This window comes from Takifugu flavidus, unplaced genomic scaffold (assembly GCF_003711565.1).
Source record: "Takifugu flavidus isolate HTHZ2018 unplaced genomic scaffold, ASM371156v2 ctg241, whole genome shotgun sequence".
Classification (NCBI taxonomy): Eukaryota; Metazoa; Chordata; class Actinopteri; order Tetraodontiformes; family Tetraodontidae; genus Takifugu; species Takifugu flavidus.
Window position 1 is genome coordinate 1 of NW_026621901.1, and position 57,253 is coordinate 57,253.

At 46.0% G+C, this 57,253-nt stretch overlaps 4 protein-coding genes and 3 long non-coding RNA genes across 14 annotated transcripts; 2 read left to right on the forward strand and 5 right to left on the reverse strand.

Annotated features, from left to right (window-relative positions):
* The first annotated feature begins 783 nt into the window (after window positions 1-783).
* On the forward strand, window positions 784-4,438 carry LOC130519898 (ependymin-like). The gene is made up of 6 exons (XM_057023509.1): window positions 784-856; window positions 3,415-3,449; window positions 3,523-3,651; window positions 3,793-3,976; window positions 4,073-4,160; window positions 4,235-4,438. The coding sequence occupies exons 1-6, from the start codon at window positions 850-852 to the stop codon at window positions 4,383-4,385; spliced, it is 594 nt and encodes a 197-aa protein (XP_056879489.1). The 5' UTR covers window positions 784-849; the 3' UTR covers window positions 4,386-4,438.
* A 143-nt stretch (window positions 4,439-4,581) lies between these two features.
* LOC130519901 (uncharacterized) lies at window positions 4,582-8,436 on the reverse strand. Its single transcript, XR_008948522.1, has 2 exons — window positions 8,282-8,436; window positions 4,582-6,947 (listed from the first exon to the last, which is right to left on the reverse strand). It is a non-coding gene; the product is annotated as an uncharacterized LOC130519901 (long non-coding RNA).
* Window positions 5,192-16,391, forward strand: LOC130519900 (uncharacterized). Its single transcript, XR_008948521.1, has 3 exons — window positions 5,192-5,727; window positions 13,702-13,841; window positions 15,108-16,391. It is a non-coding gene; the product is annotated as an uncharacterized LOC130519900 (long non-coding RNA).
* Window positions 8,673-28,583, reverse strand: pnpla6 (patatin-like phospholipase domain containing 6). Of its 6 annotated transcripts, none has more exons than XM_057023503.1 (38): window positions 28,184-28,583; window positions 26,652-26,829; window positions 25,408-25,496; window positions 24,944-24,997; window positions 24,745-24,832; window positions 24,566-24,648; window positions 24,382-24,473; window positions 24,166-24,303; window positions 23,878-24,037; window positions 23,555-23,635; window positions 22,789-22,917; window positions 22,619-22,699; window positions 21,647-21,773; window positions 21,464-21,535; window positions 21,234-21,328; window positions 20,958-21,137; window positions 20,636-20,713; window positions 20,277-20,482; window positions 19,993-20,124; window positions 19,795-19,918; window positions 19,516-19,629; window positions 19,357-19,432; window positions 19,135-19,284; window positions 18,989-19,052; window positions 18,054-18,222; window positions 17,784-17,966; window positions 17,582-17,700; window positions 17,190-17,346; window positions 16,966-17,082; window positions 16,727-16,796; window positions 14,657-14,773; window positions 13,169-13,285; window positions 11,718-11,866; window positions 11,488-11,640; window positions 10,826-10,942; window positions 10,667-10,751; window positions 10,336-10,441; window positions 8,673-10,107 (listed from the first exon to the last, which is right to left on the reverse strand). In XM_057023503.1, exons 3-38 carry the CDS (start codon window positions 25,453-25,455, stop codon window positions 10,044-10,046), a joined length of 4,095 nt encoding a protein of 1,364 aa, XP_056879483.1. In that variant the 5' UTR covers window positions 25,456-25,496; window positions 26,652-26,829; window positions 28,184-28,583; the 3' UTR covers window positions 8,673-10,043. The 6 variants fall into 6 exon arrangements, with proteins under 6 accessions (XP_056879483.1, XP_056879484.1, XP_056879486.1 ...); XM_057023504.1 differs by having other exon boundaries at window positions 10,336-10,438; window positions 28,184-28,581; XM_057023506.1 differs by lacking the exon at window positions 13,169-13,285 and having other exon boundaries at window positions 28,184-28,582.
* A 798-nt stretch (window positions 28,584-29,381) lies between these two features.
* Window positions 29,382-31,744, reverse strand: atp5pd (ATP synthase peripheral stalk subunit d). The gene is made up of 6 exons (XM_057023511.1): window positions 31,619-31,744; window positions 30,738-30,866; window positions 30,243-30,339; window positions 29,855-29,926; window positions 29,665-29,727; window positions 29,382-29,557 (listed from the first exon to the last, which is right to left on the reverse strand). Exons 2-6 carry the CDS (start codon window positions 30,857-30,859, stop codon window positions 29,426-29,428), a joined length of 486 nt encoding a protein of 161 aa, XP_056879491.1. The 5' UTR covers window positions 30,860-30,866; window positions 31,619-31,744; the 3' UTR covers window positions 29,382-29,425.
* Window positions 31,745-32,719: 975 nt separating this feature from the next.
* LOC130519902 (homeobox protein MSH-C-like) lies at window positions 32,720-34,844 on the reverse strand. The gene is made up of 2 exons (XM_057023512.1): window positions 34,119-34,844; window positions 32,720-33,761 (listed from the first exon to the last, which is right to left on the reverse strand). Exons 1-2 carry the CDS (start codon window positions 34,519-34,521, stop codon window positions 33,349-33,351), a joined length of 816 nt encoding a protein of 271 aa, XP_056879492.1. The 5' UTR covers window positions 34,522-34,844; the 3' UTR covers window positions 32,720-33,348.
* A 12,644-nt stretch (window positions 34,845-47,488) lies between these two features.
* LOC130519903 (uncharacterized) lies at window positions 47,489-57,159 on the reverse strand. Of its 3 annotated transcripts, none has more exons than XR_008948524.1 (6): window positions 57,130-57,159; window positions 56,828-56,953; window positions 56,403-56,495; window positions 50,241-50,333; window positions 48,376-48,497; window positions 47,489-48,008 (listed from the first exon to the last, which is right to left on the reverse strand). It is a non-coding gene; the product is annotated as an uncharacterized LOC130519903 (long non-coding RNA). The 3 variants fall into 3 exon arrangements; XR_008948525.1 differs by lacking the exon at window positions 57,130-57,159 and adding an exon at window positions 56,993-57,063; XR_008948523.1 differs by lacking the exon at window positions 57,130-57,159 and having other exon boundaries at window positions 56,828-57,057.
* Between the last annotated feature and the right edge of the window lie 94 nt (window positions 57,160-57,253).

Below are 57,253 nucleotides of genomic sequence, written 5' to 3' on the forward strand. Positions count from 1 at the left end.
CAACAGCCGTTAGCCGTCCGGGCCGCATGTTGTTGGCAAACGCACAGGTTCACGACTACAATAAATGCACGGCAGCGCACGAGTGAACCAAAAAATGAACCAAACAAGCTATTTGGCTGCGCCGCGTGCACGTTTCCGCTCCTTCTGGACCAGCTGACAGCTATAAAAAGAGCCACACGGCTCATGTGAGGATGAACCTTTGGAAGAGTTCACCTGAGAAGCGGAAGGCGGCCGCGGTGACGCACGGAGCGCTCGTGCACGGCGATGCATGCACAACAGGAATCCTAGACCCCACCCTCACCGAAACGGACGGCGGTCACGGAGGTCGAAGGAAAAACGTGGAATAGGGACGTGAGCACGCGTCATTGGAAAGAACTGAATCAACCCCCATCTCCTCTGTGCTCATAATGGCTCTCCTCTATATGGAAAATGTGCCGGATCTATGGAAAACATCCCAAATGAGTTGCGCAACCGTCCCAGGTAATGGGGGCCACCCGTTCTTAACCCCGACTCTCCATTACACATCCACTCAGAGGGCTGTTACAGGGGACAAACACGCGAAAACAGACCGCGGAGCGCGTACGTGAGGGCTAACGAGTGGATAATGGCGGTCGGCCCATTATTCCCGTCACATCCGCGGTTTTCCGAGTCTTGGAAACAGCAGCACTTTGGTTTTAGGGATGAGCCGTGGCAGGTTCGATACAGATGAATCCTGGATGTGGTCGTTCCGTTGATCTCGTCTCCTTTTCTTCTTCTTCTTCTTCGCCCAGGTTTGCGTCATCGCTGCAGGGTGTGTACGGAGCTGATGTTGGGATGGAGAAGGACAACAGTGCTGACTAACTGTGCTTAATGCTTGGTAAGATATCAGTAAACAACGGGACACATAGCAATAGCAATCACAAACATGCTGCTAATCCCCGGCACTATTAAAACAGAATCCTCCCAAAAGAACAAACAAGAACAGTTGTGCTTGAACGCACCGTCTCCTGACACACAAACACACACCTCAGTGTCCCAATAAAAGATGTGTTTTGTTCTGCCAGAGCGACCGGCTGAGCGATTCTGGTCCCTGGGTGACGGATGTTCAGCCGGATTTCTGGTCATTGATGTGTGAGTGTGTGTGTGTGTGAGATGCTGTAGGCTGCACGAATGTCCTCAGTTCAATGGAAACTCCATGGAGAGGAGGCCTCACAGGTATAGAGAGTCGAACCACACACATTCAGAACCTAACATGATCTTAGTTTTGGGGCCTTCACAGACGTGTCGACAGGGTTCCAACCTGTTTGTCCCTGGGCCATTCTGGTTCTGATGACCCGATCGTGTCTACTCACGCGCATTGGCCAGCGATGACATGTTGACACGGTTAAAAAAGTGAGAGATGAAAACATTCTGCCGACAGGGTTTCGCCTGCGGTTGGATTTTCCTGCACATTTCGAGAAAGATTCTTCTTAATCCCGCCGGCTTTTGCTAAAAGTCACCCTCTGTGATAAGCCGCGGGCCTCAGATGGACCCATGTGCTGGAAAATAATAAATAAAACAGCTTATGTTTGGGCCGGTCTGTTCCTTCTACCCCCTCATTAGCGTCTTGGCTCAAATGCTCTTTGTGACTAACGCCTCAGTTTTTTATATATTAAATCTTTTCCCTTCGGTTAATGTGTAAGTAAAGAAGAGTTTTGCTCCTTTTCTTTGCCACAGCAACAGGTCCATAAATAACCACGTTCAAGCTAGCAGTTTTCATCCCTAAATTACCTGCCGAGCGTCTTATGGCTTCAGTGTATCCCTGTGTCATATCTGCACGCTAGTCAGCTAGCTTTGCTATAGTGCTGAGTTTGGGGCGCATTTTGCTTCAGACAGTTTGGAACCGTGTGCAATGATGCCGCCTTAGCGTGTCATTAGCATGTCATTAGCATGCTAAGACACAAGATACGGAGTCAAAACGTCAAATGACATTTTGTTTTCTTTGAGCAGCTAAACGAGGTTTTATCTCGCACTGTTTCAGCCCAGCAAATCAACACGGTATCAAGGCAACGTCGCAGCGAGTGTGTGTGTGTGTGTGTGTGTGGTGTGTGTGTGGGGGGGGGTGTTTGGGTGCTGCCTATCTCTTCAGCTTAAAGAGGATAATTGTTCTCTGACCCTCTGACGTCCATCATCCTCTGCACAACAGCGGGCCGGCGGTGACTAACGCTGTTCAGGAGCTGCATCGCCTTCACACACCAGCTCCAGCGAGCCCTCAAACACACACCCACACGCCGTCCGAGCGCCACGCACTCACGCTGAAACCTGTAACCCTGCAAATACACACATTTGTATGTTTAGTACCCACTCAGCGGAGTCATGGCTCACTAATGCATGTAATTAGAGCTCTTTGATCAGCTTGTTTAGCCCTCAGGAAGTGCACTAAAGTCCTGAAATGCATTTACTGATGTATTCGTCATTCCTCCGCAGGCGCAGCCGTCAAAACAGGGAAAATCACTTTCTATTTTATTTTGTTTTTCGGTTTTTTGGGTCTTGTTTTTGTCCACAACTTTGAGGACTTTTCCACAGCTTGAGACCAAAGTCTCCACACTTCCCCGTGACCTCTGACCTGCCGCAATATTGCGGCACGGATCTCTCAGGAGCGGCGACCTGCCAGGTGGACACGCCAGGAAGACGGAGCTGGTCTGTTTTCTGTTGCAGGTTGCTAGGCTACGGTCCTCGGGGATGGGGGGGGGGTTCCATAGGACGGCTCCAGCGTTGAGGTGTGTGTACGCCGCCACTTCAAAAGGCTCTGAAAACACACTCGGTGAACCACGGAGCCAGAAAACCGTCTAAATCCGGCCGTCAGGGGAGTTAAAGAACGCTTTGTTCCTGTTTTTGCTGACGGCGCCGGGTGCAAGTCGCACCGGAAAACGTAGCCGCCCGAATCCTTAACGGCCAATTAAAAACAGAAATAGATTCACAGCCACACACCGGCGGTGGCGACGGGGTTCACAGGCCTTCCTGGTTCTCGTGTGCGTCGCTCTTTCCGGATTGCGACCACCTGTTCGCCTCACTGCCAAACTCGGGCGCCATTCACGACCCCTCCGCCGCCATCGGCGAGGAGGCTTCGGAGCGTTCCGGAAAGGAGCCGCGAGGCTCTGAAAGAGGAGCAACGCTGCCTCCTCCTGCTGCAGCTCGGCTCTGAACCTTCTGCCGGGACCCAACCCTCTGTCCTCCGACCTTCCCGGTTCTGGAGAACGTTGGCTGAACTCCTGACGGCCGCCTCGTGGGATCGAACAGGCTGTTCGGGCTGTTTAAACACTCCAGGCTCGGGTTATCTCCATTTTCTGACTGATTCTAAAAGCCGGACACCCAAACAGAGATAATGGAGGCAAGCGCTGGTTTTAAACAGTTTCCACATTGTTTTGATAACAACGGACATTTCTTCTTCTGCAGTTTCTCCCCCTCGGATGACCGGCCTCTTCGCTGTGGTCAGTCCTCCTCTGTACCCTCTGTACCGTGTTCTTCTGGGGCCAGGCCACAACACCTTCTCTCTTTCCCCAGATGGCCGCCAACGTCTCGTGTAGTGGACAGATCAGCTACGACGCCTTTGGTCAGAAGATACGCGTGAGGAACTCTGGGTTCGCCAGCAATGAAACCTTCTTCGTCGACCAGCTGATGCTTTTCCGCCAGGTAGCCGACGTTTAAATCATGTTTGTGAGCGTCTCCAGGCGGGCTTGAACTCTCTCTTTGTCTTAAAGCTGGGTTAGTTTGACGTGGGGGCTGAAGCTGTGAGGGACACGATGGAGAATTCTTGCTCTTTTCTTGTTCCAGAAAGTCTACTATGAGATCAACTGGAGGAAAATGTCCTGCAAGAAGAAGCCACTGGACACCGCCTTCATCCCCATGCAAGTTCCTTTTGATGCTCATGCGACCGGGCAGGTGTTCTTGGGCTCCTCTTCCTCCTGGGGGATGGGTGTTCTTGTTAACAACTGGTCTGGGAAGCTGCCCAACAACGGTGAGCCTGTTTTAATCAGAGGAACAGCATTTTAAGCTAGTTCCTCCGCTAAAAGGCGTAGGAGTCAGCCTTTCTGCCCCTCTGTGGTGTCTTCAGGCTATTACACGGGCGTCTTCACTGAGATCGGCTGCATCCCCATGACCTTCTTCTCCTATATGCCAACATCTGGATGGAGCATGATCAGGTGAGGCAGCCTCACCGAGCTTCCATTCAACCCAACGCTCCTCTCAAATGATTTGATTCTGGTTTGTATTTCAGCACCTTCAACTGGGTGTTGGGGAACACGAACCCCATGGACTTTGCTCCTCCTTCCTTTTGTGCCAAGTCCAAACTGGAGGTGACAGAAACACCAGACAACATGTTCACGGCTCTGCAGGCTCTGGCCTTGAAGACCAAGACGGGGGATTAAACATCTCAGCCAGCCGTTCCCTCAAAAATGAATAAATTCATCTGGAAAGGAAATGTTTGCTTCCTGGTGTCGATGTTTACTATTTTAAGAATGATTCATCGTGTAAAAGACCTCCCCCCCAACCACCCCCTGGTGGTCGGCTTCAGTAATGGGAGGAGCTGAGTGAAGAAAAGGTGAAAAAATGCTCAACACAAAACATGGTGCATATCATATTTATTTTCTAGGACAGAGATTCAATTCTGTTATTTTAAGGCTCTTGTGGGATCAGCGTGGATTCTAATTATTAAAGCAACCATTTTATATGAGGAAATTTGTGATTTTCACTGCAAAATTAACTAATGTCAATTAAGGTCAGACAGCTCAAACCGAAAGTAGAACAACAGCCACCAAAAAACAGGTATGAATCAAATAGATTTTTTTAAAATGTTTATGTGCAGGTCCTTCTGATTTGAATTGGATTTTTTTTAAATGCTAATACTGGCACATTTACAGAAATGTTGATTAATGTGTACTATTTTTTTTCAGATTAAAGAAACTGTTTTCCTTGAGTTGTCCAGATCCAGTGTATTAAAGTTCTGTTGATAGATGCACGCACAAAGGGCCCTTCCCAACCTAACAGGTGACGTTTCGGAATCAATTAGTGGGGAACCTTAATTGTCCTTGCAACCGACTCAACAGCGCCCCTCTGGTGGATTAGGGGAACTGCACCGTTCGCTTCGCTTCCTTGCAGAGGTTCCGAAAAGTTTTGCGTTATTTTCAAACCCAAATCCACCTTTTAGGCTCTCGGGTATTTTTTCCATGGAAGCTTTGTGCACCCTGGGATGGCAGCAAGCTCGGGAAAAGAATAAGACAAACTGCCGACAGAAGCCGATTCATCCAACAGCTGGAGCAAGTTTAACGGAAGCTTTCGAGGTGGATGTCCACGCTCGTGGACGATGTCTCAGCTGATTAACAACACGCGAGCTCTGGTGGACAGGTAGTTCGGCGTATTCCGTGGTTTCAGTCCAGCTGATATTTGGACTATATGGAGAAGGAGGCGGATTGTCTGGCGGAGGGGGACATTTTCATCGGTGAGCAATCTGGCAGCAAAGCACGTCCAGCTGGAGGACACATTTGCCGACATGGTGAACAGGTGGCGCGTTGCACAGATGATCCTGTCGGTGGCTTCCTCACCTGGACTGAAATTACGCGCGCTCACCGCGCAGGCGTCCTCAAGGGAGACGCAAATGGCCGCCCTGTCCCTCGACCTGTCCCTCCCTGTCCCTGCACCGTCATCTCCAGGACATCGACACAGTGAAGTTGGAGGGAAGGACTGATCCGTCCTTCCAACATCCCACTGAAGGTAAAAATGCGGTCAATCCGCTGGTTTAATGCCAAAGGTTTTGGTTATTTTAGTCGTTAGTTTTAAGCTCCTCCCAATGACAAAGACCCTGCAGCGTTTATGTTCTAACTTGTATATTTATTCCTCTTTCTTGTTTCTGTTCTTTTGCTCAGTTAGTAATAAGAAACGTCCATTTCTCACTCCTGCACAATGCTGCTGTTTCCTGTTTGTTTGTTTGTTTGTTTGGTGTTCTACGTGTTGTCGGTGCTAACATGCACCTGTAGCCTCCAGCAGGTTCGTGCTCTCTGTGTAGCTCATTCACAATCGTCATGGTGATTACGGTGTTGATCAGCTTGTTGTGATCCCAGGATGCACATCCCAGTTATTTGTGAGGGAGCGGCACGTGGTGCCAAGGTAGGGGGAGGTTCCGGTCGTTTTTGGGCTCTCGACTCGATCCCGATACCAAATAAACCCCGATACCTCCCATTAGGCGCCGATACGATACCTCCCATTAGGCCTACATTAAAGTTATTAAAACAAAACAACTGTAATTCATAGATGGATTACATGGGAAATAAGGGGATATTAATTATATTCTAATTCAAGAACTAGGCGTTTAAAGCAAAGTTCTGGAGCAGATCTTAAAGGTTTGAGCATTTCTGGTCGTTGACCAGACCAAAACACTCATAAAAAAGAGGCATCAGGCTTCTCTTTAGATTTAAAACAAGACACTGCAGCAGCGTTCCAACTCCACAACTGGCATCGAAATATCCGGCTGTTGCGTTTACTGTCATTCAAAAATGTAGTTATTTCGGGCGATCTTTCGCACTAGCATAGCTTGCTAAGCCTCAGAAGGTCGAATGGAAGAAGAATATAACCAGGATTCAAGGTGCAGATCATTGTAGTGAAGCCATTAAGGGGGTGACATTGTACCCTACTGGGCTCCCATTACGTTTAAAGATGGACCACCAAAGACTTGGTGGTTCCCTTTTGGAGAACCTGGAGTTCTTCTTCTGTGGAGGTGACGCGAGATGGCCGTCGTAGCACGAGAGGACGTTCCTGTGCTCGCCAGCATTGTCACGTTCTTCGGAGGTTTGAGACGGAAACGTCTTTCCTGAACGTTCTCGGTGGAAGCTGATTCTCCGTCGTTGTGCTGCTCCGCAACTTCTGTGACGTCGCTGCTTCTGTCGAGGCTCCGGAGAGTCGCTGGGATGTCCCCTGGGATGCTCATGATGGGATGTCTGTCGTGGGCAGTCAGTGGGTTAATGTGTTTAAAGTGATTCAGATGGACCAGCTAATGCAACAATTGCTGATTATTTTACCGCTTCTGTGACATCTGGCCGCCCAGCCAGCTGTTCAAACACACCTGCCCCCCCCCCCCCCCCTCACCTGCCCCCCCCGGCCCTCTAACTGTATCAGCTTCTTTGGTTTTAACCACCTTTATTATCCTCCGCTGGGGGAGCAGGGAGCGCTAATGTTGGCCTCATGATGGCACTGACCCCTGGAGAGATAAGATGGGATATTTCGGGATATTTAAGAATTGATGGCTTCAGGAACCATCAGGAACCATCAGGAAGGGGAGTTTCAGCAGTGGGGGTGGATGTTGCTGCTGCCGAATTCAAGATCTTGCTTTTTATACAAACATGCACGCAGTTAGGGGACCCTGAATGCACCACGCAGCCAGCAGAAGCGGCCGGTTTGTTTGAAACACGTTCCCGTCATTCAGCTGGGATTGAAAGCAGAGCAGAGGCCTTCGGTCACCGTGGCGCCGGGGTGCTGGGATGGCGTCATCAGGGACACACGTCCAGAATCTTTCGGATCAAAAGCAAACGTCTAAAAACTGGGAAGGCGGCTCAGGAGACTAAAGCCTGTGATTTATTATTTTCCCCCTGAATCCAGTGTGATGCAGGTTTATCTCAGATCTGGTGGCGTTTTTAAGCGTTTTCCTAGTTTTTAACAGATCAGAACGAGAGGAAATGACCATCAGATTAATACTGACAGGAAATAACCTGCAGGTAATTTAATCGTACAGGGACTTCAACGAGGTGCTGTCGTTCAGTGGTCGTTGTTGTTTTTTCCTGGATATCTGCAGCTTATCTGGAGGGAGACAAACATCTGATTTCCCAACCAGATGTTCTGATCCCAGCTGTGGAATAAACCCTTTCCTCCAGCGGGTTTGCGTTCGTCCTAAGATTTTTCAATGAATTTTAAATTGTCCGCAATCTTCCTTTCATTTTTCAAAGCCCGTATTATGGCACCTTCATATATATGTAATTACGTAACATTGTAGGTCAAAGGTCAAAGGCCCTCCGCAATCCATAATATCACCAAAACATAATGAGCTCTCACATTGTCCATTATCTAGATTTTCCGGAAATCTTCCTTCACGACAGATCCAGCGAGTTCTACCTGTTACCTTGGCGACGGTCGCATAGCTTCCTTGGCAGAGGCAGCATTGAGCTTATAGACATAAAAACCTTGTCAGGCTCCCTTTTTATACACTTCTCTTAAATACCTAATCATAGAGGTTAGGCTATACACATGCACATGTTTACATCTGCTTTTGTTTATTTACCTTTCATATCTTTTTAAATTGAGAAATCTGTTTTTCCACCATGTTAAATGGCCTCGTATCAGCTTAGAAGTTTAGTTGCAGTTTAGCTTCTCCTAGCAACGGCGCCTTACTGCCCCCCACAGGTTACAGAGATATTTGAATAGCTCGCAGACAATTTGGGCCTTTCTGAAAGTCTTTAACGAGAATAGTTTGTGCAGTTTTTGCCTTTATCAAATGCCTGTTTACCACTGGACACTGGAAAAGCATTTCAGTGGTTAGAATGGGAATTATTAATAATAACAATAAGGATTAATCATGTGAAAGCGCCCCTAAAACAAGCGTGGTCCGAGCTTTGTCGCCCCCTGGTGGCCGGCTGAATGTGTGCAGGAATAAAGCTCAACACAACACAAAACCTGGTGCATATCATATTTATTTTATTTTCTAGTACACATATTAAATAATTAGCCATTTTCTTTAGGATCTCTTGGCATCGATGTGGCTTCTAATTAATAAACCAACCATTTTTAATAAGGAAATATATTATTTCAGTGCAAAATTAGCTAATGTCAATTAAATTAAGACAACCTAAAGTAGAACAAAAATAAATTAAAAAAGAAAACAGTGGTTAACATGTACAAATAAAATGAAATCTTTAGAAAATGTTTACGTGCAGGTCCCTTTGCTTTGCATTGAAGCCCCCCCCCCTCACAGACAGCATATAAACATCCGTATTATGGAAGCCAAAGTCCTGTCCCCCGTGTTAATGGCAACATGATGTGGATTTTAGGATTCTGTCAAAGATTCTGTACAGCCTCGTTTTTAAAAAACCCAGAGGAGGAAAGAGAAATCCAGAATAAAAGAACCAGTTTTAGTGGAGTCGTCCCAACCTGATCCGAGGAATCGGACCAGGCCCAAATACCAGGATTTTTAATAGCGGAAACGTGCCCAATACTGTTGGTGAACAAAGATGGTAGTGCAATCGGCATGGCAACGGAAGCAGGGTTGCTAGCGGAGGCAAAGAGAAGCCTGACGCCTCTTTTTATGTGTTTTGGCTCCAGTAATTTGCTTTATACTAGTTCTTGAATTAATATCCCCTTATTTCCCCTGTAATCCATCTATGAATTACAGTTGTTTTGCATTAAAAACATGATTGTAGGCAACGAGCTGTCGGGACAACCCTCATTTTTCCGCAAATTCTGGGCAGGTGCATTTGAGCGAGCGACATGCGCTGCCGAGTTCCTCGGAGCGAACTTTACAAAAGTTTTAGTTTCATGAGCATTGGTGGAAATGCTGGGTGAGTGGTTGTTAGGTGATGACGGGCGCACTGACAAACAGGCAGACACAAGGAAGACACGAGGAATTGGCAGCTCGTTTGAAGTCGGGTCTGGTTGTCATGGAGACGGAGATGGGAATCATCAGATTTGACACGGTCCAAGTTGAGGACGCAGGGAGGCGGCGGCTCCACATCCCCCCTTCAGGTGTCCCACACCAGGTATGTCTCATACCTGCACTCAAAACCCTCCAAAGTGGGAAAATAATCTCGGATACAGTTCCTAAAAGGGAAGTAGCAGCACCAAGCCGGGGACAAAACAAAGTTGGCGTGGGACCTCGAGCTCCTGCAGGGGTCCTGGCGCTTGGCTAGAGTGCCTCCGTTTGTACCGAGCGGCGCCCGTTACAGTTTAAAGTACGACAGCGGCCACAAAACTCCAAAACACGCGATTCCTGATGGTATCCCGGTGTGTCCGAGAGGCTGCCGGGGTCCATCTCCTGGGGGGCCGCGCACTCAGGTGTCCGAGGTGTTGGATTCACTGGCCGGTTTCCTCCGATGTCTGACACTCTCGCGCGTCCTGCGGGAGCACAAGGACACAGTGGTGTTATCGGTCGTAGCAACGACCTCGCGCTGAAACGATAACGGAATCCCTTCTAGGAATTTCCAACCAGCGGGGGGCCTCCACGTAAAGTCCACGCCATTATCTGAAGTAATAACTGACGGTAATAAAGCAGCGTAGCGAGCGCATGCTGGTGTAACGGGCTTCACGTGTCTGAGGAGGTTGAAGTAAATACTCGAAGCCTACTGAGCAGAGGGATGCTCCCCCGAGTCGTTGTCCTCCGCTCCGTCCTCCTCTCTGACCTTGTCCATCCCATCTTCCTCATACTCTGTCAGACAGTCGGACTCTTCTGCTGGAAGGAAAGATTTGGAGGAGATATTACAGTGTGCAGTGACCCCCCCCCCCAGCATCAATAAACTACCACATCTGCTCTATCTCAATATAAAACGCCAGGTGGAAGCTGTGACCTTTTTATTTATTACGTTCATTATGTCTGCAATCATCCTTAAGGGGACCTGAGTGGGCAGGGGGAGGGATCAGGGACCCCACGTTCTATTGCTGGCAGAGGATCTTTCACCTTCGGTTACGTAGCCTTGGACCGGCTCGATCCTGGACACGATCTCTGCCAGGTCGGTGAAGTCGGCGCCCGAACACGCGCAGGACTGGAAGACAGGAAGAGTGTGAAACAACCGCAGCGTGATCTCCGGGGTATTTAGTGCTGCGTGCGCTCGCTCACGTCGGTGAACTTGCTGTCGTTGTAGTCTGCAGAGCGGTGGTCTTTCAGCATGTTCTCGATGATGTCGCCCCGGGCCCAGCCGGTAAATACCACCTTACCGTGCTGATAGCCCACGTCCTGAGGCAGGTTAAGAAGAGATGATGAACGCTTTCACTGAAGAATGCGGTCATAAAATGGTTGACGAAGCCTATCGGGCACCTAAACCACGACCGTAAATTCTGTAGTATAAGCCGCCACTTTTTTTTAATCGTCTTTATATTTATCGTCCACAAGAGGGCGCAAGAGCAAGGCAGACGGGTCGCTGCTGTAACGCGCCGAGGAAGACGCCAGTTTAATCGCGTTTTGAGCAGCCTTTGTGCGTCATGTTCGCGCCCTCGTCATGGATAAAACGGGAGGAAATGCTCATGACGCAGCTTTTAAGTTGAAGGAGGTTCGCTATTGCTTTAACCGGCGTTACTGTAACGTGATTTTACAGCTGTGTTACTGGCGTTTAGTCATTTAACATTTAAAAATAACAATAATAATAATAAGTGATGGGAAACCAAAGCAAGGGCATGAACAACGACTCTAAACCTGGAAGGTGTGAGGCCTCGACTCCCACTTCCTGTCCCCGAAACAATGAATTTTGCATCCAAATCAAGTTAAACGCCGGCGATACTCACGTAAATCTCATCAAACTTGCCAAAGTCCATCGTGTTGAAGCGGTCTATGGGCGGCCTGATGTACTCGCAGTAGGCGCTCTGCTTCACCACCTCCAGCTGCCGAACGCACGAGACGTACGCCAGCCGAGACTGGATCTCTGCCATGTCGGGGACCTGCAGGAGAGCCAGGGACTCTCGCCTCAGAAAAGGTCAAGTTCAAACTCCAGTAAACGGTAAAACGTGGCCGTTACCTTTACTTTCTCGGCCCACGGATTGAGTCGTTTCCACAACAACCACCAGCCAGACAGGCAGTCGCCATAGTTACAGAGGTCGGTCTCATCTTGGCTGCCCACATCGATGGCGATGACGGTCCTGGCGCCCATGTTTCTTGCTATATCGGCTGTTGGACATGTTAAGGTGTACGCCGGCCGCCAAACACGCGGCGATGTGAGGAAAGTATGGTGAGTTTCCAGCAGCAGAGATGGTGAAGAAACAAATCCTGGGTTAATATCAGCCCTGATGTGGTGAATATTAGCGTCTTTCATCGACAGCGATGCCTTAAACAGACGCACCACAAAAACGCCCCCATTTCCCGAGTGGCTGAACGCATCTATGTGATTGTTCTGCCGCCTTAAACTCGTGTTGGGGACAGTTTTGTGGTGCGACACAAAGAAGAGAGGATTGCATCGTATGGGCCCAAAAGTCTGACCATCGATGTGCCAATGACTAGAAAAGTGCCAGATGGAGGACAAAAAAAAGAGTCTGATGTTCAAAACGACCTATTGTTGATCACTTTTTGGGCCCACACAACAAGGTTCTTCACAAAAGGCAGGACTCTGGTGTGAGTGACATCACTTCAAGGATGATGACCCAGACCCCCCAGAGCTTTATGAAGAATCCTGTGATTTTTATTTTGAAGAAGAAGAATTGAGTTTTGTCTGCACACCGGCATGTTCCGGCCTCTAGAACATACGGTAATGTCGGCCATCTTGGTCTGGCCTCAGGATGTAATGGCTGATATTTGATGGTCTGCAGACAGAACACATCCCTCCTCTCGTTATACAGCTTTGCTCCCTTTCCACCCCAGTATGATTCTGTCATTAAAAATGATATCTGGTTGTACAGGAGACAAAGCAGACTGCTCTCAGAGGCCATCGATGCGGTTTTAATGTCAAGAGCGTTTCTGTGCATACGATACGAGCACTAAACCATCGACTTTCTAACGCCAGGCTGTTTAAAACAGAAATGCCACATTGGGTCTTCAATGGGGCATTTCTGCTTAAATGGAACTTTGGAGTGTTTTTTTTAACGCTCCAAAGCTCTTTGTAGACAACGCTCAGCTGAATTTCCCTTCATCTGCTTGTGTAATTGATTATTTTGGTCCTGAAAAATATTGGGACTTGGTAAAATCAGTCAAAATGACCTTTAAAAACAAGAATTCAATGTGGCCAATTATAATAATAAATAAAAAAAGTTCAGCTTCGGTACTCAGACAGGGAGAAACTCAGCGTGATTCACGACCACTTGACTTCCCACCATCAACATTTTAGACAACCAAACGGTGTACCCACCTTTTACCTGCAAACACTTCACCTCCACACTGTAATGATACCCACCCCACGCTCCGCAGCCCCCTCCTCCCTGACGCTGAATATCTGTTGATTGAGGTGGGTGGTGTGAGTGGGACACCACCACTACTTGCCTGGTAGGTTGTTGATGTAGCCACCGTCCATTAGCAAGTTGCCATCTTTGGGATCGCAGAGAGGTGGCAGATACCCCGAAAGGGTCATGCTAGCTCGCACATAGCGCCACAGAGAGCCTGACACACCAGGGAGGGAGGGAGGGAGGGAGGAAGGGGGGGATAACATCTCAATAATGCTTGCTACAAGTTAGTGTCAGAAAAACACCACAGTCCAAACTCTAGAGGGGGTAAGAGATCCCTGCCATAGTTAGGACTGTGGTTCTGCCAACCTTTAAACTCTGGTGTACCCCACTGCCAACCTTATCACCTTGCACAGTCGCCACAGCTCTTCTGTGGAAGGTAAAAAAGTAAATGGCAGCCATCACAGAGCACCAAGGCTGTCTAACTCTCCAAACGCTGTCCAAACATTCACTTCATACCTGACTATATTTGCTCCTTTCATTAAGGTTCTGCCAAATCTGTAAAGGTCTTTCAAAGCCAATTAAACATGCTGTAAGCCTGTTATTTTTCTTTTCTTCTTTTTTTAATTACAGGAAGACCAGCAGAGAAGCAGGCAGATGTTACGACAGTGTTTGGAGATCCTTCACTGGCAGTGGAACGACCCTACCAGCAGGTGGCAGGAGTTGGCCTGGTGCTGCATGGGTTGGAAGGATAAGGAGCACCATCGACAAAAGTAAGGGGTGCATTATGAATGCTGTGGAGAATGCTCCGACTAAAGTGCTCTAACCCCTACAACTTTATTTATTCTAATAGTTTGTACAGTAACTCGCGGCTATAATGGGTTAAAGTAGGATCCAGAACACTTCAGAATGACAAAAAGAAAAAAATTAAAATAAAGATAAATACATTCCACCAATGTATTTTTGTGAGCTATATATGTGCTGGCATGCACACAGAAGCAAGCAAAGCCAGGAGTGAAGGGGGGGGGGGGGGTGCCGCACAGGACAGACGCATCTGGTGGCAGATGTGATTGGAATGAGACGACACGGAAGCGATTGACTCTGGTACAAGTCGGGGTTCACTTCAGACAACAGACACCGATCCACAACAACGTTACACGGCGAGTGTCGTCGTGGCGGGGGCAGGTGCGTGACCCTCGCGGCTCTTTAAATGAAAACACGCGTTTCTGTCTGAAGAAATCCAACAACGTCCTCCCCCCCGAAACAAAAGCATGTGATTTACAACACAAAACGAGCACCCGGCAGCTACCAAAGGATGAGTTTAGCCACAGTAAGAGGCCAGAGGTGATCTCCCTTTGAGCAGATATTTCAACCCATCGCTAATCGCTGGTGAATAAATGACTTCAATTATACCGAAACATCAGTAGATTTAATCTTTCCTTCCAAACCATGGGCTCCCAGTGTTCACCGAATCTGAGTGGGGTTAGTTAGTGAGGAGTTGGGAGGCGATGGGCGGAAAAAAGGAGGAAGGCTGCCAAGTGGCTGGCTGGAGACTTTCGGCTTTGGTGAGTGGTGCTATAAATCTGACCTGGGACATTGTTAACATAGCAACCATCCACAAGCAAGTGGCCATCCAGGGGGTCGCACAGGGGTGGTAAATAGGGGGTGTATGACGCGCTGGCTCTAACATAGCGCCAGACGCAACCTGTCGGGAAATGGAGATGAGGAGGAACACATCAAAGATGAGCCAATTTCCACATTACAGATGGGATAAAATAGAAAGGGCGATGAGAATGGGTCAGCCAGAGTGTTTTCTTCTGCTTGTTAATATTGTAGCTCCTGTGTGTGGTGTTGTTATTCGTGCACAGTTCCTGCCTTCTGTGTTTTGGCACTTATTTTTACCTCGGCATACTTTGCAGTTGTTTTTGTTTTCACTTCGTTGCTCTTAATGTTTGACCACATTATTTAATTAACTCTCACCTGTGGTGCACACATAGGATTTGATATTGCTGTAGATTAATTAAGTTTATGTCCAACAGTGTTACGAAGGCTCGACAGTACCTGGAAATCTCCACCTGGACTGGAAAAGCAAGCCCAGAATTTAACTCGGAACCTTCTGACGACGGTGCTAACCACCACCGGCAGTGGTACTGTACAACAAACCTCACCTTCCCGGATTAAATGTGTCACCAGGTGTTCATTCGTGATCAGATCACCGGGAAAAAAATGTCTGATTAAAAGCTGTCGGGGGTAAGACAGCAAGAGGAGGGGTGTCAAATCAAACTACCTGGGTAAAATCACCTTTTCCTATGTTTGTATGTATATTTTTGTAGATGGAAAAAAAGAAAAACAGAAATTAAACAACTAATAAACAATGTTTATCTGCAACGGTCGTGCAAAATGTCAGTTACGGCTAATGAAGTGCAGCTAAAAAGATGCATCTAAACCGGCTGTACTTTAAAAACCAAAGTTGTTGTTTGTTTAGAAGGGATCAGTGATGTTAAATGGTTAGATGTCAAGCAGAGAGACAGTCAGAAAGACCCAGTCCGTCCATTTAAAGAGAACTCATGATGACGCCTAAGGATCTAGATCAAAGTGGGCAAAACCAAAGGACAAGACACACTATCATGCACACTTCAACGCGGCTCATGTCTTATGTCATTTTCAGGATTACCAGCGCTCTAGCGAACAAACGCACAACATGAAATGTTTAGAGAAAGCGCAGAATAAATGGAGAGATGTGGCAGAGGCAACATGGAAAGCTGGAGGGCAGAGGTAAGGAAGAGTGTTCTGGATTTTACATGTTGAAATTAGGACGAGAAAGGAGGTTGGTAGGGAGAGTAAGCTCTGTGATCATGTCTATATATACACAACTGTATATACTGTATATAGAGATGAGCTGATGAGATGAAAAAACAGCTCAGTTTAGTTTGTAAGTATATAAAGAGGCACAGATGCATGTGGACAGACTTAAATGGGTGGAGAGGTTATAGTTTCTGGCTTCTGCGGTTAATTCATACACATACCAACATGCATGAATGAGGCTTTTCTTGACCGACCAATATAATACTGCAGTCTGAATTATAACAAACATAAGATTCTGAATGAAAATTGCCACTTCTGACATTTCAAGTTGATATGTCTGATAACAATAAATGTTATATCGCGCAGAGCATATATTTGTGGGTTCAGGGGTTTGTTGTTTTTAACTTGAATCTAATTAATGTTCACGTTGATGAATTTTATCAACATTTACATAGACTTAAACTCCTGTAAATATTGTGGAGCCCCGTCAATAAAAATGAAGCATGACATCAATCTGAGGCCACTGAATCATGCATCTGCTTCTTAAGTTTTTAGCTTTGTTCCCTAGTAAAGTGATGAGTAACTCTAAAAGTGTAACAAGATGTATGATAAGTAGTTCTTTAGGTTTCCTGAAAAATGTCCTTATTTTTGTTACCACTCATGGAGTTAATAACAGGTTATAGTTAAAATGGATAAAGCTTTTGAGCGTGTTTGTATTGACATACACGCATTACTGTACTGTTGAGTACTGTAGAAATAGCTTGAACGTGTCAGATTCTTGAGAAAATAATCACCATAATAAGATGAGAGCAGTGTGTGGGACCTGCAGGCACCTATTGTAAAGGCTACTTACCATCCTGGTGAACACGCATGGCTGAAGCTGTAATGTCAGTTGTCACATTAAAGTAGGGCAACCACAGGTCCTGGTGGCACAAAGTAAAGAAGGTTGATGACTAAACCGCTAGTTTTCTTCTGACTCACTTTAAACACACAAGGCTAAAGGTAAATATGTGCAGGACCTCTAAAGTTATCACGGCTGTAAAAGTCCTGACACAGACAAGAACTCCAGGAGTGCGTTTCTTTCCCTCTCACCTCAGCTTGCTTGTCCTGAAACACCTTATAGATGCTTGAGTTGAAGGCAGAACCGGAAAACATGGAGGTGATGGGATACGTCAGATCCAGCACAGTTTTAAAAACTGAATTCATTGCCTGTGTGAGCATAAAGCAGAGAGATCCCGTGTTTGTTTCCCATCGAGTTCTATCTGAAGCACCCATCGTGATCTTAAAGAACGACCAATGACTACGAAGGTGCGTACCTTGGACCACTCCCTGGCCCTCTGTTTGGTTCTGACGGGACTCCTCTCGTCAGCATACAGCGCACCGATGAATGAACCGATAGACGTCCCACCCACTATGTCAATAGGAATCCCTGCTTCCTCCATAGCCTTGATCACACCCACGTGAGAGCATCCTCTGCATGAGGGAAAACACACATAGAGCAGGTACTTAATACTCCATAAATAAGCTTGTCAGTTTAACTTGGCATGGCTGTATGAGTTAAATTTATTAAGTTTGTGACCAAAAAGGCCTGAATGAGGAGCGAATGAAAGAAAACTCCAACTACAGATTGCAATTGAACAACATTCAATTAATGAGAGCAAAAAAAAACAACAAATTTGCTGGATGAAACCTGCTGTAGTCTGCTCACCTGGCGCCGCCTCCTCCCAGCACAAGAGCGATGCTGTTTCCTGTCAGGACTCGGGCCAGCCGAGAGAAGTCGCTGTGCCTATCTGGTGTTTTCTCAAACACCTTCTCGTATAGATCCCGCTGCGTGATCACGGGAAACATAAAACACATCATGCACAACGTTCCCTGCGTGTCAACCAGCAAAACGCCATTCCGTTTCTTACTAATTTGATGGGGCTGCGTCTGGAAAAAACTCTGCGGGGACATTTGAGGTGAAGATGCCCTGAGCACCAGCTGCGCATGTTCAGCCACTCGACTGTCCTGGATGGACCTGGTCCATCCTCTTTATGAAGAAGGATCAACTTTTTTAGAGCCCGGACAGCAGTGTTCTCCAGCATCTGTTCCAACTGGAGGGAGAGATAAAAGAAATCCACTCTAAAAGATTCTGTTGGTCCTGGAGGTGATTTTTTCCATTGTATTTAATATGGGCATACTTCTCCGAGGGTGGGCTCCTGATCCCCAAGTCCGACAATGAGGATGCAGTCAGCCTGGCGGATGCAGCGCTGGGTCCACGGTGTCATTCTGTTGTCGGTTTGGTAAAGGACGATCCTATTTAGGTCCTCCTGCTGGGCCAGCCAGCCGGAGAGACGGTACTCGTGGATACTGATGAATACAGGAAAAGAATTAGGCACAATTCTCACAAAGACTTGATCAAAAGTAGGAGCTGGCAAACTTAACACGTTTATTCATTCGGTTAAAAACGCACAAATATAAGGAATACTTTGGTAAAACGAATAAAAGGAAATGAAAATATCAGGGAGGCAAAGATGGAGAAGAGCTCCAATCAGAACCAATCACATTTTTGTGGGTAGGTTGATCTAAAGAGTTGGCGTCAGCTCGAGAATGACAACGCAAGGTTGAACTGACATCTGGTCACGCTCAGAACTGCAGAGTATTTTTCTTAATCTTACAGACAGAATCCACCAAAACACACAGGGTGGTGGCTCAGTAGCTCAGTCTGTTAAGCACCAGGCTGAGAAACAGAGGTTCCTGGTTCAAGACCCAGCATGGGTCCCCAGTGGGGGAAGGGCCCCAGAACAAGGCTGCCATGATACCCAACCTGCACAACATGACACAGCAGCACAGGAACCACCAAGGTACCTAAACCCACATGGCCCACAGCTTGATAACCCCCAACTGGGATGCAGCTGGGGGTCATCAAGCATTGATTGGCACCTCATCACACACAGGCAGAACAGCCACAGTGGAGAGGTTGATGACATCATCCCTATCCATGCATGGGGCAATCAAACCTTAACACACTCAATGATGGCTAGACATATTTATTCAGCAGCCTAGAACACATTTACCTGAATAAAACACTCATGGCAAGTGACATACTGCATTTTGGTGACCTGGTGATACCTACATGTCCAACGCAGAAGCACCCAGTCGCTCTCTGATGTTGTCACTGGTTAAAAGTAGAGTGGGCCCTAAAAGAGGTTTTTCACAAAAGATACTAACTTTAACAACAATCTGAGACCCCTCAAACGATACAGCAGACTAAAGTGCTACCTATTGCACTGAGGGCGTGGCTGAGCTCCAGGTTGAACGCATTGATCGGCACCTCGTCACAGACGGGCAGAACAGCCACGGTGGAGAGGTTGCTGGCAGGGTTGATGACATCGGTGTTGGTCGTCATGCTCGGCAGACTGAAGGCGGATCCTGGAAAATAGGATCAGACTGTGTTCACCAGATCAGAGGGAAGGTTACAAAGCCTGACCTCTGCTCCTTTACCCGAGAAGGGACCACGAGCCTGCTGCAGGTTGCCTAGAATCTTTTGACCCAACAGGTGGATCAACCGTGTCACCACCTGATGTGACGAAAAGAGAGAAGAAAATCAGCACCATTATATCTGAGCACACACATCCCAGTCAAAAGTAAATGAACTCTGACCTGGGGGTACTGTCTTTTGATGTTTGTGAGGGTTCCCTCGGGCAGCTTCACCAGCTCCGTGTCTCTCACAGCGTGGACAGTGGTGGCTCTTGGCTGCTTGGTTAAAGCTTCCACCTAAAGTACAAGGAAAAATAGACAATGCAGAGCTGGAACCATAAATCCGCCATCCTTTTCTTGCCACTCAACAGCTTCCACTTATCATACATCCGACGGATTTTTATTTCACTCACGCACATTTTTAAAATACCGTGATAGATAAGAACAAAGTCAGCATCTCACCACGCCAATCAGGTCACCTCTGCCATATTCAGCCACTAGTTCTTTCTTCCCATTCGCCTTGCGTATAACTGAACGCAGACGTCCGTTCAAAACGATGTAGGTGCAGTCGGACTTGTCATCCTGCCTGGAGGTCGAAAGATACACAGAAAGGTTACAAGTTTGTACACACACAATGTAATCTAAGAAAGAGCTGAATACCTGTAGAGGGCTCTGCCAGCCTCCACAGCCATCCAGTCGATCGCAAAGTCCATCTGTCGGACGAAAGCGGACATACGGATGGCCACGGTGTGAGCTGTTCTCAGCACAACACTGGGCTGCTCCCTCATGATCCTACAGGGGGCAGCATAGAGCAGGGGAAACAACATAATGTGTTAGTTTTGTATTGTTTTTGAGTTGACTTTTAATATATTGACTCTTTAAATTGTCAAAGAACAATAGATTCTACCATTATAATAGCGACTGCATGTGATAAATACACTCACTCGTAAAAATCTGACTTTGACATCTTGAGGTAAGTACAGTCTCGAACAGCCTTGATTGTGAAGATGAGAGGTTCTCCAGTGAGCACAGCCAGCTGGCCCACCATCTCTCCAGGGAGGGTCACAAACAAACAAATGGCCTCCTGCTTGTTAATCATTCGTTGGTAGACGTGCAGACAACCAGACAGGACAAAGTGCAAACTGACATCCTATAAGCCCAAAGAGGACAAAAAAGATATGAGAGAAGGCAGAAAAGAATAGCAGCCCCATCATAATCACCCCCTTTGACTGTATTCCTCATATGCTACTATATTCAGTGTTGGAAAAGGAAGATTCAATATCATAGAGGGACAAAGTTGTACCTGGTCCCCCTGTCGGGCTAAGACGGCTCCAGCTTTTGCATTGTGTAGAGTCAATCTGCCATTTAACAAGGATGGGTCCTGGATTCAGACAAATGAAGATATACAGTTTAGGAGTAAAAAAATAAGTTAGGCAACAATGTCATTAGAGCTGAGAAGCAACAAGGAATGGAAAAAACAAGGAGAAGTGATCAGAATGTAGCAGCTGAAAAATCAGAAGTGCTTTTTAACCATCTTAAGGTGTTGGCATCTCTCTCGAGAACAAAAAAAGGCATTTTCCACATGTATCAATAAAAATAATAAGATGAGGGAAAAGGAAACAAACCTCAATTCCCATGAGTTTGAGGATGTCTTTCTTTCCTTCTTCAAACAGATCTGAGGAATACCGAGTTGATGGAGGCGTGAGGATTTTGTCCGTTTCTGACTCCTCCTCTGGGTACAGATAGATCCCCGAAGGGACTTCATCTACAGTAACCCTCTTCTCCCGCTGCTCTTGTGACACAGACTGTGATGATATGCATGCAAGAATGTTAAAAAAAGGAGCCTCTTCATTTACATTCCAAACTAATAAGCGCAATTTCAGAGCATGAGGAAAACTGACCTGACTAAAAGCAAAACTGGCATTTCCCTCCCCTGTTCCAAGAAATGATCTTCCTCTCTCAGACCCCAAATCTGATCTCGGGTTTTTCTGCATACCTGCGAAGAGCGAGATGATATTTTTAAACCTTTCTGTCGATGTCTTCCTGACAAACAACAAGACCTCCGCATGAAACGTGCAGCAGCAAATGCGCTGCGCAACTTAAATAGCTGATACTTAATATAGTTTCTCACAGGAAATGTCTACAGGCATGGAGATGGCTCTGCTAAGAGTTGGCACTGCTCCATCCTTCCCTTGTTCTCCTCCTGTGCATACAGATGAAGGGGGTCAGAGTAGAAAACACTAAACCTGTTGCTATACAACTATGTACGCTATGTTCCATGCAGTGACTCAAACACGATAAATACTGATGCTACCATTTTTAAGGGCAGCTTCACGGTGCTCCTCGGGGACAGACAGGCTGCCGAAGCGTTTGCCATGACGAATGGGACTAGTGCGAGTCATGTAAGGAGATGCAGGCGACAGGCGGGAGGGGTGCATTTCCTGCAGAAAAGGTATGAGTACAAGAGGAAGTACAGAAAAGGAAGTACAGAAATTATGAATATTCTTATGAATGTGTACATACACTCTGGAAAAACATCAGCTCGTGTTATCAACTGTCCCGATACCAAAAAAACTGTCGAAACTACCAACATCCGCACATATGTATCATCTTTAAATGAAATGGAATCTTGCATCTATTTACTTGTTCATTGATATTATCTTTTATATGAATTATTGATTGTTTATCGCATATCAACATATGTATACATTTTCTTTTACTCATTTATTGAAGTTTTCTTTTGCTTTGATTTCAAACATATAATGTCCTTTACAATATTGGTCGATGTCCACACTGCCGCCTTAAAGACTGTGGAGGGAAAACCTGTACAAATATCTGGCCAAGCGCACGAGTTAGCACGTGTGCAGAACTGATGTGGTGCAGATCGTGTTCCAGATGCAGATAAGGCGCCCTCAATGCCAATCTTTGCTAAAAACTAGCTGAACCATGATGTTGTTTTCTTCTTTTTCTTTCTTTCTGTTGATTGATTCTCTAGACATATCTGTTTTTTACTGTAAGTAAATAAAATAAAATAATTTAAATGACAAAAAAAAATATCTGAGGATCCATTTGGGAGCCGAGAGAACCGGCTTCTCTTGTTGAGCCGAGCCAAAGGAGCCAGAATTCCCATCACTATCGTTTACAGGAAGGCTGCATATCTGATTGCCAGAGACATGCCAAATCATCCACAGATCTCCGTATCGGACTGCCCTGTGTACTGTCTATATGTGTGTGTGTGTGTGTGTGTGTGTGTGTGTGTGTGTGTGTGTGTGAGAGATAAACTCACATGGCTGAAGAGCTCATTAGTGAGGCCAAGATAGTTGTGCAGGGCGAGGACTGTGACTCTTTGGAGACGAACCATGATTATCTGAGGGTATTTTAAGAATGAACCAAAACAGATGGTTTAATTGAAATGTAAAAAAAAATAAATTTCTTCAACGCGTGCACTCTACGCACCTGCACCACCCTCACGAGACTCTCGGGGTACTTCCCAAATATGGAGAGAAAGGCTTCGACAGGTAAACAGAGGACAGATGAAAACTCCGCAGCCCGCGCTGACACCGTTTTGTAAGGCTTTTGGTGGCCCTGGAAACAGAGATATTCAAAAAACAAAATGACATTCAAAGCTGACAGGATTTCACTGAACCTCAGTAAAAGGTACAATTCGTTGGTGATCTGGGTACAGAACAACAAGCTTTAAAAAAAAAAAAGGTGTTATTATCTCATGTTTACTGGTTGCTTTGTTTCACTGGACTTAAATTTAACAACCAACACTGATAGATTTTCTGAAGTTTGCCCTAAAATGAGGAGAGAATCTGAGGGTTTAAGGATGTAGCTGAGCTGTTTTAGCGATGCATTCCAGCCTTCTACCTAGGACGGTGTTCTGGCACGTCCTACTGGGAGGGGACCCAGTGCAGACTCTGACAACGCTGGTGAAACGATCTTCAAGCAGATAACCGGCAAGAAGCTCTTACATTAGAGGTATTTCAGCCAAAAAAGGACAAAAAAAAGGACAAATGTCCAAGACTGACTACATTTTTGTTTTGATCAGCACTTGTCATTTGGGATCCTGAGACGAGACACAAATCCGCAGCTCGACACCGACTGCTTGCTGCAGCCGTGAACCCGGCAGGCATGGATTTCAGTCCGTCTGTGAGTGTTTGCAGTTGTGACGCAACACCCTTGTGCGTGCAAGTGTGAGCAGGTAGTGGGTGTAACCTACTGTGATGACATCCAGGATGCTGAGGAGGCTGTGGACACTATCCCCTGGGAAAACCTCCTTCACCACGCTCTCTTTGCCATCCTGGAGGCCCGAAAGAACATGTCAGCAATGAAGAAAAACTAAAAATGTGTACATATATAGTTTATCAGAGGAGCCCTACTGCATAAAACATATAGAGAACAAAGTTAGACAACTATAGAATGCATCTTATAACAGTAGAGTTAAATAAAAACAAGCTTACCCCCCACTATCATTTAGTCAAATCAAATATAACAACTCTGATTTAACAATTAACCAGACACGCATAAAAGAAGCCAACGTACTGATCCAGTAAGGCACAATTCTATCTTCCCATCCTTCACCACGTAGATGCTGCTGTCAGGCTGCCCTGGCCTAAAGACGTGCTCCCCTTGCTGGAACTGCTTAAACACCATGTGCTTACACAGCTCCAAAAAGAGAGGCTTCTCAAAGTGACCCAGGACCCTGCAGAGGGGGACAGCAGAGAGGTATAAAGTCCAGTCCGCAACAGTTGTGAACAGCTTATGGAGCTCATTCTGCAGCCACGTTCCCGCTTGGCTAGAAGTGCTACTTAAATACTGAAAGAAACCTACCGAACATTTTTGAGCATGTACAGCACCTCAGATGGGAGATGGGAGGTGGCCACATCAAACTCTGTAAGGTCAGCTTCTAGCACTGAGGGAGGGGGTCCTTTGGCCACCAGCGTTGGCACCACCTTATAGTGCAAAATACTGCAGGGCAGAAAGAATCAGTTAAAGGAAACGAGTAATTCAAAGTAAACTGGGGGCAAAGCCAACGTTCACATTTACGTTTTGGCAATGTTATGCATCATCTGCCTCTTCTTCGAGCTTGGCCGAGTGGACGAGGACGTGCCCACCAGGGACAAGGTGGACTGGGAGACCTGGGGAGACACGGTGTTCAGTCAACAAGTTATTGCAGCTGAAACGGGACCAGATGTTCTGCCAAAAAAACTTGTTCTGGCTGGGAACTCACTTTCCGCATGATCTTCCTGCCGTAGAACATGACCTTGTCCCTTTTGCGAAAGCGGTATTTTGGCGCCTCCTTAGCTTCTAGGGCTATTAAAATAAATCAAATCAAACATGGTAGCACTGATAGACGGGCCTGTATTTCCTCTCTGGGCACCGAGACAGATGATATCAGCTTTTACTCACTCCGGAGCTGAATTCTCCGCAAGATGAAGAAGATGAGGATGGCTATCAGCACTATAGCAATGCCGGCACCGATCACCATCCCGACCATCTGAAGAGAAAACAAACAAATCAAGCTGGAGCACTCAAATTCCACACACCGTACCCTCAAAAATCCCTGGAATGTTTTCTCTTTTCATTGCCAGTTTTGATTCAAACGCACCATGCTTGTCTGCAGCTCCTCCTCCACAAATGTCTTAAAGTTATTAAACCCATCCTGAAAAAGAGAAGAACAGTGGTTACCCACTTGGAGACACCGACACACGCAATGCTGCCCCTATTACAGGTTTCCTTCTCCTTTTGGGGTCACAGGGAGGGTGCTGCAACCTGCCCCAGCTGCTAACGGGCGCAGACATGTGAGCATTTGGGTTCAGTGCCATGCTCAAGGGTGACTCGGCAGTCCCGTACCACCGCCCCTACAGCGCCCAGTATTACGGTATGTCATCTTATGCAAGGAAACTACAGATTACCTTGACAAATCGCATGATAAGTTATCATTTTCTTTGGTATTACTGGACAATACCATGCAGAAATCCTTCCTTTTTTTTCCCTGACTGCTCCAATAAACACATTTACGGTACAAAAGCAGCAGGAATTGTGATTCTGCTACAGACTGATGGAACCAACCTTCGGGATGTGTTCTTGGACCTCTTGCTCCGAAGTAGTCTGTCCCATTGTGACTTTATTTCTTCATATGAATGGTCCATTAACAGCCACTGCAAACATGGACAGACAGAAAACAACTTGTTTTAGACGCAATGTTCAACGCAGGAAAGCACATATGCACATAACCTCATAATGCAGCAGGGGCGTATTTCATATGATGTGTTCGAGGGTAAGATCGGGGATTAAGGAGGCAGATTATGGACTATAAATCTGGTTACAGAATCAAGGTGCTTGGAAAGAGTTCTGAGTTCAAGGCGTTCAGGTGGGCTGGTGAAGAAGACCGTCCCAGATAGCTTTGTGTGTTAAAACATTATGGGGTGAACTAAACTTTTATGATAAAAGCCTTTGATGCTAGGAAGATCAAAAGTCAAAGTCCGTCAAGTGCCACCCCTTCCATTTTCCCTAGAACTGTTTACCCATCAGCTTTCTCTTCCAGGACACAAATTGTCCCATTTGGGGGCAAATGTCAAACTTTCATTTGGCTTCATTCATTCTGCAGTCTTCAAATGGTCCCATGCTTCCAAATATATGTTGTCCCCATTTTATTCCCATTTGTGGTGTCCCGTATACTTTTGTACTTCATAATAGATTTTTTTTGTATCATTCTGCTCCATGTTAAATATACCCAATATATGAATCCAGCCATATAAATGATTAGTATTTGATATAATGCATTTTTTAAAATTTTTGGCTTTTCTTGGTGAGCCGAGCCAAAGGAGCCAGAATTCCCGTCGCCATCGTTCCCAGTGAGGCTGCACATCTGAGCCGAGTCCCCACTGGGTCACCTAAAACATGATGGGAAAAGGCAGAGCGGAAGGTGGCTAAAATAGATACATCCCAGTCACAATGATGCGTGTAAACACTGTAAACTGTCCCCAGCCGACCATGCAAAAATGTCCTGGACGTGCCCCAGGCTGACCAACTCTTGGTCCGATATATCTCAAACTCTGAGGCACAAATTTAGAACCGAATCCCCCTGACCGCTCTCTTTGGCCTCCCTCCAACCAAACATCTATCAAGGCCTTTGCTGAACGCTTGCCAGACGCACCATTGTCCTCAAATGGAAACATTTGTCTCCACCAACTCTCAACCGTTGGATACAAGAGTACAGTTAGAGAGCATGAGGTCCTCACAGAAGGGATCTTTGACAGCACTCCATAAAACTTGGTTGGGATCCACTGCTGGCTGATATCAGCAAATCTTACCGTTATTCCCGATGATGCCGAGGATCCTCGGAAGATCAAGAGGTCAAAGTCCCTCAAATTGTTTGATCATCATGTTTGCCGTTTGAGCCCGTTGCTGCGTGAGGTTAGGAGTGTCCCGACTTGTTCAGGCCTTAACCCATAGGGCTTTCTTACATGAAGAGTGCCTGTCAGGATACTTCTAGAAGACATAAACAAAGCTATGTTAGCTTAGCATGTTGGGTCTCACTGATGCTTCCACCAAGCACAGAATGAAAACAAGCTGGCGCACAACAATGGCTGTGTGTTTGCTGACTGCATGCAAAGCAGGCTGCAGCATTTGCATGATGAAGCCTTTAAAAACAACTATTGCATGGATGAGCAGCAGTTATGCCGGCCAGACTCCAAACGGGCCTCCTCCGCACACGCCGTGTCGATTTGAAAACATCCGCAGCAGAATCGCTTTGTTTCATCTATGGTAAAAGTGAAAATACTGTCCGTGTCAAATAAGTGGGATTTTTCAGCATCTGAAACAGACTTTCCTGTATCTTTCGCATCAGTTGCCAGCAGAAAGAAGCCTTTACTGCTGCATATATGAAACGCAATCAATGGAAGGCCGAGAGCAGGGTGTCGTGTTACATAAAGCCCTGGGAGTGAGTAACAAACCACAGAACAGGATGCTGCTGTGAGCGACACGCCGTTTCAGAATCTTTCCTGTATTACTCTAATAATGTTGCCTCTGCTCTTCTCTCCAAAGGGCCCTGTGTACGAGGCTGCTGCCGTATGAGGATGACCACTTTTTAAGCAATGCCGCCGACCCAGGCGGGCCTACTCCCATTGTTTCCCGTCAACAATGGGGCCAGTGTTGAGCGCAACAGTCCAGCAGACCTGAGACAAATATGTCTGTGCTCACCTTTCAAAATAAGCAACACAGGCCAGGACATTTAAGAGTGAGGATTCCTGAAGAGCCTGATATTTGCATGAAAGTAAGAAAACTTATGACAACATATGCAAAAAATGCAACATATGCAAAAACAACAACAAAATACATGGAAATAACTTTCTGCTTTATCCCTTAGTGGGTTGGCAGGGGTCTATTGCCTATATTGCAAACTATTACTGGCAAAAAAAAACTGTTTAAATGGTAGAAAATCATTAACCACTGTTGATATTTACAATATCCATCCATCCAGGTTGTGTTAAACCCATCTTATTCTTAGTTTTGGTGGTATAACATGGAAAATTTGGCTCTAAACACGTCCCAGTTGTGTTTATATGTGAACATGCTCACAAGCAATTTAACATGATTGTATCCTCGTTATCTATAAACTAGGAGAAATCTAGTGTGCGTGTGCGCGTGTATGTGTGCGTGCGTGTGTGTGGGGAGCTGTCCCGTTGGCATTACTGTCGCTTTTCAAACATAAACGGAACGAACAATTCCTTGAAGAACTCGGTAAGCCTGACCTTTGTGGAGCTAAAGAAAGACTTGGGCTCCTGTTTCCTTCCAACCGAAATAGTTTTCTGTCATTTACACCCAGAAGTGTTGCATTACTGACCTCTGCTCCGTCCGTGCGCAGGAACATTCAGCCGTGCTGAAAACACACCTGCTAGCTAGCTCACACTCACACATGTACGTGGATATACACTATAAATACAGCCGGGCCGCACTGTTTCCCTTCACACTGGAGTCCTATGTCGACTCAGTGAAGAGGAAAATGGGAGATTACGGTTGGATTGTGGCTAAAGCCCCAATAGAAACGCATGTTTACCAGACCCCCACCTCTCTAGCGGTATCCCTGGAGGTTAACGGTGTCAGAGGATGGTTCTGTTAGCTATGGATGCTAATGCAGTGGGACATTTTAAGCCAACTGAGTCCAAACCTGAATCCTCAGTCAAACATCAACACTTAGTGGCGTATGTTATATTCCACTGTTGACATCCACAGGGATGAATCTGACTGATCTCCACCGTTAATCCGTCATCACGTCGAAATAACAAAGTGTAAAAAAACCCCAAAAAACAACCCAAACTTCTCAACAATTTGCGGGCTGTGATGAAACTTATCGACAGAGGTTTAGAATGACATTACATTACGATAAATAATAAATTTACCTGAGCTGGTAAGACTCCAGTCATTCGTCAGTGATAGATAAACTAAACCGGAAATGAGCTTTCAGGAATCGCTCCGTTTCGCCTTCTTCGGAACATTCAGCCAATCAAAAGCCGAGTTGCTGAAACGCCCGACCAATCAGAAGGCTGGGACGATAACTGCGGAAAAGCAAAGGCCCCACCCACTCCAGTAACCAGACCCACAACCCGGTATTTAATATACAAATGCTAAAACATTTCTACAACCGATTGGATTTCAAGTTTTACCCTTAAAGTGTTACATTCGTGATGTGCTTCATTTCCCCCTGAGAACATAAATTAAAGTTCGTCTGATTTTGTACATGATCCTGTAAAAAAAAAAACAACCATTAACTTGTAGGATTGTCTCCATCAATTCCTAATTAAAATGTTTTCCCAACTAATTCCTGTATGAAGACACGACACCACAATCATCTTGTATCTGTCAACATTTTTAATCTAAATGCACTGGGGAGCACTGGTACCGTTTTAATGTAAAAACCAACGCAACGCTGCCCCCTATCGGGTAAAACCGTCTCCTACACGACTGCGGCATTCGGTCATTCGTATAAACGACAGTCAACAATTTATTTGCATTGGGTTCTTAAGGAGTAAATCGTGCAACAGTTGTAGTTGAAATACATAATCTTTAATGTGAAGTCAATATCCCATTACAGATCAGCAATGGGCTTGTGGGGCCAGTACGGGTATTTGACCTTGTCCAACTTGGTCTCAGGAAACGCTGCATTGAGGTCCTCGATGGTCATCTGGTCGAAGGGGATCATGTTCTTAAACTTTGACAACTGCAACCAAATACAAAATGAAAGTTGATGTGAAACAGCATCTAATATTATAATCTCATAATTATTCCATTTAGCATTCTGAAAGAAAACGTTGATTCCTCTTTCACCTCTTGCTCATACTCGGCAATGCGGGCCTTGGAAGCTTCGATGTACTCTGCGGCACTTTTGTTCTGTTTTTGAAAAGTAAAATGTTTTTAAATTTCTGCCTACGTGGAAAAGTAGAGTTTCATCGGGTTTCATTGTCAGGCAAACTGAATTTAACATTTAATCAACATTGGATGTCTGAGAGTCACTTACAGCTTCTGTCTCCTGTATATTGATGGCGCTAGTCTGTGTGTCCACAGGCTCAGGGACCTTTAATGCCTTGAACTGTAGGTTGGAGGAATCTATTATTTACCACTTTAACCACCCACAAAATGACAATGGCAAAGCCAGAAAAATAAAGTTAAACTGGTAATTGCTTTTTCTTGCGATCCTTCTCTTGCATTGAAAGCAGTTAACCGAGAAACACTGGATAAGATGATCTTTAGAAAATCGCCAAACTTGTATACATTACTGCTAATTAATGGATTTTTTTTTTTACATTTTAGGGGAAAAGGATCAAGGCAAACGTAAATGCGACCACACATTTTTTTCCCGTTAACTTTTTTTTTTTTGAATAAAAAGTTGGTGTGAACAATCTTACCTTCTTTTCAAAGTCATCAACCATCCCAGAGTTGACCACTGTGCTCCTGTAGTAGCTCCAGTCAATTGCGGCAGGGGTTTCTGGCAGGGAGGACAGTCTGGAATAGAGAGAAATCAAGAAAGATGACAATAAAAAGTCAGAAAAACTTCCAACAGCACAGCAGTGCAAACAATTTCATGAAATCTCAAAAATGTTGAGTATAAAAAAGCAAATTATCCATACATAACTAATAACGCAGAAAGACTTCCTGGATTTTCCAGTATAGAAGCATAGTCAAGGAGTGACAGACAGATAAACTGACTCAGCATGAAGAATTTTTTGTTCTGTGTTTACATGCGACTGACTTGTGAAACAACCTGCAGTCAAAAACTTCCACCTTGACACGAACATGACAAGAAACCTGTTGTCAACGGACACTTATTGCGAGCTGTTGTGGCCGCAGAACATTGGCCTAACAAAAGGTGAAGTGAAAACTGTCGTTGGTGTAAAACTAACTTGGCAGCAATGGCATCGCTGCGGGTCTTCAGTGCATTAAACATGCTCCTCTGGTTGGGTGGAACCAGCTCAGCAAACGCCAACCAGTCAATGGCCTTCAGGGCTACACGGCGGCCTGCCATCCTGATGCTGAAAAGTAATAAAAACTTTAGGGAAAAGCACACAAAAAAAAGAACTTATGAAGAAAAATGAGTTCTCTCTTATTATTGACCACTTATTGAACACAAACTGGTCTTTTTTTTTGCAGTTAGACACCTCTGAGGTGAAACTTAACCAAGCTTTGCAAAGCTGACTTATTTTAAGAAATGACCAACAGTACAATAAGCATGTATGGATGGCTGTTACCTTACGCATCGATAATGCTGACAAACATTATATACATGTCCTTGATAGCTAAACAAGGGCTAGTTTATTGTATTAAGTAACTGGGAAAAAAATGTAATAAAACGCGGAATACATTTGCACTAACAATTAGTTATCTTAAGAAGCCACTTTAAAATCAATGTTGTGCGTTGATCGTTGGTGACACGTATGAGTAGACAAAAGCACTGCAAACTAAGAAATTACCTCCCTAGTGCATATTAAGATTTTTCAACGAACATAGCAATATTAAAACGCTTTAATTAAAGTTTAAAGCATGAGGAGCATCAATGACACCGGGCCCTTGAAGACCATTAGAACACAAGCTAAAGGCAGCTAGCTATTAGCGTTCTAGCCAAGGTCAGCAATACCTCTCTATAACCAATTTTTGCCCAAATGCCGCCTGGACCTTATGCTTATACCGAAACACCCACAATACGTATATTAAATAAATCACAACCTGAATATTAGATCTAAATAGGTAGTGGTTAATTTAATAAAAGCTAGGCTAACGTGCTTACCTTCGTGTGTAATGACAGTACGAAGGGGAGACCGGAAGTACTTCTTCTTCTCGTGGAGGTGAGGCACCAAATACCCCCCCACTGCCCTCTGCTGGCTGTGTGTGGTACACCACATTTTTGCATGCTGTCGATCTCGGGATGCTGGGACGAGCGCGCAAATCATTCTGCTTATATTTAAACTACGTCCAATAACAGGGTACAGGTGTGTGTGTGAAAATTTACAAAACAAATATCTATAGGGTAACAGAATGTAGAAATATTTTAATTTTATCACAAAGGATACAGCCGCACTTTAAACAGTGTTGGTGCTTTTTATCCGATATAACCTCTTCGGTCGTGTGTCTCTTTACAACAGAGTTGTGCCATTAATTTTCTGTTAAATAACGTTTATTTATTTTATTTAATGCACTATATTTACGGTTTTATTTGATGTAATGACATTCGTGCAGCGTTCCGTTTAAATTTTATAACTTGATACAAATATTACAAGCCTGTTTTGAAATGAATACATTTAAGCATGAAATGTTTTTGCCAAGCCCGACTGACTACAGAACATACACGTCTTCCAACTTCTGCCAAAGCTTTCCATCTATAATCCCAGTGTGGTAAATGTAATGTGTTTTACTTGCTTCGTGCACATAAATGTCCATAACATATTTATTATCTCCAAACTTCCACAGTCCACAACAGGACTTCTGTGAAATCATAGATTTGGAGGCATTCGTTCTGTAATGGGTTAAATATACCTGCAAAAATAAATAAATAAGCGGAATATAATTTAGCTTGTGAGGTATTTATAACAAGGTAAAATTGGGCTACGAGATTTTTAGTTTTTTCCCCACAAGAGAATCATAAAATTCTTCTCTATTGTAGAAATAAAGCGTGTATCATGCACATCAAACGGATTTAGAATCCCGGCACCTTTTATTTAAGAACTGGGCTGTGAAGGAGCTTGTATTTTTGCTAATAGATTTATTCTTAAAATTAACAATAAATAAATAAATCTTCCCATTTAAACTCTTGTTTTATAAATGTTTATTTACTAACATCAGTTTTTACAAGTAACTGACCATTGGGATAAAGTTATGTATGTACACAGTACAGATTCAAACATATTTAATAAATACCGTTTTCCCTGCTGCTCGTGGCCGCAGGACTTTAAGAACACTACACATTTTATTTACAATAATACAGCAAAACCCTTCAGAAATCAATCCTTCTTTTTCTTTACTCAAGGCCACGTGGTGTGAGGAAACAAACGTCTAATACAGTTTTAATATTATTTGAGTTTGTTTTAAAAAATACGCAGAGAAATTGCGTCAGGATACAAATATTCAAGCGACTTCTTGGGGAAAAATGCAGTTTTGTTCATTAAAGGCTGCTGGGTGAGAAAAAAAACATTTCACATTGCAAAGGCGCTGCAGATTTAAGTACTTTCCAGGTGCAATTCGATGGTTTCGTCCCGATTTTTAAAAACCTCGGGCGGCTTCGTATCGACTATTTAAGGCGTGTAAAAATAAATCTATTTCCAAATATTGCTAAGAAATTTAGGTCTTACTACAGTCCACGTGACTCAAAAATAAGTCATTATAAAATACGAGTCAGGCACTGAAATTACCCACCGACACCCCGAACCAACTTTGAATCGTTCATTGCTCAGTTTGTTTTCCCCAATAAAAAAAAAAGAACCCAAAAATATCCTCTTCCATAACCGTGATTAAACTATAACACTAAGACAAATAGTACATCCCATAAGTGACGGGTCCACCGAACAGTCCCGGGACAGGCAAACCGGGCCTGGGAAAGGCGCTTGACGGGCTCCACGTCGGAGAGCCCATGTGCGCTCCGAGGGGGAACGGCAGCGTGAAGGCGGGCAGGACGGGCTTGGAGGCCAGTTTCAGTTTCTCCAGCTCGGCTTCCTGTAGTCTCTTGGCTTTGGCTCTTCTGTTCTGAAACCAGATTTTGACCTGAGTCTCCGTCAGGTTGAGTGAGTTGGAGAACTCGGCTCTCTCGGCGATGGAGAGGTACTGCTTCTGGCGGAACTTGCGCTCCAGGGCGAGAAGCTGCGAGGTAGTGAAGGGCGTGCGAGGTTTCCTGTTGTTTTTGTGTTTCCTTAAGTTGCACTGACTTGGACTCGTGCTACCTGTTACAGGAAAAAAAAACAGAAATAAGCTGACGAGGCTGAAATGAGAAAGAGCTAAAATATGAACACAAACCAACCGCGGAGAATAGACACATTTTCTTTTCTAATTTGGGGACAAATGCAGCCTCTGCAGATGGATCGCGAAGGTTACGCAGGAGAGACGATGTTTTGTGCGCTTTATGCGCGCAGCAAAGTTTACACCAGGAAATGTGCCCTCACGCAACCACCGCAGGCACCTTTGGCACGAACACACGCGCTCATTTCTGCAGTTGTGCTCATCGCGATGGAAGACGCATAAATGCGCTAAATCATTCCCGAGATTGCGCAGCTTTCAGGAGAAGAGAGGCAGCAACTTACGGGGCGGCGTGGGGAAGGAGGCCGTCTGAAACCAAGTGCTCTGATCTTTGTCACAAAACTGCGGGGTTTCTTCACTGGAACAGCTGGAAACTCCCGGCGAGCTCTCCGCGGACAGCTTCCTCTCCGCGTAAAGAGTCCTTGGAGAGAAGTGCGCGCCGCTCTGCGCAGCCACGGGCTTCGGCAGCACCAGGGCGAACTCTGAAGGTGGAAATGCACTCCGACAGGTGGTCTTCTTGGCAATTAAAGACTCGACGCTGAACGGGAGGCTGCTGCGCTGGTTTTTGTATCCTTTCTCTATGGTCATGTCTTTGGGCTGCGCCTCCTCTTCCTCGGTCTCCGTCTCCTCTTTTTGATGGAGCTGTTTTCCGTCTTCGGACGGCGACCCCTGCGCAGGATTCATCATTTGACAGGGGGGGTGGGGCCATGCACCTCCGAGTGGCCCGTGAAGTGGAGTGGAGCTGTTCAGGGTCGCACCGTCCAGTGGAAGCGTCTCAGGCCTGCTTGGTGTCCTTTACGCGCCGGACAGACGCGACTATAAAAGTGCAGGGCCTGTCCCCGCCCCCCCGGTCCACCACGCTCCCACCAATCAGGCCGTCAAGCTGACCCTGTGACGTCTCCATGCGCGTTTGTGATTGGCTCGGATTTCTTTTTTCTTCTGGGGGAAAATCAAGAGGCCTCTGAAAAGAGAGAGAAGTTAATCATACAGACCCCATGCAGAGCCAGGCCATTGATGGTCCTCACAAAGTAGCTCGGACCAATTTTAGCGCAATTAACCAGTGGGGAGGGCTCTCTTGACCATTTACAGCCATTAGCCGTCCACTCTGCTGCTATTATTCACTCGATTATTCTCCCTCCGCAAAGATGAACACGACTTCGAGCGGCAAATTCACATCAAGCGTCACGCGTTTTGTTTTAAAATGCGAAACCTGCAAATCTTAACTGCAAATTAACATTTGAAACCCAAACCATATATTATTAGCGCCCCTAACCGGATTAAATCAATTCTGAATATGCGATGACTAACCCAATTTAAAAACCCTAATCCCAACAAGAGGAGATGCGCAGTCCGGGGATGGAAATAAATGAGGTTTGAGTGTCGGTCACACAACATTACAACAATTTAAGGGCTGTCAGGAGCTTTTCTCGCTTCACAATGGCTCCAGTTGAGAAGCAACAGGCGTTTTCTCTCTCCGGGTCACACTATTTAATAAGGCAGACAAGTTGTGTTTGGGAAGGCGCCAGGCTGGGCAGGATCAAAAAGACAGAGACCTCGGAGAGGGGAAAACAGGCAGTGTTTAAGTCCGTTTAACTGACTGTCTCCTCTGCAGTTTACTGTCGCAGAGCTGACAGGAAGCTGCCGGAAACGGCTGATCGGAACCCGCAGTAACACGATGACCTCCATCTGAGGCGGAATGAGAGAGATTTAAAGAGAAAGAGAATAAAAATGAACTACTTCCGGAATTTTACGACGGTAACAGATCTGTTTACACATTTTTGACTTGTGTTCTGACATCTTAACAGGTCAATATTTCTAAATTTATTTTCTTCTTGCCATATTCATTGAAAAATTCAGCAAACCGAGAGTCTCCTAATTTAAGAAAAACAGAACTTTCCTTTGTGGGAAACGTTTATAAGATCCCAACATTAGCATTTCAAGCCCAGTCACTTACTCTATTAACCTTTCTAATGACTAATTGAGGTGAAATTAGGAATAATCACCCAATTAGATGAGATTTGTAACCACTAGATTGTGGCTGCCGCTTGTGACTGTCATGCAGCCCTGCTCGGCCCCCGTTTCCCCACAAAGATGCTCGCCCCCGGCAACACAAACGATCTTTGATTGACAACGCTGCATATTGAGAGCTGGCCTCCTGGAAGCCCCCAGGTGAAACGGACAATTTAGCCCTCATCAGGTGAGAGGGGCAGCTCACTTGAGTAAATCCTGATGTCAAGTCCGTTCATTCACTCGGTGCCTGACACAGGCCCTCTGTCTCCTCACACATCGGGGGCCTCGCTGCAACCAGCTGGTTTGGGTTTAGCCTTGAGCCCTTCCACCGCGCACCTTTCCCACTTAAACTCTGTGGTGTCGTGCAAGAAGGGAGCCGGACTCATACAGAGATCCATCTGATACAAGCGCGCACCAGAACAGGGACTACACGTACCTCTCGTCCCACCGGTGTTCAGTGTATTTAGCTCTGCTCCCCCCCCCCCCTCTTCCCAGAAGACATTTCTGTAACAGCATGCAGGCGAGCGAGCAGTGTCAGAAGGCGTTAGAGAGTTTGAAAGCAGATCTGGGCTTCAAGGCCGACGGAGCTTGATGGGAAGCACTTTGCGGGCACCAGAAGCGAGAGCTTTCTCACACGCATGCGAAAGGACCGTTTACAGTCCTCTGGTGCTTCCATGAAACCACTTAACCGGTTCATAGAGCGCAAGAGCCGACTCCGGTCTGATACCGGCACATTCCAGCCAGGGCCGGACTCGTTCCACGTGGGAGTCCAGGTGAGGCGGTGTCGTCCCGTCAACGCTGTCCCTGGTTCAGGACCTCAGAGAGGCCAAGTTTAGGGTGGAGGTGTGATGATTTGGCCTTTTATTAATGACTGCGGGTCAGCAGTGGCCTCGCGAGGTGACGAGCCCTTCGCAAACGAGGCTCCTGCATCATCGTGGCTTCGTATTTTTAGAAGAAAAGCAGCTTGCGGATGAATTCAGCCGCAGAATTCCACATTCTGGAACAACCGGAGTGAGTGAGCAACACTGGGCATCAGGAACGAGGAAGTCATCAACTTGCAAACCAAAGAACGTCCCCACAAAGTGGGTATTCTTCTTTGTTTGTGTTTCTCTTTGAATACTTCTTTAGATGAGAGGATGCTGATTCCAGGAATGCTCCACATGAAAAAGATTCAGTTTCAGATTTTTGAATCTTGCTTCCATTAAATTTAAATCACAGCTTTTTTGTAAACAAGAGAGGCATTACCTATCAGATCTAGTTATAAGTAATAATAGTGATAATAATAATTGCACTGCTCTGAAGGGGAATAATTGGGTGGAACCAAAGTTGGAGGCATTCTTTATCCAAATTATAGCCACAACTGCCTGGTAGTAATAACGTTGTTGCAGGCACTAAAGGGCAAAACAAATGCGTGTTTGAATATCCTGAGATTACAATTTCAAAGTCCTCCCAGTGAGAATTGGAACAATGGTGAGGGTGGGAAGTTCAAAAAGAGAGGGCTCTCATTCAAATAAACAAGCGTGTTGACTGTGAATGGGGCTGATACCGAGCAGCCGGATTGGTTCTCAGAAGCTGGAGGGTGCTTCTGCCCCTCGGAATCCTACTTACCCCCGACTCCCAAACCCACAAGTGCTGCAAGCCCAGCCTGATAGAGCCTCACACCACAATAACCTAACATTTACTCCATGTCTTTATCTTCCGTCTCCTCCACAGTGTAAAAGGGTAAAGTAGACGGAACGGTGAAGGGGGAAAGGAAGGGGGGGTGGGGGTGGGGGGGTAAGAGCTGTTACTTAATGAGCCTGAAAATACAATTGCACTGTTCTGACTGTGAAGGAAGCCTGCAGGCTAGTGTAAATGAGCAGCAAGAGGAAGCCCAGAGGGATGGGTCTTGCTGAGTGGCCAGAATAGAGAGATGTAGTGGGGGGGGGGGGGGGGGGGGTCCTGTTAGGGCAGCGTTAGTGGAGGAATCACGGGCATTATTACATTTTTTTTCACCCCGACTGGACCCGACAGGGGAACCCTGAGCCGCTGCTCTTGGCTGAGGACAGGTGAGATCCGCTGCGGCCTCGGAACCACGCGCAACGGCGGCGGCGCCATTTGTTTGTCGCCCTTTTTCAAACCCACGTTTCTCGGCAGCGCCACACAAAGACTCCTTTGAGCCTCCAGTACACTCATCACTCAGTTTAATTTTCTATTCTTCTGCAGAATCCCAGTTAAGAGGCAAGAGTGTCCCACATTGCATATGTTCTCTCACGAGCCGTGGGTGCTCTTTTGACCGCTCCGCCAGGCATCTGCTGCCCATAGCCTGCCCATATCTGCATTCTAATGCACACGTCCTGCTGGGATGTTAACTTTAGGCCTTCGGTAATTGATGGCTTCCACACTTCAGCTGAGACCCCCCCCCTCTTTTTCCTTCTCCCTGCTGATTGTTGGTATATCTCTCCGGTCTTTCAGTCAACCATTGTTCCTTTATGGGGGAATTATAATAGACTGAGAGAGAGGGAGAAAAGAGAAAGACAGGAGGGGGACAGGGAAGGGGAGGAGATAAAAAGGGAGCCGCTGCTGATATCTGGTGAACTCCAAAGGGGGAGACTTCATTCTCATTCTGCAAGTTTGGCACATGCCTTCTGTTACTAAGTGGCAGCCTATTGAAAGAGCGCCATGCATTTCCCATTCTGCGGCTCTGCTAGGTGCCTAGACTTACAACCCTGGCAGCTGTTGGGTCCTCTATGCAGCCTTAGACGCCTCACCGCAGGTGAGCTCCCATACCAAACTCCCAGTCTCCACTTCGCTCAATAGAGCCTGTTTCAACTCTTTTATCAGCGGGTGGAGGCTGAATTTATGGGACGCTCACGGAAACAAAATTCACGGTTCTCCAGATTGCACTCGGTGACGTTCATTTCAGCGCGTCACGCACATGCACGCACAATTAAACGAGCAAAGGAGGCATGTGCGCGTTGCTCCAGCCAAAACCCAACACTTTTTCTGCAAATGTTTTGCTCGCCAGTAATTGCAACATGGACAACCCATCACCGAGGAATAAACATCCATTTTGGGGGCGGAGAGGACTGAGCCACTTTGTGGCGTTTTAGAGTCGAGCTAAAGCAAACAAAGCGATGAAAACACAGCGTTTTCCCTCCCCAAAGTTAACAATGCTGTTCAATAAAGTGCGTTTATGTAATGTGCAAAGTGGCGACTTGGGTCCGGTGTTTGAGGAGCGAGTTGGGTCGGTAAACCGCACTGGAGGAGGTTGTTGTTTTGGTTTGGGCAGCTTTTCCGCCCCTTTTTTCCTTCTGAATTCAGCGGCCGAATTTGTCTTGTTTATTTTCCTCTCATCCTCTCCTCTCTTGTGTGATGCGAGCTGTTACATATTACTCCTAGGTGTGGTGCCTCTTCCCTCAAAGGTCTCCACTGTCCCCCCCCCCCCCCGAAACTGCTGCCAAGCTGGGCTATCTTTTCATTTGGTTACTTAAGTGTAATTGCTTCCCTTTGAAGCCTCAGAGAGGCAAATCATTTGCTTTGGCTCCAGGGCAGTAATGGTCACCGAGCCAGCGACCCCCCCCTGGTCCGAGAGCGTCGGAGAGACCGCGAGAGGCCAGATCCCATACGGAGAAGAAATAATTCGGCCAGGGCCGCTCAATTTCACCTCTCTTTTCATCCCATTCTTTGAAAACTTTTTTATTAACAACAGCTTTCTTTCTCATACCAGGGCGCCAAGACGGGGGTGGGGTTTGGGGGGGGGGGGGTCAGTCGTGGCATGAGAGGCTATCGGCAGCGGGGGAGGAAGGCTGGGGGTGGGGTGTGTGTGTTTGTATCCATGTTTGTGTCTTCGAGTTGTTCACACACACACACACACAGAGGGCCGCGCTGGTATTCCTGCACCTTGTCAGTGTGATTGTGTTTATGAATCTAAACGTGCACCGTTGTAATTATGCGCCAGTGGACGCACACACTGGTGCAAGCGTTGTGTTATCCAACGTGCTTCTGGCTCAGAAACACCCCCCTGTCTCACAGCCAGTGACAGGCCTGCAGAAACGCGGCGACCCGGCACACAAAGGCCACGTTTAACGCTGAAAATTACTCCACCACTTACAGTAATTGTCACAATTCGGAGCACACTGACATTGTAATCTCATAATAAGGTAATGGGGGCTGAAACTGTGTACAGCAGTGCGATTAGAAGGGCGGAGCCCCCCCGATTGGAGTTCAAATGCCAGGGGGCTGTGTTTTCTTGTCCAATGGATTTATGGAGATTCAAAATTAATTCTTTATGCATGAGTTATTTTCTTATGGCAGCTCTTGCTGTACGATGTAATAATAATAATCATCATCCTAATTACTATAATAATAATATTAATAATAGCAAAGAATGAGAAAAATCTCTCTTGATGGCAGAAATCACCAGTAAAATAACCAAGCCCTGTATCCAGACACCTCGCTATCGGCGAGCAAAGATAAAACCTGCCAAATCACTGTACATTTAAACGGCAGAAGTTATCTTCAAGACACCATGGAGCCAAATTGATGTGGACAGGCTGCCGTAAAGAGCCGACCTGGCTTATGAATGTTGGGTTTTACTTGTATCATTCTGTCTTTGAGGTTTTTAAGAGAGAAACATTCCCTGCAGTCAAGCCAGATGGTAACAATTCTTAGACATATTACGAGCTGCTCGCTGCCAAATAGCATACCTTTGGGCTATGTTTTCAGTGGGCCATAAAAGCCAATAATGTAATTTTGATCTATTTTATCAGATATCACTCTCGCTCTGGCTACGTTTAAAACAGGACAGGAATTCCATCTATTTTGCTTTTCAGCCCAGAAGTGCACATTTTCAATATCCAACCTGCTGCGCGGCTCTGCTTTTCCAACGTCTGAGATGGTATTTGCATTCATGCAGACGCTCAGATGGATGGAAACGCACTCCTCTACGGTTGCAATGCCACGACTGGGGGGGGTTCTTTGTGAGAGCACTTAAGAAAGGCCGGTCTTGACATCTCTCGGTCTAACAAAGACTCAGTGGCCGACTTTCCCAGTGCTGCAGCCCGCTCCCCAGTGGTGGACCAGCAGCCCCCTGACTCTCCGCTGACCTTGTGGTAACTTCCCAGGACTGCTCGAGACCCATTTACCAACCCTTTGGGGACTGCCCCATGTTGTTGGAGAGAGACAGAATGCCAAACACACCTGAAAACTAGCATGCGTGCGCACGCAAACGCCTGCGGAGTATAATTGCCCATGAAGGCAACCGCAACACGGCGGGACAATCGAGGACATTAAGTCAGGTTTTCCATTGCAGAGCTTGTTGTTTCTCTTCTGCTCTGATCATACGCACAGCTTGAGTCCTGCGGCGTGGAATTACTCCCGGCTAATGGCACTACCCACCTTTTGTTGCAGGAAATTGGGGAGCCACGCTGTAACTGCTAAAAGTGTGATTAAAAAAACCCCAAACTGCATCATGATGTTGTGTCATTTCAGCAGAAAGAAGGAGGTGTGGAGGCAGGATTAACTGACCAATTGCGGGACGTGTAAACATGTTGCGGCGCTCTAACTGGGTCTATTGGAGCTGTATGGAAAAATAAGCCCCTAAAAATAACTCTGCCAAATCCAAAGCTGCTATTTAAACCTAATTAAAGATTACGGAATTGACTCTGTAATTTCCTCATTTCTAGGGGCCTGTAAGTGTCCCTTCGACTCAATTTAATTGGACACAAATGCAGTTAATCATCAAAAGGCTGTAGGTGAGAATCGCTGGCAGAGTGTTGCGTATAAAACTAATCACGATTATTAAATAACCGAGGCCAAAGAGAGACAAAACAAGACTTTACTAATTATTAGCAGCTTTTAGTCACAGCTGACCCTTAAAAAACGTTATAAATAAAGAAGAATAGCATAAGGAAAGTGGCTTGTTTGGCGGCTTTATCCTCCAACAGTCCACTCACGTGCTCGAGGAGCCTGTGAAGTCATCATCGATAATAAACACCGCGTCCACGCGATAAACTGTAGTGACAGAAGAGCCTCGCTGAGAACTCTGCACAAAACTGTCTTTGTCCCTCATCTCGATGGAAGCCGGAGTAACTAAACACGTTTTTTCCCCTCTCCTCTTCATCCCCTCTTCTGTCTGTGAATTTGTGGCCGTGTGCAATCCTTTAACGAGCTCCATCTTTGACCCGGGTTGTATGTTTCCAGACATGTCATGTCTTGTAAGTCAAAGAAAGACTTTAATGTCCACATGATTTAACATTAAAGGAAGGGTTTCCAAAAGCAGGGCTCGGTGCCAGGGAGGTAATGATATCCCCATAAATAAGAAACTGTAAATGCTAAATATTTCCTGTACATCGTGTATAAAGAGGACAAGCGGAGATGTGCAGAAGGCCTGTGCACGTTTCACTAAAATGCAGATTCATGTAATTCTTTACAGGCACGGCGCTCCGTGGCTGCGCACAGCTTCACTGTTTACATCACACGCAATCAGGGGTTATCTTTTCCCCCCATCGAGCTCGCTTCCCCCGCCCCCTGTAAATTTGTTATGCATGTTTTCGCTCAAAAGGCATTATCTCTTTATTCTTAACTTCAGGTCATGTGGATGAAGTGAAAGGGAAAAGGAGAAATAAAAGAAAACAGAGGAGGATTTTTGGCTTTTGGCTGCAATTAGCATGCCTGCCACGCCATTGTTTGAGGTTTTTGCAGACCTGTAATCAAATTTGGGAAGGTTTCTTCATGGTGTACTCCCCAGGAAAGCAAAAAGGATGACAAAGTACTCACACACACACACGCATTCAACAAACTGACCCAAAATATGCCTTGAATACAGCAATTTCCATGCACTATGAAAACATTCCTATTACAAATCCAGTTGTTATGTCCTTAAGTCTGTTTGATTTGTCATATTGCTGCAGGCCTTTGTCTTTTTCAGGAAGCTCTGCTTCAATTTAGTGTGATGGAACACATGTGTCCCCTATCAGGGGCCAGAATCTTCTACTGTTGGCTTTTTAAATGACACCGGCTCCACGGGATAATTGGGCTTTAAAGTTAGATTCTCCCGGGGTGCCGCTCCTCCTAGATGTCATGTGGATCAGCTGATGCCTGCCATGTCTACACATCAGCTATAAGTGATCATAAGTGGTTATGCATGTTGTAATCGCCGTGAGGATGATCGCAATTCCAGGGACTTGATATGTTGTGGGTTTTTCTTTTCACTGGCCCCTTCACACACACACACACACACACCCACACACACGCACACACATTGATTTCGACGCTTCACAAAAGCAACAATTGTAACAAATAAAAAAATTAAAAATGCATGTTCAGACAGTGAGGTGGTGCTGGGGTGGGGGTGGGGGTGGGGGGGTGATGCCTCAGGACAGAAGATAAAAGTCTCTTCCTTGTTGCCAGAGGTAGATTTTTCTCTTGGAGGCTACGATGATAAAAGCAGGCTGAAAAAACCGAGGAAGTGATTCCCTGCAATCATTCCCTGTTTGTCTACACGGACCCCCCCCCCCCCCCCCCCCCTTTAATCACAATGCTCCTCCTTAGAACAGACTAACTCTGTTCAACCTTAAATTGTGTTTATTTTGTTGTTTCATACGCCGCATTTATCTTTTTGCTTATACTTTCCAGTGACTGAACAGCACACATGGATGAAGTCAATCACCGCAGCGTTCCAAGTATCCCGTCGGCCAGCCGCTCATGCCTGAACTTCTTCTTTCCTAAGTCATTTCAACTCCGACAGAGATCCTCCTAAAAGTCTCTCGTAATAGCAACGAGCTTTGCGTGCGTTTCGAGGAGTCGGATGGATGGAAAGTGCGTGTCGCACGAAGACAGGCGGGGATACACGGGGAAACGCCACTCGGCCGGTAACCAGACTGGCTTGTAAAACAATATATAATAAATGGCCAATTTGGAACACGTGTTATTGGCTATTTTATGGCAGGTCCCGTCTTTCACTTGACTAAAATGTTCAGCAACATTAAGAGAGGAAAAAGTGGCAAGAATAAAGGCAGGCGGCGTTAACTGTTGCTGTAGACACCTCGGAATATATGAAAATAAAGCTCAGGGCCTCGAGGCTGGAGGGCAGAAGATGACAGAAGAAGAATCACAGTAACATTATGACTGATCGTAGTTGGAGAACTGAGCTTGAGAAGCAGAAAACTGAACGTTGGCCTGATGTTCAACCCCCCCCAGGTGTAGCATGAGCGATAACACCCACACTGATTGTTAGCAATAGCCTGTAGCAGCCAGCACACACCGTTCATTTGCACGTAAAACGTTTGACCTGCCGATTGAGTTCAATCGGTTGGTGTGTTTTTGCCTTTCGTGTCTTTCATTTAACACTAAAATGTTACTTGGTGAGATTGGTTTGGACTGCAAACACGCCAGGAGAACGACCTGGGATTCCGCCCGGAGCCCATCAGTAGCTCAGCGCATGTTGTTAACGTGACGTGATGAAACGGCGCGGCTGAAAGGGCCGCTCGCTCCTCACAGTCCCACACCAACGTACCAATTGGAAAAAAATTATGCCATAAAATGTCTGAGTGACTGTGACAAGCCCTAAACTAAACCAGCTGCCAGTTAACTTAATGACTGAATCTATCACATTCAATTAAAGGGAGCGGACGGCCTGTCGATCCAGCCCTCGGCACGCTCGCTCAGCGAAAACGCAGACGGAGAACCATCGCTTCAGGAGACACGTCGCTGTCTTTGTGATCCTTATCTGGGGGACCTCTGTGTCGTATTTGAGGCAGTGGGCTTTGACAGGTCCCACGGATAAACCGCTGTATGAAAGGGCCGGCCTCCACCTCTGGAATCCGTCATCGGCGTTCTGTCTCGTGCAACTGGCAAATGATTCCAACCAGCGTTCGGGAGAGTTTTAGAGAGGTATTCCCCGGAGAGGACGGGAAAAATGTGGAAAAAAAAAGGAACCACAGCACGGAGGAGAGAATAAATGAATGGAAGGGAGAGGTGGGATTAATAAAGCAAATTAAAGAAAGAATGAGCGCCGCCGTCTCCGGACTTTGGCAGAGGGCCTACTGTAATCCCCAGAGGAGCAGCTATCTGGCAGGAGTTAGCTATACGGTCAGTGTCTTTAACCCCAGATGATAACATTTAGCCCGGTCATAAACCATAGGCCCCTTTAACTGATCCATTAGTGTCCGATCCCTGAGAGTGGACCTGCTGGTGTCTACTGAAACTTACCAGGAAGCCTTGAAGGAAAGCAGCAGAGCAGACATGCACCAAGATCAAAGGTAACCCCCCCCCCCCCCCCCTTCCCGGTTTTCTGTCTCTATCTCCCTTTCTCCCGCTCTGTACTTTGGAATTCACATCCATTCTAAATTTACTTTTGCATCTCCGTTGTTGCCCCCCACCCCACCACCACCACCCCCGCTCAAACTATGTCAGTGGGTTCCTCCTGAAAAGTTCAAACTTTCAACTTCTGCAGCTAAAAAGCTTCAACGTCTCAAGCGTGAAGAGCGCGTTTGAAATAAAGACATTGATGTCGTCGACCGTACGGGTGAAAAGGGAGCGCGTGGGACTCTTTCCTGTGTTTGAAGGAGGTGATTTAAGGAGGGGGGCCATTAAAAGGTGCAAATCCTGCATTTCGTCCAGCATATAAATCAGATTATTAAGTATATGTGTGTAACGACATGGGAGCATCGGTGGACGATATGAACTTTGGTGACACATTAACAGTGGTTCCGTAAAAAGAATAAAAATAGGGAATAAGAATAAAGAGAGGTGAATATATTCCACAGGTAAAAGCTCCCCCAACGGTCAACGGTGATGCCCCACGTGGGGGCATTTTACTGTTATTTTCGCAGGTATCGGCAACGGGTTTGTGCTACGACACCTTCGTCGACACGAATGTATTCTCTCTCATTCTCACTGGCTCTTTCTCTCCCCCTCCCTCCCTACAGGAGGGGGGGGGGGGGAGGGGGGGGGCTCCTCCCCTGGTGTTTTCAATTGAGCGCCACCGTCGACCGCTTCGCAATGCAACGTTATCAATTAGTCAGCGACTCCAGCCAGTTTATTCAGGGGAGCTGGAAGTGGCTTTTGCTGATTTACAGACTGCTGGGGAGATGTGAGAGCGATACGCGCAGACGTGGGCAGATACAGGGGTGGGGGGGGGGCTTTAAGGTCTGTGGGAATGCTGCCTTTGCACCACTCACCTACAGGATTCGGCGCTGCGGTTTCAAGTCCCTGCAGTCATGCGGTGAAACCTCCACGAGATGAAAAGAGAGAAATGCAAAAGAAAGAGATGTCGGAGAACTTCTGGGGGGGGGGGGGGTAAACCCCTCTTCTCAGATGTATTGGATTTCAACCACCGCCTGTTTTTGCGCAAAAGCCACATTTGTGTGATACACGATAAAAAAAAAGACGAATGATCTACTGATTCTGATGGATGGAAACATCAGACAGTTGTTTTTTTCCCAACTACGGTGGCCTGTTTGATGTTCCAAAGATAACTGAAGGTCGGGAGATGTGACAGAAGTCGTCGCCCAAGTCGATGCGACTAATTCCTCCGTATCCTCGAGACGGAGGCCTTCAGAATTCCGGCTGTAGATTCGGTCAAACATTTTCGCCAAATGCCGTTCGAAGCCGCTCAAAAGGATTGTGGTGAGCTTGCACAGTTGCCTTCTGGGTAACGGAGTCCCCCAATATGTTCCCCATCTGCCTCACAAAGGGAAAAAAATACAACATCTTTTCTATAAACACCAAATTACCAGAATGTTGGGGGTTATTTTGGGAGGAAAACTGCTAAAAACAAACTGGATTTCGTCCCGTTGAGCGGCAGATTAACGTTTGTCGATGTTAATGTCGCGAATGACGTAACGATCGAGACTCTTTTCGACCGGATTCACCAAAATACCTTTCATGTGAACACGTCGTGGTTGGAGGAGCAGAATAATGTGAGGGACAGAAGAGGGACGGACCAGTTACGGGAGAACTAGGCCAGGACCTGTTGCCCGTCACCGATCCGCACTGTCCCTCAGTGTCTTCTCCTCAATCACCCATCATTCCTCTCACGACAAGGCCCCTCACAAATTACAGCGTATTGTCCCCGGCCGATCGTCCTGTCATCGCACGGCTCCTCGTTTCAGAGCGGAGCTTATTGTAGACACAGAGCAGAGCCCGAGGACCCCCGGACCCACACACACATTTACGGTCACCCAAGACCTTTATTGTGGATCTGCACACAAACACACAGGTTAATCTGAATGGACGGCATTAGTGTGTGTCCACATCAGTTCACACACACACACACACACACACACACTGGGGACAGGTCCATTAGCTCTGGTGCCAACAGACTCTGTGACCCAGACAGTGTTCTACCATATCAGCGTGTACACACACACACACACACACACTAGTGCAGAAAGACTGTCACTGTGAAGACATCTCCTCTGCCAATCACCTGACTTATATGTCACCCCCCCCCCCCCACCCACAGAGGGGCCGACAATAACCTGTTTGTGCTATCAGCCGTGTGTGTGTGTGTGTTAGGATGAAATATTGCTATTTTAGACACAAATACGGAGTTTTATGGAGGAAGAATGAGAAGGACGACGTGTGGATACAAGAATGCTGGAAAACAGTGGCTGGTGCCGGTCCAAAACAGGTCTGAACCAAGAACAGGACCATTAAGACTTGGCAAGGAATAGTTTATTTACTGAGAGCAACACATTTAAAATAGAACACCGTCACGAATGGGTCACCAGGCGGTACCTTGTACAGCAGCAAAGAATCAGCTAATCAGCAAACAGGCAGAACTTAAACCCAAAATATACTTATTTACTCAAAGGAGACGTTTTCTGGAGACCACAGCAGATGAAAACGGTCGCCTGAGCGCGTAACCGTGCCAACAGTCCCTTTATAGTCGGATTTGCAGCTTCTTCTTTATTTTCCGACGTTAGATTATCCCGACATCCATCCAGCAGCCTGTTGTTTCCAATTTGACGAGTAAACACACCAGCCAATCAACGGGCACTGGGAACGCGTCCTTCTTGGCAGACGTCGTAGAACAAAAATCAAGTCTGGTTTGTCTGAGCTTCTTCTAATCCGGGGCTCTTTTTAAACGTGGGCTTTTGTTTCACGCGGTTCTTGGGGCAGGAGAACCGTCGGCTCCCTCCGAGCCTCCATGTTGCATCAGCCCGGCGTTAAAAATCCTATTGAAAAACAAACACACAGTAAAGTTTAATTGAATAGGCCTTTCGCCTCGGGACGGAGGACTCACCGTTTTACTGGTTCTCTCTCTCTTATTACCCAAAACGCAGGCAACAAGCTAATTAATAATCACTAGCATATGCCGAGTGAAGCGTGGAAAGCTTTTACTGTGGCGTTAGGTGTAAATGAGAGGAAAAGTGCAGCGCCGGCTCTTTTATTCACACTTCTGTTGCCTTCGTCCACAACAGTTAATGCAATAATAAAAAAAAAAAGTTTTATTCTTGAAAATGGGGATTCTTCTCATACATTTGTTAAAAAAAAGGCCATGTGTATAAAGAATTCCGCTTCCCCCAGCTCCAAAACAAATACCTCTTAATTAGAAGCGATTGGCCCCCTCTTCCTCACCAACCGCCGACTGGAACGCATGAAAGTGTCGGTAATTGTAAGAGTCGCCTGCGTTTATGTGCAGCGGGGAAGCCGGCGTGACGCTGCTGTAAAACACAAAAATGGAAGGCTCTCATTGAACACAATGACTTCCTTCCTCTCTCACCGCTCGCGTCGCCCGTGCTGGGAAAATAGGAAAGAGGGAATGTCCATTTGGCACTGATTAGGGAAGAGGCAAATTTGAAGGGAGGGGGCTTGGAGACCGCAAGGGGTTACACACATGTATCTGCAGCCACGACACCGAGGGCCCCCTCTAATTTAGATGTCTAAGAATTTGCTGCCTGTGCTGCCTCATGCCAGAAAGTCTCAACCTCACTGTAAATAAATGGCACGGGGCACTGTGGAGTCACCCCCCATTTGTAAATCATTAAAATATTTTCTCCGTGACATATTAATTAGCGCGCGGCGTTCGTGTCTTCCCGCCTGTGCAGAGGGCCCAAGAGTGTGTCTGTGAGCGCTCACGGGGTCTGATTCATGCTGCATTAAGTACCAAGTAAAAGCGATAAGATAGCTACGCCTTGACTCATCGTTTTAATACCGATGGTGCGTGTTGGAGCTTCGAAGGAGGCGGCCGTACAGAGTTTATAGTGTTTGATTTAATTAAGAAGAGAATGCTAATGAGGAGCAGCGCCTGCATCCCGGTACGTTTATCTTGAAGTCGAGGTGTTCTGCATCTGAGCAGGAGTTAGCTGAAAAGCTACAAGGAGAGCTAATTGAGAAAAGAGGGCAAATTCAGACATTTCCTATAATCTTGGAAGGACAGGTGGCTCCCTTTAAAACAAAAAAGACAAGACAGCTTCTGTCTTAGCTTAAGGCTCAAGGTCATATGTCGAGGCAGCTCAAGGTCATACGTCGAGGCAGTTGTTTTTCTGCCTCTTCGCAGAAAGGACACTCGTGAGCTATCGGAAGAACAAAAGCCGATCTGTTTCAAAGTGATTGAAAAAGAATTAGCCAATCTCTCCATCTTTCTGTCAGCGATACAAACACAGCCTTGATTTCGCTCGGCCTGTCTTTTCACGTGGATTATCGTCATATCTCCCGGCCCTCTGGGAGAATTATGGCTTTAATCGCTTACACTCCAAACCCCCGTAGCATCAGTAAAATGTTTACAGCGAGAACGCACAGAGGTCCTTTGGTGAAGCCTTTGACTCAATACAGCACGTATAAATATATCCATTTCATTACGGAGGCCAGTCAAATAGTTGTCTCAGCGGTTTTCCCTCTGTATGATGCAAATTGCTGCAAGCTGTTGTACTTGGAAAATGTTTTCTTATAAGAGTTTTTCTGCCTTCGCATAAATCACGGCTAAATGTTGCATTCGGATGACAACAGACAGGCTATTTAGTCTTGGCCCCCATTGTCACCCCGCGGCAGGAGGCGGGCCTTCAAAGGCCGCCGTCATTAGCTGTTGTCAGTCGTTTGCCCGGCGTTCCCAAATGTATGGAATTTTGATTTTATGCAGCCGCGTGAGGAGATGTGCCACCACGAGGCAGCGGACCCAAGTCCTTATGTCCGGTTTTTGGTTTCTGAGGAGACTCAAATGCTCCTGGGGCTCTCGTGCTCTCCCCAGTGACATGAATCACGCTTTAAATCCACGCCGAGGTCCTCGCTCCTTTAATAAAGACGCAGCTCTCGTGTCATTTATCATCTAATAGGAAGGTCCAGATGGCCCTGTTGCGTAATCAGGGATTATCCAGCAGCGGGAAACTGCTGCGTAGCTTCACACCCTTTCCAAAACCAGTGTTCTCGGTATGATATCGACAGGGCGGAGCTCACGAACGCACGCTCACCACTTCTGAGGCTGGCGGTGGGAACGCTGCCCGAGCAGTTCACGGCGGTCGTGTCGTCCGTGCTCCCGTCAACTCCGTGGTTTCACTGTAAACCTGCGAAAACAAAAGACAACACTGAAAAAAAACAAACCTTTTTAAATGACAAAGTGGAGGAGCTTTTGAACTACTGCAGTCAGCCACCAGATGGCGCTCAGCACTGCTGTCAGTCTTTACAGGACACCTTGATATTTACACTCCCCCCTCCCCCCAAACCTCTTCATCTCTACAGATTTTGGCAGATTACTGTAAATTTCCCATCAGCGAGGTCGAAAACGCTGACGTCCATTTCTGTAATTACCCAGAATGCCGCACTCTGAGCAGAAATCCAATTCGCCTTCTTGGCGCACTGTCCACCAGAATCCTGCCCCAAACATTTGTTTGTGATTAAGCGCTACAGGAGGCTGTGGCTCCGATAAACACTCCGCCGGTGCATTTTACAGCGTTCCTGATCAAACGTGACGCGGTCGTCCTCTCCTCAAACTATTTATTCTGCCGGCTGGATTTGAGTCTAAAAGTAACAAAAACTTTAAATAATGGAAATAGCCGCGTCTCCATCCCTTCCCGCGGGGTCAGGATAATCTAGCGAAGAAGAAGAAGAGATACGAGCAAAAATAAAGCAGCAAACATGCAGTCAGAGATGCATAAACAGAGCTGTGAAACACTAAACAGTGAGTTAAAGCAGATAACCAAGAGAACACCACATTTAAACCAGTACAACGTGTTCTAGCCTTGCTAGCAGGCAGCTTTTGCTTAATCAGGTAAGTCACTGTGTAAAGAAGAAGAAGAGGGATACTTCATTAATCCCGCAGAGGGGAAATTACTCTTAACGCTATGATATAATCCTGGAAATCCCACATGTACACAAAAACCGGTAGTTGCACACATTCACACACATGCCTAATAATACACAAATGTGGTGGGAAGTGCTTTACTTTTGGTTGGTGGAGCCTCTTTAACATCTTCGTGGTTTAATTAACAGCGATTAGCATCAACGGGACGTTCGCAGACGCTCATCTTCATAAAACCCGTGATTATCGCAGGACAAAAAACAGTCGCACATCTGGTTGCGTTTAAAGACCTTGTCGGCTAACAAATTAAAGGCTTTATTTTGAAATAAAAAAATATCCCACTTTGGTTTGTTTGACACGTTCAGAGCACATTTTTCTCATTGTGGCCAATTCAGAAACGAGCATCTCGAGCGCCTCTGAAGCTCGCTCAAACCCACTCGCCGTGAAGCTCTTAAGTTCGATAATTTGCAAACCAAAACACACGTTAAACCTAATTTAGAGGCTCCGAACTTGAAGCTCAGAGATGGACGTGCTGTGGCCTAAGAGGGCTTTTCTGCGTCCCTGCTGGAGAAGATGGCAATAACCTGTGTGTGTGTGTGTGTGTGTGTGTGTGTGTGTGTGTGTGTGTGTGTGTGAAATCTACTTCCATTGTGCCGTTTGCTTCATTAGGATTTTAGGTTGGACTTGGATGTGGTAAAATGATCCAATCATCAATAATCATGGTATTTCTGATCTGTAATAGAACAAAGCCAACGAAAGCCCAGCAAAGCGAAGCGGGTAGGTTTTCCTGCCTTGAGGCACGTCTGGGCTGCAGATTCAGACCTTCCACCTCATCCCCCAGAAGGTTTGTTGTTGTGTGAAAGCAACATCAAAGCATGATAACAGACTAATGACCGATTTCATGGACGTTGAGTCATACTAGAAGGGTCGTTAGGATGGATTTTTGCTCCGCGAAGCTAAACCTCATAAAGAGGAAAGATAAACATTAACACGTCTCTGTATCTGCATTTGTTGTGGCTCTCGGAGCGTTTAAGAAACCGAGTGTTTGTCAAAACTGTAGCTAAAGGGGACGACGTTCCGGGTGCTACCAGAGATGACCCCTAGGTGGCAGTACATCTCAGGAAACCTCCAGGACTAAGAACATCGCTTCAGCTACTAAACCCCTTCAATTGTCCTTCCCTTTATTTGCTCTGCAGGACGACGAAGGTGGGTGACAACGCGCCCGTACACTCACTGAGTCGGGGTTTTTTTTGCCGCCGTTGCCCTTTAAACAGCAGCGTGATGGGCTCCGTGATGGGCTCCGTGAGGCGCGCCAGGCGTGTATAGTGTTACTCTCATCAAAAAGGGGCTGAAAGGGGGTGAATGGAGGATGATGTGTGTAGTGCCTCTGCTTAGTGGAGGCATTTCCAGCTGGCGCCAGCGCAGAGGAAACCCACTGAGACACACAACAACACACACAGACACAGAGGTCAGCCTGGATTCACCCTCCTCCTCCTCCTCCTCCTCCTCCTCCCCTGCCCAGAGCCCCTCACCCCCACTGCTCTCCCTTCCCAGACCCAGACGCCTGTCATCTGCTCCTTCGCTCATCTGGCTTCCTGTCCATTTCTATACCGTTGCGAACTCTCACCGTCGACTTTTAAATATTGCGGAGACAACTTCAGCGCTTTTCCCCTTTTCCCGATGTTCCCCGAGAAATTGAAGTTCTGAAATATACTGGGGAGCTTTGAAGGCCATTAAATACATTTGATCTGTGGGATGATGAATAACGAAAGAAAGTAAATGAACCCTTGTGGACCTATTTTGATTTTATATTGCGATTGGATGGAATAAGCAAAAAGGAGAACATCTATCTTTATCGTGGGACATTCCTGGACCGGTTTGTTTATTTTGGCTCCTTCACAGTGGCCGAACAAGTGAAGGAAAACACAGGGAGGACCAGAGATGACTGGTGACAGCTGCTACGGCGACCGTTTAAAAGGCCCCAGCTCGTGAGACGTGCTGGACGACCAACACGTGCTCCTCTGAGCTCACGCCACTTCCTGTGGCAACATGTTCAGCCCCACGTGAAGCGCGGGATCCCTAAACGTCCCTAAATATTTTTTAGCACTTTATTCAGCTCGCAAAGCCGAGCGCGTCACCTAGCAACAGTGATGAGAAAAGCCCCCTCGGGGTAAAACGAGGTGTAATTTAATAAGATAAACATTCACATTTCTGTGAAATACACATTTTTAATCACACACACACGCTGGATATTTTATAATATTTATACACATTGAGGTGTAGGAGCAAAATAACCTGTGTGTCTGTGTGTCCTCACATTCGTTACATATTGAGGACTAAAATTCTCATTCTACCAGCTAAGTGAGGCCATTTTGCTGGGTCCCACAACCTCAGGACTGTTTGAGGGTTAAGACATGGTTTTAAGTTTAGTATTGGTTTAGGGTTGAGTTAGGATGGGTTTGGTTTAAGCAACTGGATGATGTATTGTCTTTAAAAGTCCACATACATGTAGAGATGTGAGAAGGTGTGTGTGTGTGTAAGAGAATTTTTTATTGAGCCCACTTATCCTCACTCATGTTTTTGTCTCATCTTTAACTCATTTTTCTTTGATTAAAAAGTATGACATCGTCGGCGGATGTTGGTAGTCATGTTGCATTCAGGGCTTACACGTCATTTTGAGTTTATGTCCGCTGGCACTTGAGACGCTCTTCGTGTCCGCATCACTTTTGAACCAAATCTGAAATTAATTTAGTTTTGTTTGAAATTTAAAGACATCTCAGGATGGTGTCCTGTAAACTTTATTGCTCAAGCTGTTGGAACTCTTGTATCATTTCTGATTCAGACTGAATTAACAAAAAAGAGAGAGTTAGATGTGTTTGTGAGCGTAAATTTACAGGGTTTGTTGCATTTATGTGCCTGTAAATGAAGCAGCTGCTGCTACACACTTAAATCTACTGTGCACGTTGAAACCAGTCGTGCCTCTAATGTGGGTGTGTTTTTTTTTACATCTGTGTGTGTGTGTGTGTGTGTGTGTGTGTGTGTGTGTGTGTGTCTTTTCAGGTGTTGTGTCTCCATGTACACAAGAGATGACTGAAATTCAAAAAATGAATTAAAATATGGATTTTTCTTATTCTCTTCCTTTAAAATGAAATATGGAGTAAATAGAACTTGAAGTTCACTGAACTAAAATAGGGATAAATACTGATAAATCATAACTAGTAATTAAATATAGAAATAGAATTGATTACAGCAGTTAAGCACAAATTGATGGTTCAACAAGTAACTTTATTTTTGTCTTTAAGCAAAATTCATGAAACTGGAGACTCAAATACGTCTTTTTGAGCTTTTAAAAATGGTTCTATTGAAACCAGGTTTTGGCAACATAAAAACGTGCTTTTAAAAAAAATTTGGACAGAAATGATCGGAATTAAAAACAAAAAGATCCAAATCCAATTCTGATTCCAGCAGTTCAAAGACAGCATTGGGTGCACACACACACACACACACACACCACACACACACACACACACTGAAGCCTTGAATCACAGTTTAATCACGCTGAACTCTAATTAAAGGGAGCGCCGACTCACTGGGCAGCTGTCCTCATCTTTGCCTGACCAGAAATAGGACTCCGGTCACTTTTTCTTCCGGGACAGTTTCTGAACGGCTGAATTGTATTTCAAACATTTCAAACAGACCCTGAACAAGGAAGTCATGTAATAAAGAGAACATAAACACACACGACTGCAGGAGAGAGCCAGGAAATGTCCCAAAAAGTGCTCGAAGAAACCCAGTGATGAGGAGGAGGAGAAGGAGGATGGGGACATCTTATTACCACAGACAGGAAATCAGAAAGTGAAAGGTGCTAAATGCTAACAGGCGTTAGCTTCTGTCGGGTATTTATAGTCGTGGGCTTGGGACTTAAAAACCAGTGTTGAATTCACACCAAAGGTGTTAAATCCAACACTAGAAGAGTGTCTATGTGTCCACAATATTAAGTGTAAAATTAACACTTTGGAAAGGGTTCATTTTTCAACACTTAGTTATATTACAACATAAAAAAATGACTTTAAAATTACACTATGAGTGACCCTAATGAGTGCATAAACAGGGTGTAGAATGCTGTGACCAGCCAATGCCCCCTCCCATTAATGTACCGCCTTCAGTTGCCAAACACACAAGATAACGCAACAATACACTAGATTTTTTAATTGCAGCGTACATTAAAACGCCACATCAACAATTAACAACTGAGCTCGGCGTGAAATAATCATTCAAAATCAAAGTTTGGGACAATGAATAAGCAGAAATCATTGTGTGGACGTCTGTTCTCGCCGACACAAACGGCATTCAAGTGTTCATCAAAATACAACGTAGAGACTTCAGACGTTAAAGGATCGGCCTTGTCATCACTAACAATTATACACAGGATCTTTTTGAACAAAGGCATCGCTCTTTTTACCACCTGAACATACAGCCCAACCCGATATTCAGCTAAACCAGTGACCAAGACTTCAGTAATGGAGTTTTAGCCCCAGTTTTTAGCCATAATTAAAGCTCTCGATTCTCTCACAATGAGATCAGGGATATGGACTTTTTGATCAAGCACTGAAACACAAAAATGCTTGAACAGAACCAACGAGGCCATGCAAAGTTGCCACCAGTAACTTAAACTCTCCCTTCCGAGGGCACGGCTGAAATAGGCACCTGTGTTCCTTCAGCCTCCAAAACCTTAATATCATCAGCAAGTGGCTTCAAAACAGGATCAAACCCAAACTTCAAGTCCCCTGAATAGAATAAAGCTACGAGGTGAACGTTCGCTCACAGAATTGAGTTTAAGGTGGGAGATTTCTCAAGATAATAGACCATCAAAACCATCGTAGTACAGCTGGATCTGAAGAGCATGTTCTTGTTAAATTAGGAGGCATAATTTATATCGCTGCAAATCGCACACCAGGAAAATATTCCAAGGGTTCAAATCTTTTCTTCCAAGTGTTTTGTCCTTTTGGGTTCTGTGTTGAGACATGAAAGTGGATTTTCTGGTCAAAACAATCCTCACTTTCCCTGATGACAAACACTCCTTTTGCATTAGCCTGGATATCGTGAAGCAGTTCCTCCCCTCAACCAACTAAAGACCAGGAACTCCTGAGGCTTGAGCAATAATAGAGCCGCACAGGTCCAGATTTCCTTTATCTCGACGGGACCGTGTGCATCGACAGTCCCAGGAGGCTCCAACGACAACATAGGCTCAAACTCAAAATGGCCGATAGGATGAGAACCAATACCGTCCATGTGTAACCAGAGTATGTGCATTAAAAACATCATCCAGGCTCACCTTGCAGGTGTAACGGGACAGTCCAAGATGTGTTCCTCCTCCAACAGCGCCGTGAAGAATTCTGGCTCCGACATCAGCGCCACGCACGGTGGTCTGGAGGAACGGGAAGTTGCTGCACAACGAGATGAACCAGTGAAATGTGTCATATTCAAATCTCAATACGCACTGCCACGTGATAACCAGATAAACTGATGACACGTTCCTTTTAAACGGACTCAACTATCCTGGGAATTCCCAGATAACATCACATTTCTAGGTTAAATGACCAAATTACTAATTACACTTTGGGCAGATCTCACAGAACATATAAAAAGGCCCAAAAGACGCATGAACTCTAGTCTCCACTGTCCCTGACCATCGTCAGCATAGCGACGGCTCTCCAGGATTTAATGGGAACAGAAGGTGAAAATTAAGTAAACAGCCACCTGGAAAAGCAGCCTTGGATTCCTTGATCTTCACAAGTGTCGCTGGACAGTTTAAGCTCCGTTCCAGGTAACCGGAACCACTCTGGTGATCGTAGAAATGCTCCTGTTTAGGAACAGGGAGCGATACTGTGGAGACACAGGACGTGTGTTCAGACCGCTGGTCACCTGATCAGACCGCTGGTCACCTGATCAGACCGCTGGTCACCTGATCAGACCTCATGATAGATCTGACAGCACTGAGACGTCAACGACATCAACTATTTTGAGTACTAGGATCACGGACACATGCTCATGTCACTTACGTAACCTCTGAATCTGGAGGGACCCTCCTGAAACAGGACAGAAGCATAATCGAAGTGCCACTTAATCCAAAAGTATTTGGAAATTGGCATAATTGACAACCGAAATGACAACAATAAGTACAAA

Bases quoted from the DNA above. Each gene is read 5' to 3' on its own strand.
- LOC130519898 (XM_057023509.1), top strand. The intron at 3,450-3,522 runs GTCAGTCCTCCT...CTCTTTCCCCAG, and splicing joins TGACCGGCCTCTTCGCTGTG to ATGGCCGCCAACGTCTCGTG. The intron at 3,977-4,072 runs GTGAGCCTGTTT...TGGTGTCTTCAG, and splicing joins TGGGAAGCTGCCCAACAACG to GCTATTACACGGGCGTCTTC.
- pnpla6 (XM_057023503.1), bottom strand. From the start codon at position 25,455: ATGGGACAGACTACTTCGGAGCAAGAGGTCCAAGAACACATCCCGAAG. The intron at 24,038-24,165 runs GTAGGTTTCTTT...CCCCCTCTGCAG, and splicing joins TACATGCTCAAAAATGTTCG to GGTCCTGGGTCACTTTGAGA. The intron at 10,752-10,825 runs GTGAGCGAGCGC...CCTGTCTTCCAG, and splicing joins ACGACAGCAAGTTCACCGAC to TCCTGCGCGTGTTCGGGCGC.
- atp5pd (XM_057023511.1), bottom strand. From the start codon at position 30,859: ATGGCAGGCCGCCGTGTAGCCCTGAAGGCCATTGACTGGTTGGCGTTT. The intron at 30,340-30,737 runs GTTAGTTTTACA...TCTCTATTCCAG, and splicing joins AGCGATGCCATTGCTGCCAA to ACTGTCCTCCCTGCCAGAAA. The intron at 29,558-29,664 runs GTGAAAGAGGAA...ATTTGGTTGCAG, and splicing joins TTGCCGAGTATGAGCAAGAG to TTGTCAAAGTTTAAGAACAT.
- LOC130519902 (XM_057023512.1), bottom strand. From the start codon at position 34,521: ATGATGAATCCTGCGCAGGGGTCGCCGTCCGAAGACGGAAAACAGCTC. The intron at 33,762-34,118 runs GTAAGTTGCTGC...TTCCTGTAACAG, and splicing joins CTCCTTCCCCACGCCGCCCC to GTAGCACGAGTCCAAGTCAG.